The sequence below is a fragment of the Ambystoma mexicanum genome, chromosome 5q, assembly GCF_040938575.1.
Source record: "Ambystoma mexicanum isolate Mex_15411 chromosome 5q, UKY_AmexF1_1, whole genome shotgun sequence".
Taxonomy (NCBI): Eukaryota; Metazoa; Chordata; class Amphibia; order Caudata; family Ambystomatidae; genus Ambystoma; species Ambystoma mexicanum.
In genome coordinates, this window is record NC_090933.1 from 563,087,110 (window position 1) to 563,159,198 (window position 72,089).

Here is a 72,089-nt window from a genome sequence, read left to right on the forward strand (position 1 = left end):
TTTCAGGGGTGTGGATTTGGGGGGACTTGTGGATCCATTGGTTGCAGGTGTATGCAGAGCAGTGTGGAGTGACTGCACATCTTGGATTTGATCACGTTGATGTGAAGTGGCATGGAGTGCACAGCATGAAGTGGGTGGACTTTCTCCCACTTTGTGCTACTTTGGTCACGCTCCAACATCCGGCCATTAGCATTATTGTTCATTGTGGAGGGAACAGTTTCGGCCATGTAACTTGAATTTCACTGCAATTTGCAATGAAGGAGACATTTGGGAAAATGATGGACATGTTCCCATACTCCCAAGTAATTTTTTCTCGCATTGCCCAGAGACAGATGTGGCTGCGCTCCAGTTCATTTGGTCTGCAAATGGAGAAAGCAAGGCGCAATGTCAACAAGGCTGTCTGTGCATTTTTGAGAGATGTTGGCATGACATTTTGATAATGAAAACATTACATTTCACAGCATCAATATTTTTCGCAGCATACATCTTACTGATGCTGGTAATCAGCTTTTATTGCAAAATATCCTAAATGCTTCAGAGCCCTTTTTGCAAAAAATAGCAAGCATTTTGCAGTAGGTGTTGCCTACTTTACTTTAAAACATGTAAAAAAAAAAACTTCCAAAAAAGGCTCTTTTTCCGAGCCACCACTTTCTCATGCAAAAGAGTGCAATAATTTAGATTTATTTATTTATTACATTTGTTATACACCCAGACCCTGAGGTATCACAGCATAGTTACAGACTTAATACATACTTTACAATTCACAGTAGCATTGAATTAGGTACATCAGCTTAGCTTAATACATACTTTACAATTCACAGTAGCATTGGGTTAGGTACATCAGTAGATACATGGACATACAATGGTGGCATACAGTGGAACAGGTGTTGTGTCAAGGCAGGCCATAGGTTGGGTAGATTAGAATTGGTTAAAGAGACAGGTTTTTAGAGATTTTGTGAAGTGATGGAAGGAGTCTTCATTTTTGATATTTATCGGGAGGGAATTCCAGTGTTTAGGAGCTAGGTCTTTGGAACTGCTACCCCCAGCTCTCTCACTTTTGTAGCGTGGGATTTCCAGGAGTGAATTAGAATTGGATCTAAGTGCTCTGATGGTAGTTTTTTTTAGTAATCACATTGTTGATGTATTTAGGAGCTTTGTTGGTAATACATTTATGTGTGATACAAAGCATTTTGTAGATGATTCTCGCTTTAACGGGTAACCAATGTTGTTCTCTCCTAATGTGGGAGATGTGATCGGATTTTTTGATAACAAGTGCTGCCCGTAGGGCTTTATTCTGCATCAGTTGGAGTTAGATGTGCTTAGAAGGAGTGCATTACAATAGTCCAGCTTTGAGAGAGTTAATGCTCTTGCTAATGTGACACCATCTTTGCGAGTGAGAAATGTCCGACTTAGGGAGATGAGCTTGGCCGTATAAGAGGTGGCTGATGAGAGGGCATTTATTTGTTTTGTCAGGTTGGAATCTAAGTGAACACCCAGGGTTTTCACATGTTTGGACACTGGTATTGTGGTCGATGTTGAAGGTGCCATAGTCAGGTTTAGTGTAGATATTTTAGTTGGGGGTCCAACTATGAGCAACTCTGTTTTTTCATCATTAAGACAAAGGCTATTGTGAGCCATCCAGTTTTGAATTAGTGCATAGATTTGATTGATCAGTAAGGTGTCCTCCTCATAATTGCCTGATAGGAGGATAAGGATCTGGGTGTCATCTGCGAATTTGGTATAGATGACACCCATGGCATCAAGAGCTGCGAATAATAATTTTGTATGGGCACTGTAGAGGGTGGGGGAAAGGCAGAATCCTTGAGGAACACCAATATGAACTGGTATAGGGTCAGCTGACTCTTTACCTATGGGGATACGTGAGGTTCTATCAGCTAGAAAGGATTTTACCCATTGGGTTGCATCTTTTGAGAAGCTCAAGTCTTTGTTTAGGGTGGCACACAATTTGTCATGGTCTACTAAATCGAAAGCTGCAGAGAGGTCTAGCAGCATGAGTAGGCATAGTTTGTCAGCTTCTATCGAGGAGTCCATCTGGATTTTCAAATCTAGGAGTGCCGTTTCTGTGCTATGGTTTGGGTGAAATCCTGATTGCCTGGCGCCTAGGAGGTGATATTGTTCTAGATGTTTTTGGATTTGGATGTACACTATTTTGTCTATAATTTTTAGGAGAAATGGAACAGTTGTTATTGGTCGGTAGTGGTAGGGATTGATGGGTCGAGTGTTGTTTTTTTCAGTAGGGGGTGACCCAAGCATCTTTAATGCTAGCAGGGACTGTGTTGGAGTGGAATGAGGCATTGATAAAGTTGGTGATAATCAGTGTCAAAGTGGGAATGCACAGTTTTATTAAGTGGGCCGGAAATTGGTCTCCTTTGCAATTAGAGGCTTTTAATTTAGATATGGTGACCAGCACAGTTTCTTATGTAACAGGAGTGAAATGGGAAGGCTTACAGTGGTTATCATTGGATGGGTCCTCTACAAGGGTGGGAGTGGTTTTGCTTGCCAGGACTTTCTTTTGTTATCTATTTTCATTTGGAGGAGTGCTATTTTGGATGCTAATGCGTTTTGGATAGTGCTGCACCAAATTTTACTGGTATTGACGGGTGTAGTGTCTTGACATGGATTTTCTAGTTCCCTAAGTATAGTGAATAGTTCCTTCGAGTTAGAGCATGCGTTACTGATGTGCAAGGCATCCACTTTATAGGTTATTATGGCTGTTTTGTAGGCTTTGTTAGCTTCGTTAAATGCTTTGGCAGTGTCTGGCGTGTTAGTTTTTTTGTGGATAAGCTCTAGCAATCTTTTTGTTCATCGTAGAGTAACTTGTTCGTTATTGAACCGGAAGCTCGACCGTTTAGCGGCTCAACAGGTTTTGGTTGTGACAGGAGCTAATGAGTCGATGGTGATTAAGAGGCATTTTTGGTAGTGATCTGCTAGGCAGCTAGGGTTGCTACTCTTAGGTGCGTTAGCGGGCAATTCATTCTTTAAGGCTGCTGAAAGGTTTTCATCTGTTAATGTTTTAATATTTCTAGTTTCATAGGTGACAGTTTTGGTTGATGCAATAGGGTCAATAGCTAGGGCGTTAATGGAGAAGTTGATAATATGGTGATCCGACCAGTCAAGTGGTTGGACGGAGTCAATGGAAACTTGAGTGTTTAAGGTGAGGATCCAATCCAGTATTCTCCCTTTATTGTAGGTGGGGGCATTAACTAGCTGTGAGAAGTTCATTTCTTGCAGGGCTGAGTGACAAGCTGTAGCTTTCTGGTCCAGTGGGTCCTTGTATCCGAGGTTTAGGTCTCCAAAAATGATACATTTAGTGTTAGGTTTGATAATAGGTGTGAGTATTAATGGGATCTCTAATTCTGGATGGGTGTTTTTGTTTGGTGATCTATATACAATCAGGCGATTAGTGGTGGTTTTAGGGTTTGAAGTGAGTTTTGCTAGTAGGAATTCATATCCCTGTATTTCCTCAAGGGGGCAACATCTAATTTGCAGGATTGATTTGGCTATTATAGCAACTCCACCGCCTTGGGTACTGATTCTATCAGATCTAAGAATACTATAATCTGGGGGAATGGCACTAGCAAGTAAGGGGCCTGCTGCTGGATATAACCAGGTTTCTGTTACCACTAGAATGTCTAGTTGTTGGCCAATGATGAGGTCATGTTTTTCTATAGCATGGGCTCCGAGTGAGCGTGCATTAATTAATGCCTATTTGATATTAGGGATGGAGTTTGAGTGTGCAACGTCAGCTGACGTTAAAGATTGTTGAGCATTAGTATCTTTGTGCAGGTTCCTTGGTGATAAAGGTGGCACTTTAGTTTGGTGGGCTTTGTATGTGGCATGGCTTTTGGTGTGTTCAGTAGTGATTTGTGTAGGTTTAGAATTCCGGTGGATGGTTTTGGTTCTAGACCTAAGTTTATAGTATCTGTCAGAACCCTGGATAGGGGTTCTGTTGTTAGTGGCAGTATCATTAGGGTCGTGAGGGGGCATAGTTTGGAGAACTGTTGGGGCCAGCTGTCGACTAGAAGTGACTTTGGTGTTGATATTGATTTCTTGTTTTGGCTGGAGATGGAATGGCGACATGATAGGTAGGAATGGGGTAGGGCATGGGATGGGTTGGTGGCATGGGCAACCAAGTCTAGATAACCATTTTCATGCGTGATGAATATTCCTCTTGAGCATGGTGTAGCATTGTGTATGACACAAAATGGGAACATGATGTCTATGATAAGGCCTAGCATATTCGCTAATGTAGGGAGCTATGAGGGTTCAGTTAGGGTAGGCAATATGGTCTAATAGTATTAGTGGTGATGCTGTTGTCTTAGTATAGTCAACTTACTACGGGGAACAAGATGTAAGGAGCTAAGAGACTAGATAAATTGAGTGGATGGAGCTTCCGGGACAACCGAGGTAAGAGGAAGTAACAAACAGTATAGTGCAGTACGGCTTGCAGCAGCTTGATCGGTACCTCTACCTTCCGAATGTGGGGGGCCTAGCGTCAGAAAACTAAAGCCTAGGTCAGACAGTTGGGACTATGCATGGCTAGAGCTACATTACTTACAATCAAGCATCAATATAGCTAATAGTTCACTCGATCATACGTATAATAGCATCATAGAATGTACAGATGTTAAAAGTCTACAAAAGCAATGTGGCCTATAGCAATTTAGTAGATACATGTACAATACTTACAAGGAATGGCCTATGAGCAAAGTATTGCAGCCTGAATAATGCATTTGGAAATAGACAAGACCTGGGTATCGTTTCTAGGAAACAGACAATAGGTTTGCTGGGGGGGTCCTCAAACATATTTTTTTCCATAGACTGAATGGGCAAAAACTTTGTGCATGCCTACAGGCCGAACGGCTGGATGGATCTTAACCAAATTTGCGGCAGGAGTGGGGGCGTGGTTCCGAAAGCGTGCTTTTGTGTGTTTGGTGGAAATCCGACCAGTACTTTTGTTGCAAAGAACTGAAATGTACGTCTCAAAAAAATGTGTGATGTCTTGCTCCGCGGACCCATTTCTCTGTTCGCTCCGCAGACTAAAAAAACATTGGATTGCAGTACGCTGTGATGTCGGCGAACATTGGACGTGGCCGGTGGTTGGCTGCAGGAAAGCGTGCTGTGGGTCAACATTTTTGGGAAATGCTGGTATATTGGAGGACAGTGCGGCGCCGGAAGGGTCTGGAAAACATACTTTACACCATGTGGTATTGGGAAGAAGGGATGGAAAGGGTGGGGGAGTGACAAGTGGTTCATCTGATATAGCTCATTAGGTGGAAGAAGACGGTGGTGTGCCTGCAGTATCTGTGTGAATTGCACCAAATCGTGGTTACCCCCACAGGTTGTGTGGTGAATGCAGGCAGCCTGCATTACGGCACGATAGCTGGTACAACGACCTCTTTCTGTGGTGACTGATGGCAGATCAATGGCAGAAGGGGAGTGCATTGCACATGACATGAACATTTTAACAAACAGTGTACTATGGTGGTGTACTATGGTGTGTTGCGTGTGCTAAAGCTGTAGCCACTTCGATGCATGGGTGGAGGCCTTGCACCGACAACTATGTGCCCTGGTTGCAAGTAGATTTCACATTGTTGCTTTGTGTATGTGGTTTGTCAACATTGCATACACTGTTGGTTCCATGCATGTGGGGATTGTTAGCACATCCCCTAGTGTGTAGTCCATGGCTGGACCTGATGGAGTGAACAGTTCTGCAGTGTGTCCAGTGGGTGCAGTGTTGAAGTACTGTGTGCATAGAAGTGGATAGGGTTGACCTGCATATTTTATCGGCTTAGGTACTGTCCATTGCGCGGAGTGCTGACTACTGTACTGCACCATGAAGTAGTGGTTTTGTGCACTTAACAGAGTGCTGGGAGCAGGTCCACTGTTGTGAAGATTGAGTGGCTGGGTTGGCAGTAATACAATGCTATGTGAATGGAAGTGGGTAGGGGTGTCGGACACTGTGGAATGTTTGTGGATTCTGGTAACTGTTACATGTGTGCATGCATCATTGTATTATGGTGCAGGGGTTGGATTGAAGTGATGCTGCCTATGTTATGTTTGTGGATTGTTGTACCTGGCCACATGTTCGCCTGCATGGCTCTGTTATGTTGTGCTGGGTATGGGCAAGGCCTACACTGTTGGGTGCATGGCGAAAGGCCACACGCTGTAGGCCATGCACCCAAGAGCCTAGGCTTTCAGCATAGCCACCAGAACATAATGCAGCCATGTAGTTTTAAGTCTGCTTCTCTCCGAGGGTGGTGACCTTTAAAGAATGGTTGTGGAGGACATTTTAGACTGGGTAGAACAGCAGAGGTGAGCTCATATGCATACATTACCATATGGTGTAGGTCATTGCACGTGTTGCTCATTAGGGAGCCACATGTGACTATTTGCGGTTGCTATGGTTTGCGCTTTATAACACCCTTCCTATGTTACGTTTGTTGATTGTGGTATGTGGCTACATGTTTGCATTCATGGCTCTATTATGTTATGGTGGGTGTGGGCAAGGCCTACACTCTTGGGTGCATGGCCAAAGGCCGTAAAACGTGGGCCATTCACCCAAGAGCCTAGGCCTTGACGATAGCCACCCCAACATACTGCAGCCATGCAGGTTTAACTCTGTATCTCTTCGATGGTGGTGGCTTTTGAAGAATGGTTGTGGAGGGCATTTTAGACTTGTAGAACACCAGAAGTGAGGTGATATGCGTACATTACCATATGGTGTAGGTCACTGCAAGTGTTGCACATTAGGGAGCCACATGTGAGCATTTGCATTTGCTATGGTTTGGCCCTTATAAGACCCTTGCTGTAGGAAGTGCTTTAAGACATTGCACCATGAAAGGAAGTCCTCAGCATCACACATTTAAAATATGGACAATGTACACAGCCACCCACATACTGTTCACCACGCCCAACACAACGTCATGCAGCCATGCATGCAAACACGTGGCCAGGGTGAAAGTTGGCAGGCTCAATTGCAGATGGGGTGTTCATTGCACATAACATGAGGGGGCCTCATTACGAGTTCGGCGGTAGAACTGCCGGGCCATTCTGAGTTCGGAAGGCCCGGTAATTCCTCCCTCCAAGGACCCGGACACGGTCCTTCCCCATTCCCATTTCAGCCCCCGTAGGGCTGAATGGGAATGGGAGAGGGAGCAAACAACGGGCCGTTACAAGTTGGCCCGTTGTTTGCTCCCTCTTCCCCTCGTGGGACCCAGTAAGCACGCCGGGTTTTCCCAGGCGTGCTTACCGGGTCCCGCGAGGGGAACTCGTAATGAGGCGGTACGGGGTTGACGGCGCCGGCACCTTTTACGGCGCCGTTAACCCCGTACCGCCAGGGTCGTAATGAGGTCCAGGGTGTACTATGGTGTGTTGTGTGTGGTGAGGCCTTAGTGTCTTGGATGCATGGCTGGAGCCTTGCACCAACAACTACGTGGCCTGCTTGCAAGTAGGTTTGCCATTGTTGCGTTCTGTGTGTGGTTTGTGAGCATTGCATACATTGTTGGTTACATGGGTGTGGTGATTGTTAGCTCATCCTACAGTTTTTAGTCCATGGCTGGAGCTTATGGCGTGAACACTCCTGTAGTGTGTCCACTGAGTGCTGTGTTGATATACTGTGTGTAGAGAAGTGGATAGGGTTGAACTCGATATTTTATGTGCTTGGGTAGTGTGCATTGCGCAGATTAATGACTACTGTACTGCACTTTGAAGTATTGGTTCTTTGCACATACTGGAGTGCTGGGAGGAAAAGTAATATTGCTACCTCTACTTAGTGGTGATGGGTGCCGCTCTGGGTGAATCTGGATGCTAAAAGCGTGGATGGTTTTGGAGAACTTTTAAGTGGAGGTGCTTTTAAATCACACGAGACGTGTACTCTGAGTGTGTAATTGTACATATGGAGTGCTGTAGAGAAATGACAGTAGAGGATACAGATGTCTTGGATGTGATTGCTGCATGCCTGTGTGACTAGTTGATAGAACCTAATGAGGGAGTGCCGTAAAAACAATAGTGCGAAGGGAAGAAGGACTGTCTCTGCTTTACTAGGGAACGGCCCTCGCTGTAGCTGGGAAAGCACACGTGCCGCATTCTGCCCTTCTCGGCATGGAAATGGAACTGTGGGGATTATCCTATCAGGTGTCGAGGGTGTGCTTCACAGGCAGGGGCGTTACTATTTTTTCCAATACTCTGTGTAGTGAGGTCAGCAGAGATAGAGAGACGCAGAGTTCTGATCGTGGGTGATACCTTTGTGCAATATCTGCACAGGTATGCCGCACAAAGAGGTATTGCTGTTAATTTCAGGTTGGAAGGATTGGAGGCTTTCTAGGGCACTCTCTATGAGTGCAGTTTCGGTGGTACGGTTGACCTTTGCAGATGTGTGGCCTCCGTCGGTACTGTTGATGTTGTCGTCATGCATTATGGAACTGAACATTTGGGGTACATATCGTGTGGACGATTGTTCCGTCGCCTAAAGAAGTTGATGGAAACAGTGATGCAGATTTTTGCGTCTGCCAAGGTGGTTTTCGCAAGCATACCACCAAGAGGATCATGGGACCATGCCGGTGTAATTTGTCCCCAGCCAGAAGTCGGAAGATGTCTTATAAAGAGAAGAATGTGTCAGTTTATGTGCAGTGCTGGGATGTTTTCTACCGACTATGACATCATTAATGAGTGAAATTTTCACTGGTTACACGCAAATGGCATTTCTTTGACCACCATTGGCAATGCTGTGCTGTTTTACACTGTGCAAGAATCGTTGAAGAGAATCCTGTAAAATTGTATGGCGGAAAAGGAAAAAGAAACTTAGATAAAGAGCAAAAACAAACAAGGTTCTGTGCAAACAAGTAAAAAAAAAAAGGAAAGTGCCACCACTACAGGCGAAATCCCCTACCCTGGTGGAAATTTATTCCCCCACTCCTGGCGATGTGGATGAATCTGGATGCAGAAGTCTTGGATAGTTTTATTGAACTTTGTCCTGGAGGTGCTGTCGATTCACACAACACTTGCAGTCTGAATGTGTAACAGTACAAATAAAGTTTTGTACAGAACTGACAGTGTTAGATGCTGCAATCTTCCATGTGATTGGTGAATGCATGTGTGACTATTTAACACTACCCAATGAGGTAGTGCTGGACAAAATATAGTGGAAAGGGAAGAAGGACTGCTCCTGCTTTACTGGGGCGTGGCCCTTGTGGTACTTGGGTAAGCGCACGTGCCACAGTCTCTGCTTCTCTGTGAGGATTATCCAATCAGGTACTGAGGTTGTGGTTCACAGGAAGGGGCGGTAATACTATTTTTCATTACTCTGCATAGTGAGGAGGACTGACATTGAGAGACGCATTGTATTGATTTTGGGTGATGCCTTTGTGGTAGATCTGCACATGTATGCCCAGGAAAGACACGTTGATGGCCATTTCGGTTTGGAAGGAGTGGACGCATTGTGGTGCGCTGTCCATGTCTGCAGTTTCGGCGTTATGCTTGACCTTTAAAGACATGTGGCCAGTTTTACTACAGTGCACGTTGTCGTCTTGCATTATGGCGGCATGCATTTGGGTTACATGGCTTGTTCACATTTGTTCCATCAACTGAAGAGGTTGATGAATGCAGTGAGGAGGCTTTTTCCCACTGCCCAGGTGGTTTTCTCTGCCATAACATCAATAACAGTACGGGACTATCCTAATGTATGTTGTTCCCAGCCAGAGGCTGGAAGCGGTCTCATCAATAGAAGCATGTGTGATTTTTTTTGTCCGCTCGTGGGATGTTCTTCTGCAACAATGACAGCATCCATTCTCGAAATGCGGTATGTTTCCATGAAAATGGCAATTCTTTGTCCAGCATTGGTGATGCTCTTTTGTTTGCACATCTACAGGAGGCATTGAAATGTTTACTGTAAGAAGGCGAGGAGGAGAAGAAAACAGAAAACCCTATAAAAACAGAAAATAAAGATGTTTCTCTAGAAGCATCTAAAAAAAGGCTCTTTTCAGTGCCACCACTGAAGACGATATCCCCTACCCTGGTTGCAATGTATTCCCCCATGCCCACACACAGCATGAAAGCCACATCCGGGGCTTTTGAGGATGGCAGGCATGGAAATGGAACTGTGTAGGGTAAGGGAGTGCGCAATAACATTTCTGGGTGTGATGTCTATTCAGAGGAATGTTGTACAGAACTGATAGTGTTACATGGAGATCTCTTTACTGTGATTGGTGGATACGTGTGTGACTATTTACCAGTAACGAATGATGGGGTGCTGGAAAGAAGATAGTGGAAAGGGAAGAAGGACTGTTATTGCTTTACTGGGGCACGGCCCCCGCGGTACTTGGGGAAACGCACGTGCCACATACTACCGTTTTCAGCATGCTGCCCATGGGAATGGGCCAGTGGGGATTATCGGTACTGAGGATGTGGGTCACAGGAAGGGGCATTAATAATTTTCTCCATTATTGTGCCTAGTGAGCCGGGCTGACATGGTTGCCATTACTTGCAAAGGTAATGTAGCATAGCAGAAATTCTTCCAAAATCAATTACCTCTGAAAGCTATGTGGGCCAGTACTCTGTTCTGAAAAGCTAAAAACAGAATACGTAGCAGTTATGGGGTATGACCTTTTGTAGGGCTGCTGAGGAGACCTTTCAACCAACAAAGAGGCCTACATTGTGGAACCAAATACATACATGTGCAATGGCACATTGTGAGGTCTTCGTAAGCATGTCATTTCCCAGTAACACTCTGTAGATCACAGAACATTGTACTTTTCCACTGCCTGAGTGCCCGAATTGTGTCCGCAACATAAGGGCCCACGCGCAGCATGGGTGCGGTCCCATGGTTATGTCGCACATTTTCTCGATTGGGACGGCTGTCTGCAGGACGCGTTTTGGGCAGAAAACTTGATGCGCATATGCATAGGTGTCCAATGCACACCGTTGGGATATCTGGACTGATTAATAATGTAACACATGTGCACCGACCGTTTTGGGACACGCTGGGTATTTGTAGGGTATATTAGGGGGGATGTTTATGTGTGCAGCTACCTGTAAGACGTGGGTGGCCCCCATGAACTACTTAAAGTTCATCACAAGTTTCTTCGCTTATGCTGCACAGGGGCGGTGTTACCAGGAGACAGAGAAAGAGATACCCATGCGTGTGCTTGTGCAACAGACAAATGTCCGCTCCCACAACTAGTTATAGGTGGTTCACAAGGTGTGCCTATGCGGTTCGTACTGGCGTGGTACGGATGCCTCCATTGTGATTGCGGATAGGCCGGGCAGGTGCGTTGTCCATAGGACACCTTCCTTTTGCTTAATTGCGGTCATTCCCACCAGTACTGTGCGCCACTGAGTCATAAGGGGATTTTAAAAACAAAGGAAAAGCCACATATACACTCAGGAACAATTTACATATTAATCTTCATTTGCACACATTCATAAATACTATTAGAAAAAGGGAAGGGGTAGCAGAAATGGATCAATATTGTGGGAAATTGTGGATTTGTGCACGTTGGTCATGAGGGCAGGAAGGGATTGAGGTTTCATCGCAACATCTTTGATCACACAAATTTTGAGGGGATGGCAGGCTATGAAATGGGGAAGGGGTACACGTGCAGGTCGGGCAGTGGTATTTTATTTTGCCCATAATATGTCCTTGTATGTAATATTTGAAGGCAGCAAAATTGTTCAACAATTATTTATTCCATTTTGGCTTCCAGGCTGTCCAGTTTGCTATTCACAGAGTGTCTTTCCATTCCTGTGTCTGTATGTTGTTGTGGAAGGGGTGTCGCTTCTGCTGCATTGCTTTCCTTTCCAATATGTTCCCTTATAAAAAGAAAAATCTGTTAGGTGTACATGAAGCAATAGATATTAAATATTTCACATTTCAGACTGCGGTCTGTACCAATGGGGTTACTATCGTAAGTGATTTCGTCATGAGGGAAATTCTTTTCCAGTCACTCTAAGGTGCTTACATTGCTGCGTACAAACAGAAACGTTATGCTTACCTACCATTGTATACTGTACCACCTGTGTAATTATCAGACACACTTTAGTGTGCTCACTACGTTGTAGTGACATTCTGGTCTTAGTACTTTCCAGTCCTTACTGTGGCCGTTCGTTCTTTGATCCTATGTAAAGCAGCAATGCAATAAGATTGTCGAAGGTAGACGTCACTTGTTTTCTTGGTGCATTATGTTATGGTGCACTCCTGATGCCTTTGTTCTGTTTATTTCATAAGTACACAGTTTCCAGACCTACTCTATTTTCCCTTGCAATTCACGTACATGGTGCTGTTTGTATATGTTCCTTGTGTTTGCTGAATGGTAACACTATGTACGAGAACCTGTGCCTTTCTAAGCTGGTTGGATGCCACCCGATGTCCGCGACCCGACGCATACTCTGCGACTGCTGTGCGCATTAACATGGTGCCAGCGGGTTCAGTATGTTGTACGGTACATGTTTACAAACTAAGGGTATCCTGGTAAAAAACTATGAAATTCAGTGAAAAAACGTTGTTAAAGGGACGTTATGGTTAAGTTGCACTACTAAAGACCTATCAAATTCAGTGAAAAACCGTTGTTTAAGGGACCTAATGGTTTAGTTGCCCTTCTAAAAAGCTATCAAATTCACTGAAAAAACGTTGTTAAAGGTATGTTATGGTTCAGTTGCGCTAAGAAAATCCTATTAAATTTCGTGCACAACATTTTCTAAAGAGACATTGCAGTTACTCTGTAGTAATACCAAGCTATCCATATTATGGTTACACGTAAAACCAGAAAACCCCAGAAATTTGCTAGTTAAAGTAAGCTAAGCAACCATAACTCCTGCCACCGCTGTGCACTGCTAGGAATAACACCCATGACATGAAAGATAACATCAGAAATGTCATTGATTCCATCACTGATGACATGCATGTCTGGCTCCCTCTTTTTTTGTTTACTGACATATGTAGGCTAGGTGGTTTTCTTCACTGACAGTCAGCAACTAAACAGTCAAAAGGTAGTATATTTGTAGAGCTTGCCCTTCTCATATGGTCTTACACTAGTTTCTTTACGATTTACTTACATCATTTGATATATATACATAGGGGAAGAAGAATGGAATGGAATGCTGCGGGTAGCACTCGCAAATTGTTGCCCTTGAGATACGCAGTATAAGTAACATCTATTAATGCCAACTGTCTAGACGACATTTTTTGGCTATGTTCCAATTGATTGGAATAGTAACTAAGCTTCATCGTTTTATTATGAGGAGCACCTTAAAAAAAATTATAGGGCCTCATTATAAGGCTGGCGCTCCCGTAATGAAGGGGGTCAGTACGGGACCGGCCCCCTTCATTCCGGGAGCACCGATTACGAGCTACCCATCGCGGGACCTGGATTGCACGCCTGGTAAAACCAGGCGTGCTTTCCTGGTCCCACGAGGGGAATAGGGAGGCAATAACGGTCCAGATGTAATCTGCCCGTTATTACCTCCTTCCCCATTCCCATTGAGCCCTATGGGGGGATGGGTTCCTGCAAGGAGGAATTACCGGGTCCTCCTATGTCGGAGTAACCCGGTAAATCCCCATTGCAGGAACCCAGTAATGGAGCCCGGAACGGAGGCAGCCATGGAGCTAATAGCTCCATGGCTACCTCCATTCTCGTAATGAGGCCCATAGTATGAGAAAAATGAAAAAAAATGTAAGTGTCTTACCTCACTTTTTTTAGAGAAGTAACTTCTCTCGCACTGAAGGTACACACTTCACGTAGGGTGAATAAACAAAGGTATTTTGCCATCTAAAAATACTCCCATGTAAACTCTCTGGTTGTGCGGATAGGTAGGGGACCGGATCCCAGCTATTTTGAGTAGTATTTTTTAATATCCATTGTAGTGGTAGGTACAGTTTTCTCTAGTGTATTCTGTTAGATAGGCGGTGCACCACTTCTTGCCTAGGGATAGCACACCCTACAGGGATAGGGTGGGCTTCTAGGGTTTAGTGGACACATTAATTGGGTAATAGACTGAAGTAAATTTATGATCTGTACCTGTCTTTGTTTATGTGTGATACCATAGTGAATATTTAATAGGAAGGTCTACACCCTTCTGAGATGTAGAAAAAAATGTAATACGTGTTTCCCTGTAGTAGCCTGCATGTCTATAGCCATACACATCCCTCCTATTGCCTACCTGCACCTAGCACTTTCCCATTCCCACCCCACCCAGCACTTAATTTTTTGTTATAGTTTTTTTATAACACGCCTATTGACATACCTGAGTTTGGTTTCTAAGCCCGGATCCAGGATTCAAACCTCTGTTGCTCTGCATGGTCTTGCTTTCAAGACCAGCGGATTGCCCTTGTGCTATCCTTGGTTCACTTGGATGGAGGATTGTCACAATGCCAATATAACAATTTTTTGTTTTTCTACTTTTGTGTTCCCTTGTCCCCCTCCCTCCCTTTGTCTTGTGGTGCCTGGAAACACTTGTGTATAGGCGCCATACAAATGTCCAATGAAATAGAAAAATACAAATATTTGAAGCTCTTTTGTAAAAGCTCCTATTTTAATGCCTGTGGTTTAGTTTTGGCTTAAAGGTAGCGCTTTCAGCACCACCTAATAGCCCAAACAAAAAAATAACCATTTATATAATGCATACTGGTGGTGAGGCAGGATGCCAAGTGAGGTATATATGTTTTTGGGGGTCAGGGGGTGGGCAGACAGGGTGCCAGATATGACTTTTGTGCTGTATGGTGTGGAGGCAGAAAGCCAGGCATGGGTCTGCTGCTGTGCCACATCTTGTTTGAACCTTAGAGCGAAGCCAGACCCCTCCGACTCGGCTCAATCAATGAATTCTCTAGCTTCTCCACCTTTTTACATTGCCTTAAAACTAAAGATGGGTTGGTAACAGATGGGAGGATATGTATCTTGCTGTTAAATTGCAAACAGGGACATGAGGAAACCTAGGCTCAAATCCCAAATGCCCGTATATATATATATATATATATATATATATATATATATATATATATTATCCTTGTGAAATAATTTTATGATATGTGGTTGAGGTTCTCTGGGTCCAAGTCTCCAATAAATCACAAACATAACGGAACGATATTTTGCATACAAGTGATATCAATAATCCCTACTATGTACTCTTCAGAATGTGTGTTTGGTATTCAGTTTAGTTTTTCTGGTAGTTGGGGCCAGTGCATTGTGGACTTGGGCCACTGCACCAAAGGCCAGAAAGTCGTACCTGCGCCCCCCCCCCCCCAGGGCAAAGGTTTGCCTGCCGTCCAATGGAAGGAAGTGCATGTTTCCTTTCTGTGGCATGGCATTTTTTTATTTACTGGTGCTAAGGTCAAAGGCAACATAAATGTTCTTACATAGTTGGGGACATTTGTGCATTGACATGTTTTACTAGCATTAGGGGCAAATACAACATGTTCAGTGCTTTTTATCTATGTATTTATTTATTTAAATATTTGATTTGGATTACATATAAAACCTTTCATATTCAACACACAAAACAAAGAAAATCAGTCTTTTACAATGGGAGTGGGGGGTTGTGTAGCCAGCAAGGATATGCTTTCCTACTGTGGGGTGGCTTTTTTTACTCACATTAAGGCTAAACTGACTGGAGTATGTTCTTACGTGAGGATACTGGAATATATTGGCAGAGCCAGCATGAACATGTTTTGTTATTATAGTATCCCTATTGGCATTTTGGGGAAAACAATCATGAGTATCTTCTTATGTGGGACTACTGGCACATATATGTGAGCTATAGAATGGACATGTGTGGTCACAACCAGTATGGAAATGTTTTTCTCACTTGCAGAGTACGGCATATTGTAGGAAAGGGCATTATGAAAATGTATTGGAAAAAGCTCCTGCACGTTGCTGGTGGCTCGGCATCTGATGGATTCTTTACATGCCTTACCTTAAAAAACGATTGAAAATTCTGTGGATATTTAAATAATTTGTCACAGAAAGTGTATGGTAAAGTGCACAATTTTAACCCACTATTTAAAAAGTATTCACAGCGGGAGAACCCCTTCACCCCCTTAACCCTCCTTGATTGGTTCGCACTCCCTCGCTACGCTTGGTCGCTCCTTCTCGTTCAGCCGGGGGCAGAACAAACCCACTTCTCTTTTCGGGCTCTCATCTGCTGCAAGCCCCACTTGTTACACAATCCGTGGCTTTGCTCCCCGTACCTACAATCCTCAATCTCCCATTACTCTCCTCAAATGTTGCTGCCTGCCGCTCTCCTCCATCTATCAGTTCTTCACCCACCCTGTGCACCCTCTTGCTTTTCTTTATTCTTCCTCAGTGCTTCCTTTACTGTAACTACTGTCTCCCTGATATGAATAGCAACACCAACATCCGCTGATGGAAATCATCACTTAAGCTCCTTCTTCTTTCTGAAGGAGCACTTGCCCTGTGCTCAACATAACTTCCCCATCCCAAGCCCCCCTACCTCCCACTCCTGCAATTACTTCAATTCACTTATTTTTTTAGCCAGCTATCCAATGACCATTAATTCTGGTGTAAGGCACCTGACTGCTGGACTTCCCTGTCTCACTCTGTAAATGTTTCTGTTAGATTCCTCAAAAAATTAAAATACAGAAACAAGTCTTCTCATAGGTACAGCATGGCCAGATTCACAAAGGCCGAGCTACCACACATAGATGTGGTTGCATGTGCTTTGTATATCTGTACAGCATACAGCAACATGGTGCTTCCTTGCTGGTGCTAGAGCCAGATCCAAAACAATAAAAATACAAATTATCAAGATGTTGTTTATCTTTCAGAATCTTGAAGTCTTTGGGGGTACTTTTAAATGAGCCATCAAATGGGCAAATAGGAGCGTGGCCACTAAAGTGCCAGGCAACATGGTGCTTCCTTGCTGGTACTAGAGCAAGATCCAAAACAATAAAAATACAAATTATCAACATGTTGTTTATCTTTCAGAATCTTGAAGTCTTTGGGGATCTGTGACAAATCTGCTAAAGTGACACCAATTAATCTACAATATAGCTCTGGCTCTGTCAATACCAGGCTAATCAGTCACCTGAAGGGTTAAATGTAGCTTTTGTGTAGAAAGAAGTGATTGACAGGAATATTAACCAATCGTTTCATGTGTTTCACTTAACAAACACTGTCTTCTTTGTTTTCCTTGGGGTTGCTAGGAGACAGAGGAGGAAGAGTCACAGATCGACGGTTATGAGTGGGCTTATTGATTTATGAAGAGAAGTTACCCAAGTTAAAAAAGAAACCAAGTTGCGCCGTTGCGCTGAGAGGGGATTTCGTTTTATGTAATAGATATAGCGATGGTCAGTTCCATTCATTAAAGGAAGCTACGGTGATACCAATCCCCTCGTGTACTAACATTACGCACTGTTCGTGCTGTTAAAGTGAAGAGGAAGGAGAACGTTCGAGGCTGTCAACTTGCGAGGAAGAGCGTTAGGCGATCAGCCCTTCGATCGCTGTTACGCTGTCAGCAGGTTTTGGGGCGGAGAGAGCACCGCCGAGTCAAGAATCCATCGCGACTGGCTTAACCGGTCAGCTGTGAGGGGAGAGGCAGAGTAGAGCCGGCGCTGACGGGACGCCTCCAGTTGAAAGGGGCGGAACCGCTTACTCGGAAAAGGCTGTTGCCTTTATCAGCTGACGAGCCGCCTCCAGTTGAAGGGGGGGCGGAGCCGCTGACTTTCCAAGCATCCTCGGTGTAAGCAGCTGATCGGAATAAGTCAAAAAAAGGGTAAGCTGGTAATCGGCAGAGAGCGAGGAGAAAGAAAAACGAATGTGTTGAAGGAACGTGAATGTTGAAGACTGCTAGTTTTGGATGGGGGAAAAGGAAAAAGGACACTGGAAGGTGAGAGCTTCAGAAGGGCAAACTGAGTTAAGAAGTGAAAAAAGAATGAACGATCTGAGGGGCCAGATTTAAGATATTACAAACCAAAAAAAACTGTGTTAACCAATTTACCTTTGAAGAAAGTCCAGATACCTGGGAACGAGATGAAGTGACATTAAATAAGAGAGTTGTGGTGGGAAAAGATGAAAGAGGAGAAGATAAACCGACAAGAGATATGAAAGTATAAAAAACAATTCGTTTTTTTGACAAGAGGGAGTAAGAAGAAAATTAAAGAGACACTAACAATAAGCTGAGCTGTAAAGATCAGTTCTGAGACAAACTAATGAAAGGAGAGTAAAAGACATTGAGAGAAGACAGATAAAGACTTACCTGAGAATGTTCCAAGTCAATTATATGAGAAGTTCTTGAGTTTCAATTCCGCCAAAGAAGACATGTATCCTTTGCTATAAGAAAAAAAGAAAGAACAAAGAGTTATATAAAAGTTGTTTCTGTAACAAAATAACACCTACTACTTTTCTCAGTGTGTTTATTAAATAGATAAAAGAGTGACCACATCACAGGGTCCTTTTAAATGAGCTATCAAATGTACAAATAGGAGCGTGACCACTAAAGTGCCAGGCGACATGGTGCTTCCTTGCTGGTACTAGAGCAAGATCCAAAACAATAAAAATGCAAATTAGCAAGATGTTGTTTATCTTTCAGAATCTTGAAGTCTTTGGGGGTCCTTTTAAATAAGCTATCAAATGGAGAAATAGGAGCGTGACCACTAACTATTGTGATGTCTCTGTGCCCTTTTACAACTAGCATTGGCAATGTCTACAGTTCTGGCTTTTGTGTAGGCATGGGATAGACATTTTCCAGGCACTACTGTATTTGTACTTACTAGCCATTAATGGTGGCAGCTGCAAAATGGCGTGAGTACCTGTGCGTATAATAGCAGTACCTAGCAAATGCCTAATACCTATACACAAGCCAAAACTGCTTGCTTTGCCAATGCTAGTTTTTAACAGGACTTCCTTGAAGGACACACATCCTGATTATAAATTATGTGGCTCAAGGTACACTTGTTTAATACATTTTTATTAATAATAATTTATAATAATGTGCTATTTATATTGTGAGGTAATCTAAACTGCTTTACATATGACATATTTACATGCATTACCAGAGGCGTTGCTAGGGTGGGCTAAGGGGGCTATGGCCCCGGGTCTTTTGGTTGTAGCCCCGGATAGAAGCTCAGGGGCTGCAATCAAAAGGCTGGCTAGCCCCGAGTCCCGACATTAGCGTAGCCCCGGATCTTTTCCAGACCTGGCAACAGCCCTGTGCATTACTATCATGTATTACACAGGCATTACATCTCAGAGAAGACCGCTTTAGAAACAACATTGGCAGCGACTTTGAGCACACAGTTTGATGTTACTGCTTGAGAAAGCTAGTTCAAAGAGATGCCAGGGGGATGTGATTTGGGCGGGGAGGAGCCGGTGGAGGGTGGGAATGGCTAGAGTTATTAGCCTGTCCACGGGCAGTCAAGGGGTAGGTAAATAACCAAACAAACACCGCATACAAGCTGTACTACCAAGCAATAGTATTGGTTTATAAAGTGCCACCTAACATCCAAAAGTAACCAGTGCAAATCACAAGTGGCTCACAATGCACGTTAGTTTTGACAATTGTAAAAAGCATCCAGCCTTCAAGCATCTTCAGCTGTCTGAAACGTCGAAGCCACTGTAGATGCAGGAATCTTTGCAGCACCGAGCTGCTGGGGGAGGCGGTAGGGAACTGTGCCCCCATCTCCCCGCGCCGTGCTTTTAATGCACTAAAATGACAGCGAAAGTGTTTTACTAGCCCCTGTCAGCGAGTTAACTTCCTGACCCAAATCTGCCCTCATCACACTGACCCTACTGGTGTTCAAACCCTGTCTTTCGCCATTTAAACCACAGGGCAAAATCATGTGAAACAGCGATGTTCTCATTGTACTAAGGTCTACAAAACGCCTCTCCATTGTTCATTATTTTCATTTGTTCTGATTCCCTTTCCTTCTCTCTTTTCTCTTGCATTATTTCTCCGTCGCTGTCTTGTTCTCTTCCTCCTGTTTCATTCTCATTCCTCGTTTGTTCTGCCCATTCAATCTCCTCTGTTGTTAATCCCGTGATTTCCGCTCACCTGATGATGCCTTCTAAATTATTTTTAGAAGTTTCCGTTTTGGATTGTGTATGGCTGGCACCAAACATAGCGCTGAGTAATGGACCTTTCAAACATTTCCCTTCTCCTAATCTCGGAGTCTTGGTATGTGTGTATTGCGCGGCGAAACAAAAACGATTTCTCTTCTGCTCTACTACGCACGAAGAGCCTCTTTCTTTTTTCCGTTTCGCTTCCTCCATTCATAACTTTTTCACACAATCTATTTTTTTCTTTTTCCATTTCCTCATGGATACATTTCAAAGTTGTGAAGCACAACACCACAAAGATACAAAAAATGGTTTTGAGTCACAAAATGATAACACCGTTAATGTATTTGGGTAGGAAGGATAGCCCAGTGGCAACCCGTTTGTCTTGACAACTCAGCGCAACCCAAGTTCGACTCCAATCTCGCACTTAGAAACCACTCTCATGAAGCACTGCATAGAAGGGCAGTTATAATAATTGCATTCTGCTCTCAGTATGGGCACAACGTTCATTGCACTGTTACTGTTTAGCACAATAATGTAAATATTAACTTTCCACTTGCTTAAAACTGACCTGAGAAGGTTTGGATGATACTCCGAATTTTATACTCCAACTCAGTGCATCCGTTCCCAATCCACCTTTCTTGTTACAGTTCCCCGTTTTAGACTGATGCGCACCAGTGGGCGTGCCTTTTCGGTTGCTGCCGCTAAGGCATGGAATGCCCTGCCTTTGCCGCTGCGCAAGACTAGAGACCACCTCGCCTTTCGTCGCCTGCTAAAGATATTTGTGTTTTAAAATCAGTTGTTAGGTTTGTCTGTTCACTCTTTTAGCGCCAGGGTGCCTTCGGGCGTTCGTGCGCTCTATAAATTCCATAACATAACAGTTGTTTCTTGTTTAGAGAGACTATGGTGGGGAAACAAATTAACTTACGAAGTTGAAAATAGGTGATACCAGCTACTTGATTGGAATGTGGGCAGGAATTACAAAGGATGCCTTTGAGAGGGTGCTGCGGAAAACTCTTAAGAAAATGATGTTTGGTCCCGTTTTTTGGAGCTTGACCTGTGACTGGGGGGCAGTGGTGGTAGGTGGAGGAATTTGGGTGCAGTATTTTAATTGTATGCATGCATATTGTTGTACGTGTATTTCTATTAATTCAAACATATTTAAATCCAATATATATGCTGCAATACAAAAACTCGTAAGGCATGCTTAGTAGTGAAACTTCAGAGCACCGATATGACAGCAAACGTATCTGATGAAATGAAACGCAAAAAGAAACCAGCTCCCACCTGAATGCATGACTGAATAGGTATTATGCCCCTGCCACCAAGCACTACATACACACTTATGTTGCAGCCTCAGGAAGATTACACATAAGGAGAAGACAGTGGCATCATACCAAACCATGGATTTCTCCACTTAGGAGAAGGGAGGTTTATGTAGGGGGCAGGCGGGGCATCTGAAGCACCTGGTTATAAATATGAAACTTCCAAATCCTTAGATTCCCGCAGACTATAACAAAGCATCGCTCCTTGATGTCAAGAGTCATAATGAAACCTGCTATGGACTGAGAGGCTTGTTTGTGCAGTACTTGTCATCAGTGATTGTAATCTCTGCCAACACAGGATGGACCAGGTGCCAAGTAGTGATCCAGTTTCGGCGAGGCACCTGAAACTGATTTATTTCTTTTTCCCCAATACTGGCACACCCAAAAGAAAATTACCTGCACCATGACACTTTCACAAAAGTGGGTCAGAAGACTCAAACTTCATTGGCAGTAGAGAGAGTAGCAGGACGGTGCATTGATAAGGTAAAGAGAGTTGGTGTAGGGTGGGTGGTTGGGGGTAGAGAGAGTGGGCTTTGGATGGGTGGGGGTAGAGATAGTGGGAGTAGTGTAGGTTAGGGTAGAGAGAGTAGGGGAAGGGTAGGTGAGTGAGGGTAAGGTGGGTGGGTTGTAGAGAGTGGGGGTAGGATATGTGCGGTAGAGAGTGGGGGTATGGTTTGTGGGAGGGGTAGAGAGTGGAGGCACCATGGATGGGCTAGGTAGGGCGAGTGGAGGCGGGGTGGGCGGGAGCAGCATGGGTGGCTAGAGAGAGTGTGGGTAGGGTGGATGGGGGGTAGAGAGAGTAGAGACTGGGTGAATGAGGGTAGAGAGGGTGGGGTTAAAGAGAGTGGGGTTACGTTGGGTGGATGAGGGTAGGGTGGGTGGGTGGTGGTGGTAGATAAGGTGAGGGTAGGGTAGGTGGGCAGGGGTTAAGAGAGAGTGGGAATTGGGTGGGTGAGGGTGGCAATTGGGTGGGTGGGAGTAGACAGGGTGGGTTTGGTAGAAAGAGTGGGGTTAGGGTGGGTGGGGGTAGAGAGCTTTGGGCTGGGTTGGTGGGTATGAATAGAGTGAGGGTAGGGTGCATGGGTGGTAGTAGACAGGGTGGGGTTAGGATGGGTGGGGGTAAACAGAGTGGGGCTTGGGTGGGTGAGGGTAGAGAGGATGGGGATTGGGTGAGAGGCTGGAGGTAGGGTGGGTACGGGGGCATGAGTGGGTGGGTTTAGAGAGAGTGGGGGTGAGGTGGATGAGTGATGGTAGTTGGTTGGGGGAATAAAACATGAAGAACAAAGCAGCCTCGGGAGGACTTGTCAAGAGTAGCCTAAAATAGCCCAAACTAAATCCAAGCAGCATACATAATGGGGGTGGGTGGTTGATGGCTACAGAAAGTGGGAGTGAGATGGGTGGCGGTAGAGAGAGTGGGGATGGGGAATAAAGAGAGTGGGTGGGAGTAGAAAGGTAGCTTTAGGAGGACAAAAATAGATCTATTGTAAGAAGTAGCCAGAAAATGACCTAATTGTCTGTAAAAAATAGCCAAAATGTCCCAATAACAAATCACATTGCAACTGGAAAAAGGAAAGCTCTGCACCTGACTTGCTTCTTATAAAGCTGCGGATTGGAGCAAATATTGTTAGGGAACTTCTCATTGCGTAATACGGCAGAGGAGTTGGGAAAAATACATTTGAGTGATTTGGTTCAAGCCATGGCATTGCCCATTGCTATGCCAAGCAGATATTCTCAGTTCAGAACCCCCATTCCCTGTCTCTCTGTTCTTTAACAATGGTTTCAGCAATTTTGTGGTGCAAGCGCCACAAACATGTTATAACACCAAAAAAGAGAGCACTCTAGTGAGCTGGGTTCAAACCTCTCCTTCAGTGCACTAATTCAATTGTAAACTGTCATGACCCAAAATAGGCTCAAATTAAAACAAAACTCATTACACTGTGCAATATTGTTTTATGAACAGATTGGCAGTGTACAAAATGAAACAAAACATATAAAACAATATTTTCATTGCTGCTGATACCATGCCCCAATATGAATGTAAGGTTTTAATTACCCATGCTATAATGTGTTTATGCTTGAAAAAATAGCATTTGACATTTAGCACTTTACTGTAATGGAGCCCTTATTAAGCACTTCCCTCGGAAGAACCGTAAAGTGCTCTTTATATTGCACAGCGAATTATAATTAATAATTAGCAGAGGAAAATTATTAATATTAATAAGAGCTCATAGTTGTGGAGGATCGAACCTACAGATTCTGCAGTTGCTCACTTCTTAGGTGAATGCTCAAACATCTTATCTGCCAACATCCCATTAATGTTACTTGCCACAGAGAATATGAGCACCTCCCACCATCCACCAAGACATCAAAGGCCATTTTGGACATAGCAAGCAGTTGCAGGCATGATGTCACCAGATAAAAGAAAAGGGACCCCTGGTGGAGAAACTATACACATGAGCTCACAAAGCCTTTATGTTACATTTCAAGGATATTTTGGGGCAATTATAGTGGTGAAATATAGCAAGGAAATAGACATTCTGGTGAGATGTGAAGGGTTTGATTTGACCATCAGTCACTATTATATTGGTGTGTATTCACGGCCTAGAATTTGGAGATGCCCCTCGTTGCTGACTGGATAAAGAAGAGAAGAACTGGGTCCTGAAGATGATGTGGGGGAGCCAGAATCCACCCCCTGAACATTGAAACATATGTGAAGCCTCCACTGCATCCGAGAATGCCCTGTGACAGAAGATAGATAGGATGAAGTGAAGCTGATCTACGCCTTGGTTAACAAGCACAGACTTTAACGAAAATGTTGGATTTCCTGTATTCCTAGGTTAAAATGCATATTGGTTTTTAGTAATTACATATCTTTTGTAAGTGTTGAATAATTGCTTTTGTCTGTGGGTTTCTTTGAGGGGTATACATTCACATATCTTTATTCATATTGTGATTATTTGTGTAATATTTTATTCATTATTGTGTATTACATTATGGCACGACTCTGACTTGGCTGACCTTAAACGCAAGTGCAGAGCAGCAGAACGGAAGTGAGGATCTTCAGGTGCACCCTCTGACAAGACGGCCTGCCGCCTTCTGCAAAGGCAATATAGACTCTGCATCTGGTCCAAGAAAAGAGTCCATATTCAAGCCTGCATCTCCGCAGCATCCAACAACACGGCCACACTTTTCAAAGTCTACAAGGAACTGGCCAACCCTACTGCAGCCTCATCCTCTATTGCACCCACCCAGGCCCTTTGTGAGCCCTTGGTTGCACACTTTACTGCCAAAGCATAGGACATCCTGTCCTCTCTCTCCTCCGCACCCACTCTTGCACAATCATCTCTTTGACTCCCCATGGCCGTCCCCACCATGCCTCCTATTCTCTCCTCCCTCTCCCGTGTCACACCTGATGAGGTTTCTAGACAAGTCCGGTCTATGAAAGCCTCTTCCAAACAGGTGGACCCTTGCCCCTCCAAAACCATGAAGGACAACATTGACTCCCTAGCTCCAGTCTTGGCAGACCTCTGCAACCTCTCCTTTGCTATCACTCCTCTGGGCAAATTCCTGGATAAATTGGCTATCCCTCAGCTTACCCTTCACACTGAATCTGTTGGTTGTCTCCATGACCCCCAGTCTAGCTTTAGAGCATCCAGAGGCACAAACATTGATCTTTTGAACACACATGAAGACCTGCTCTCAAACCTTGACTCTAACTCTCCCTCTGTCCTCATTCTTCTTGACCTCTCCTTTGCTTTCGATATGGTAAACCATAAGATCCTGATCTCCCGTCTCGATGATACCCTGGGCCTCAGAGATCAGGGCATGGCATGGCTAGCGTCCTTTCTCTTTTCACAGGTGGAACTTGGGTCCTTTCTCTCCGCCATTACTCTATCTACTTGTGCTGTTCGCCAGGGGTCTAATCTATCCCCCTGGTTTTTCAATGTCTACATGGCCCCTTTGGCCCACACAATCTCTGCCTTCACCTCCAACTTTCACTGTTATGTGGATGACACACATCTCTCTTTCAGGCTATCCTCAGCCACGTCCTCGCTCATTCCTGACTGTCTGTCCGCAATTCAGGCCTGGCGCACTGCTAATGATCTCTGCCTTAAAGCCAGTAAGACAGAGATGGTACTGATTGGGGCCCCTGCTCCTGCTTTCCCACTTTCACTCTAGCAGGCCTCTATTGGTCATGCACCCTCACCCACCAGTGAGGCAAAAAATCTGGGGGTAATCTTTGACTCTACTCTTTCCTTCTCTTCTCACATCTCAGACGTCTCCAAAAAGTCCCACTATCAACTGCACCTCCTCAAAGGCATTCTACCTTTTCTCACCTACCCCCAGAGGTTCACCGTCTCCAGAGCCCTGGTTCTCTCCAGACTGGACTACTGCAACAGTCTCTTTCTCAATCTTCCTACTGCTACTCTCTGACCTCTTCAATTTATCTAGAACAGAACCGCAAGACTTATCCTTGGCCTAAAGCCCAGGGACCGCATCTCTCCAGCGCTGAACTCTCTCCACTGGCTCCCTGTGGCTGCAAGGATTAAGTTCAAGTCCCTCTGAAAAATCCACAAGGCTTTCTGGGGCTGGGGCCCGTACCACCTATAACACTCTCTTCCTAAATACTCTCCTTCTAGAGCCCTCCACTCGGCCACTCGGCCTCCTCCAACTCTCTGCGGGTGATCTCTTTTACCAAACAGAGATTTGGGGGTGGATCCTTATCCTCTGCAGGTGCCTCCCTCTGGAACAGCCTCCCTGACTTTCTCCATCTTGAGCCGACCTCCTTTACTTCGGGAAACTCCTCAATACTTCCTCTTCTCTTCCTCTTTCTCTCTTCCTCTACCTTGCTAACTTCGTTTTCTTCTTTCCTGTTTCCCTTCTTCTTTCTCTTCCCAACTTTTTCAGTTCGCCTGATGCACCTCCAGAGCCTCACACATCCCAGGCTCCCCCCCCAGTCCTGCACTTGCCTCCTGGCCTCTGCACTCGGAATAGGCTCCATGAGAGGGGCAACCACTCTGCACTTAACATGGGCCCTTGCTGGACTGGCTTAATACGTTGCTTCTTTACAATCGGACACTTGGTTCCCTCCAGTGGCAGACTTAAGGCAAAGGGCCCAGTGGGCAAAAATTGACATAGGTCCCGAGGTGGGCGTGTCATTGAGGCAGAGCCTAGAGTGGACAGGGATGCACAATGATGAACTGCGACTCTTCTAAGTTGTGTTTTTTACAGTTTTCTTTGTTGGGGGTGGGGGGTCTGACTCTAGCTAAAGACAGCAGAGCCTTCTCACCAGGTTTTGCTGTCAATGGTGGTAATATTGTGGTAATAAGACCCGAGGCGGCGGGCCAATACAAACCCAGGTAATGCCCCCGGGGCCGTAGTTACAGGCCCAGGCATAGCGAGGGTCTTAACGAAGCCCCGGGGGCATTACCGTGGGCGGTATTGGCCCGCCGCTGAGGGTCTTATTGCCAATAGTACCCCGGCCCATTAGACCAGGGTACTAATGGCATTTGTTTTCTGTTTTGAAACAGAAAAAAAAGTGAAAAAAATGGCCGCCGGCAAAGGGAAAACATAGTCCGTTTTCCCTTTCCATGGCGGCCATCGGGAGCAGACATGCTGAGAACAGAAGTATTTCTAGCGTGTTCGCTCCCAAGACCAGAAGAAAAAAGAAGGTAAGTGCGTTTGGGAGGGTGGAAGGGAGGGGAAGGGGAAGGAAGAGCCCTGCTCCGAGTCTCCATGCGGCTGGAGGTTTCCATCGTCCCCCGCCAAAGACAGAGACTAGAAGGTAAGTGGTGTGGGGTGGGGTGAGAGGAGGGAGGAAAGGGGAAAAAAAGTCTTACCTCAGTCCCCGGCGGGGGACGAAGGAAGCCTCCAGCCATGGGGAGGCTCGGAGCAGGGATTGCCCCATTTTGAGCCTCCTCATTGGCTGAGGAGCTGCTACGCCCCTCGCTGGGAACAGAGTACCCGGCATGCACGGCGTACAAGGGAATACAGTGTGGTATGGCTCGCAAATGAGCCAATCACCACGATGTATTCCCGTTGCGCCGCGCGTGTCGGGTACTAATGAAAGATCACGCCTGAAGCTAATGTTGGAAATGATGGGGTTCAAGGCAATGGCAATATGAAGGGACATTACAGGAGATTATATCACTGGATAATTCCTATAGCATGCAGAACCATTTTGTGCATGTGCCGGTGTTCTTACCTCACACACTTTAAATGTCATGAACATCACTATCTTCAAGGAGTTCATATTTTCATCTCAAAACATATCAGGGGTTACCTTTTTGTGGGTGCTGCTTGTGGCACTTGAAAAGACCCCTTAACTCCAACCCACCACTGCCATTTCTCCTCCTGATCCACAGAACACTGCTGCAGGGCACTGAATGGAAATGGAGAGGGAGTAAGGTCAGGATAGTGACAGAGAAAAGTAGAGTTGGGGCATGTAAAATTAACACTGATAGAATAGGAGACTCGAGAATGAAGGAGGGCAGAAGCGTTTGCGAGAGATTGAGAGTGAGGGAAGATTTGAGATAAAGTGATTGAATGGAGCCAGGTGAGGGTAAACAGGTGAATGGGTACAGAGAATGAACGAGGGCAGGAGAATCAGGCAATGGTTAATAAGGCACAAGAGTGAGGGGAAATGCAGGGTGAAGAGGATTAAAGGGCAGTGAAATAGAGAGCAGGGGTTTCAGGAATGCACAGACAATGGGGAATAATGGAGGTCTAAAGAGTGAGGGAGAAAAGAAGAGTGAGGGAGGGCTGGAGAAAGGGAGAGAAGGAGGGCAAGTGAGTGAGGAATGGACAGTGGATGGGCAGCAATGCAAAGGTAACTGGTGTGACGTGGGTAAACAAGGAGGGAAAAATTGAGTGAAGGAAGTCAGGTGAGTATGCGAATAGTAGCACAATGGGGAAGAGAGCGGTAACTTTATAACAAAGAACCATTGGCAGAGATGAAGAAAGAAAAGGAGAGAGGTGGATTAAGGGAAGGAGGCAAGAACAGAGGATGGCAATTTTTTTTAAAAGAGTAGAAAAGAGTGTGATAGTAGAGAGGAAATTGCTAGTAAGGAAAAAAGGAGGGCAAAAGACGTCTGTATGTGAATAAAAGGAAGTAGGTAGGAGGAAAGAAGTAAAATGGGAGCATATTTGTGATACGAGGTGGGCAGGTGCTTGCCATAGCTGCCCACCTATATGCAGTCACAGCTGCAATAGATAAATGAACAGGTAAACCATTAAAATGCAGCCACTTAGATACCAATGTATGCTCCAACCACACCCCCAGTTTCAGCTTTGTGTCATCTTCATTTGAATAAACCAATTAGAGGTTGATGATCCAGACACAATGGTGACTTGGCAAGGACTGTTGTCCCTTAAAATGTACATTTGGTGAGTGCTAATAAATGGGAGGGGAGTATAATGTAGCTTGCTGTGTAACATAATGGCTCAATAAGATCGCCTTATATTGAATTCTCCGTCAATGTGAATACCTTTTGTAAAACCAAATGATATTGTGTTTAGGTCCACATTCCTTTGCAGGCTGCTACAGCAATTCTGCATTCAAGGTGGTGAAACTACAGCTATACCTGTCTTTTTGCTTGACCTATTCCTATAACAATGTATTTAACGTGAGGTTGGTTTCTTGTGTGATTTGTGTGCTTTTCTAGGCCTTGATAGAAAAATTAATTATTACGTTTTTTGAAACCCAAACCTTAAAAATATATATGTGACCTATCACTGAGAAGATATCTAGTCATGTACTTAAAACACAGCCTAGGTCAAAATACTGATTTCAACATTTTAACCAAATGTGTGATACTGGGCAAATCATTAAATCTCACTGTGCTTGATCTGCTGACATTGGGTGTCGCTAGAAATTATTTCGTTTGCAATTTGAGCAATGAATAAAAACTCTCATGGTTTACTAAACTATTGAGTTGTTGTATAGTTATAATAGTGACTATATATTGCACAGCATGTTATTCGCTTGGTTTACAGGTGAAAACATATTTTAATGTCTTTACCGAAGGTATCCTAGAGTACTGAAGACTGATGTCACTGCTTTTAATGTTATTTACTCTGATGTTGCTACTGATCATGTCAATCCATACTATGCAAATTAGGGTTTCTGCATATCTTTTAATGGACAGGTCAAGAAGACAAATTAGAACATATCAGTGCCTTGTATGCTTAACAGACCCGCAATGTTCTGTATTTGTTGTGCTGTGTATGTGTTCAAGAACCTCAGTGAGGGGGCACATGCAGCTTCCCGTATTTTGGGTGTCTTACTACACAGCAACATATTTATTTCATGGCACTAAATGTGCATTTTACCATGTGTGCATGTTACAGGCTACCGTTTTCTGGCTGGTGTCACCTTAACTCAGTGGTATTCAAACTTTGTCATACCGAACCTATCCCACCTCCCCCTAGTACAAGAAATGTTTCTGAGCCTCCCTACCTCGGCATTGGTATCCCCGGGGGACGGGGGGAAGGGAAGCGCAAAGGATGTCAGGGATGCGCTGGCTCTTTAGAATAGATTTTCTACTGCCCATATTTTTTATTACAAACTGTCACCTTAAACCTTTTGTATACAAAAAAACATTAATTTCAATCTTAAAGAGTCTGCCCTGCCCCCCTCCCTCAAACCCCGGACATCCTTCGGGCCACCTAGTCCTAGTTTGAAGACCACTGCATCAACTGAAGACTTTAAATGTGTGCTTGGTAGCAGGTTTTGTGTGCTTGGTAGCAGGTTACAGATTGCCTTTGATAGCATCCAGCAGTGTTTACACCTCTTTGCCTTTTACTCTGGTTTCATCTGCGGTAGCACCTTGCTGACAGAGCAATTACTAACTTTTCAGTGGCAGCTTAGTGTTTCAGCTCATCTCTGGGTGCCTGCTCCATGGTATTAAAGGGCATTCCTTTGTATCCATTCTTATTTAAGCATCCTCTCCTAAATGTAGGCAATGGGGCGACCAATCATATTAAAATGGGCCCCCACAAGCCCTGACAAATCTTTCACCAGGCCCTGTGAGGAAGCACTAAAGATGTGCTTTGTTATTCGAACGTGCCTGACTGCCAGCAAGGAGGGAGGCGGACGTGTGTGGTGTGGCTGGTGCGATGAGATGAGAAGGTGGCGGACCAGAAAATGGCAGGGCCGGGCTGCCTTTTGTCTTTCAGCCTAAGTCCGCCTACGGTTCCCCTCACGTTGTGCCACCGGCATCTCAGCAGAATTGTGCTTCTTTGCTGGTGAAAGAACCAGCAAAGATCTACATTTAGAAATATACCTATTTTTAAGTTTTCATTTAGTAGCTAGCTCTTTCTGTGCAGTGATTGCTAATCGTCACATGACCAGACTACGCCTCCTGGACCCATTTCAACCTCCCAGTTGATCAAGGGATTTTTCTCGCCTTGAGTGACAACCTGTGCAGTGCGTGTCAGTGGTGCTCTGTTTCCTGTACCGATTCAATCTGCCTCCACACCCAACAGCTAAATAGGGTTCACTAGATATTCTATTGCCGGCACCCTTGGCTAAAACCGAAGAGAAGGACTTCACCTGTTTGGGCTCCTTACGGCCAATATAGGGCCAATCGCCAGAACTCTTGCCCCTCCCCTTCTGAGGACGTACATCACCATTTGTCTCCTCCAGACCCCAGACATCCATTTGCTTACAGTCCCCTTACAATGAAAAGGTGCATCCTACCTCAAGCATCAATGGATGACTTCCACTCACAAACTCCTACATAGCTCACTCATTGCTAAATCACCACCACAGCCCATCTCTTACACAGCATGATGCTCCTAAACACCCATTCATCCTAGATGTGGCTGATATTGTGGACTTCACCACTGCCGGTCAATGTCTTCTTCATCACTGAAACCTGAAACTCCCCCACTTCTGAACATGTGTAAGATATTCTTGATCCATCATACATTACTTGGGGTGGGAGGGTAGAGGCAAGCCTTTAAATTATCCACAAATCAGACTGGACCTGCAATGTCTGGCCCAGCCTTTACTAGATGTCATGGAGCACCTGACCTGCTACCTCCCACTGTCACAGAAACACACTGCCACCTTGCACTTCTTCTACCACCACCAAGCAGAAGAGGGTCCGTTTTGGAACAAATCGTCACCACAACTGGGAGGATAGTAGCAGGCCTTTCAATTATCCACAAATCAGTCTGGACCTGCATGTTCTGGACCAGTCTTTAGTAGATTTCATGGTGCTCCTTACCATGGAAGCTCTCACTCTAACAGAAACACACTGCCACATTCCACCACTTCTATCACTGCCCAACAGAAGTAGATCCGTTTTGAAACCAAATACAACAATTTTCAAGGCAGCTACAATCTCAAACTCGAAAAACATCTTACTTGACTTCACCCTGGTCACCAATAGATTAGTAACGTCCTAAATGACCTCACAAATCTATTGGCAGAAAGCAACGTGTATTATCAACATTAAAGGCCACACACTTGACTACTTCTTTTCCACCTCTCCTCTCATAAAATCTGTCAACCATCCTGTTCCATTAAACTGGCCATGCCATCACCCTGTCCTCCTCACACATGTCCCCTCTCAAAACTGCAGAAAGGGCAAACCACCCATGACAATGCAGTGTCCTTCAGAAACTTTTCCCAGTATGATCATGACCAGAACCTACTTCCCTGGCCACAACAAATACAGAGGTTCAAAGCTTTATTATCGGGTAAGACAATCTTCTGTAGTGAAAGTCTTGCATTTGGGCTAGTTGGAATACCCACAATGCCTTGCTCATGTGGCTCTGAACTGGAGGTGAGCTTCCAACAATGTTTACTGAGGGGTGCTGTGGCATGTGTGACTTGGCTCAAAAAACCATGGTACAATTGAAAGACATGCTTGCCCCGTTAAACAACTTCACACTAGGAACAAACTCTCCATGCCCTGACCGAGCAGCTAATAGACACCAATTGTAACACATGCATACAGGAAAAATACTGGTGTACATTTCACTGTAAATTCACTCTCCTTCCCATCTGGCATGGGTTCTTATCATATAGGATAAGACACCCTCTGTGCTGAAACAATAGCAGGAGCAGCTACATTTGGCAATTCTCTATTGAAAGCTGTTAAACCCAGCAGAAAGCCACTGTTCGAGACAGTACTCCTAAAATCCTTACACTGTGCATAATATCTACATTCAAAATATAAATAGAATTTGGAGACATATTCATGCCGTATATTCCCTAGCCACACCACTCCCAATCGACCCAGTGAAACAATACACTGGCCAGCATTCAGGCCGCTCATGCCTGATGACCTTAGCAAAACTCTCTCATTGCATAAACCTACTTCTTATGAGGATAACATCCTGCGCACCTGCAACATAAAATCGTTATAGGTCACCGCTTTCAGCTCTCTGCATCACATTGGGAATGCTGTCCTCCTACAGGGCATCTTTCCAAACTCCTTCAATACAGAATGTATCCAACCATTACCCAAAAAACATACACCGGGCCCGGATGATCTCTCAAACTACCAACAAATCACCAGCCTACTGTTCGCATGGAAAATCATCACCAAGTCAGTAGCCAACCAACTTCTTTACACAAGATGAGCGGCCAGCATTCCGTTTAGAGGTGGAATATAGCTGTCACGCCCCGGCTGGAGGTCGGACATTGGGTTTAACCATTTCCCTCCCCCCTTCAGCTAGGGCGAGGAAAGCTACTTGCACCCTGGGATTTACCGGGGTGAGGATAGTTTTGATTTTTTTCGTCCGACAGGAGACGAGCTCAGCGCAAGCCCATCTCCCGGCAGAGGAAAAACAAAGTTGAAAAAATGGCCACTGTCACTGAAATGGAGAAGGGACTAATGTCCCTTTTCAGATGATGGCGGCCATGGAAAACATGTTTCAGAATAGCTGCCGTCATCTGAAAAGGGACCTAGTCCCTTTTCTATTTGAATGAGAGCAAGACGGGAGGAGATTGGGACCGAACCGCAAGCCTCCAGGCCCGCAGGTACGTTGGAGTTTGGCGAAGGGGAATCTGGTTATTTGGGGCTGGTGGGGAGGCAACAGGAAGAGGCTCCCTGTTGCCTCCCCACGTTAGAAAAAACCTGATTGGTTGGCTCACCCTCTTGGGGTGCGAACAGTGGATAGGAATGGGTAAAGCAGATGAGGGAGTTTGGTGTAGCGCTGGGAAAGGGCAGGAGGTAAGCATAGACTTTGAGTGAGGGGTAGCGCGAAGACAGTGAAGAGGAAAAGATTAGATGGGTGTATGGTGAGAATCTGAAGATGGGTGGGGAAATGAGTGGACAGGTTAGTGGGAAGAAGAGTGTGAGAGTACTTTTGGACATTGGACCATGGATGGTGGAAACATAATGACAGCTAAGTGAGTAACTGGTTCCATAGGCTGCTAGCGGCAAAAGAAAAGAGTGTGCAGCAAGTGTTAGGTATCATGGTGACTGTAGGTAGTGCAATTGATGATTACAGAGTGGTAGGTGATCAAAATGCAGATACAATTTATATTTCAATCTGGGTGCACAGAGCCATAGCCAGCACAAAAGCATTTACCATTCACAATGTAATCAGGGTGCGAAGGGCCATAGGCGACCAAGAAACATTTAAAAATGTCAATTCAATCATGGTGTGCAGGGCAATAGACGTCCATAGACCAATTACAATCCAATCAAGGTGCAGAGGGTTTTAGGCGATCAAACAGAGTTGCGCCTTGAAACACCTTTTGCTCTATAGGCGGAATATAAATACCCAATAAACACATAAATAATTACAGAATAGAAATAATAAGGGGGCATGGGTCAGATGAGTTGGTTGAAGGGAGAGTAGGTGCTGAGGATGCCTCACTTTCAATGAAGGGGGGAGGCAGGGTACACATACGGGGAATATATGAGTGAGAAAAATGGAGAGAGTGTAGTGAGGGGAAAAGAGATAAACATTAACAGAAAATTGAGGAGTAGTAGGGATGACATGAAGTATAGACAAGAAGCCCAAAACATGACATGGGCTGAAGTAGAAGTAAGAAGAGCTACTGGGGAGCAAGAGGTAAAGGCAGGCATAGAGATCAAAGATGATGCATCTAGGAGAAGCCTAGATCACTGGTGAAGAGATAACATAGTTGGTATGAACAGCTGGTGAGTGGGTGGGAAGAGAAAGGAATGAGCAGTAGAGAGGTATGGACAGATGAAAGAGGCATAAGGTGAGGAGGGTGTAGGCCCAAATAGGTGGTAGGAGCCTCAGGGGCAAACAGTAGGAAGGATGTGGCATTGGTAAAGTAGAGAAAAAGTGAAGGGAGGGTCTGTGGAAACCTAGATCTCAGCAATGGAGAAGGTGTGAAAAACAAGGGGAAAAAATGGGTTGTGGAAAAGAGAAGTAAAAGATGTAGGGATGGATGAATGGATTGTATTTATTGGGATGCAGTGCAATAATGAGGGGACAATAATGAGGGCCGACCGGAAGGCTTTAGCCAGCCCGCATACACCCAAGGCCTGCTACATAAGGCCAGGGTCTGCCTGCGTCTGTCCACAACAGGACGACAACATTGAGCCCTCAACGTCTGGCAAGCAAACCCTCCGGTTACCATCCTCATCTGTATCAGGTACATTGCTTCGCCTAGCGCCACTCCATGATCCCTGCCCCAATTGTATCGACGATACTTGCACACCTCCTACCCTCCCCCCTCTTTACTGTGTCACGAGTACCCATCATCCGCCGCATCTCAACTCATCTGCGGCCACAACCCCATCGTACCTTAGCCATGACTAGATCTGTTTCGCAACCGCGCCACCTACGCTTCAGCGCCACGGCACACGCAAAAAGTATTTGACCAGTGTCCTACATGCGTAACACTGCCACAACAAGAATGAAGCTCATTAATATATTGTCTGATCGAGAGTTTACGCCCCGCACAAACCTAATGCTGACCCAAGCCATCAACTACTTGATAACATGTACTTTACTTGTTGAACCATCATCCGGTACTCCTAAATCAGAGTATCCTGCACGATTCAGCCTATTCAGGCTCTGAGCATTACTACCAGACTTGATGTTTTACCTGGCCTCTCTGCCCATAGATGCCTTTAGAGTTTAAGCAAACCATTCAAACCAGCAATCTAGCCTATTCTGCCAAACATTTTACTCCGAAATAACCTACCCTGCTACCTTTCACTGTGGCGATTTAGACTACCTTGTCCAACAGATTGTTTTTGAAATTGCCTATTCTGCCACTGTTATGAACTAGCCTATTTTGTCCAACAGCTAATTTTTTAAATAGCCTATCTTGCCATTGTGACGAATTAGCCTACTTTGTCCAGTAGACTGTTTTCAAAAATAGCCTTTTCTGCCACTTCCACTATGTTGAACTAGCAGATTTTATCTGCTTTCGAAATAACCAACTTTGATACCCCCACTGTGCTGAATTAGATTGTTCTGCCCAATACAATGCATTTGAAATAGACTATTCTATTACTGTATTGAACTAGATTACTCTGTCCAACACACTGTTTTTGACACAGCCTACTCTACTAGTACCATTGTATTGAACCAGTATACTCTGTCAAGATAGCTAGCAACCCCATCATAATCAGCACTCGCTGCATCATCCTGCTGATACTTACCTTCACAAGCCTCTACAGCAAACAACCCCCTAGCCACACGATGGAGCCTATCAGGGACTCCCCCCCCAAGGGCCCATCTTAGCTCTATCCCTGCCACCAATCTCATGATCCTGCCCACCATCTTCCTTCCAGCATTGAACTCCACCCACTGGGATTCCAGGATTAAGCCCACCTCATTCCTACCTCCACTACACTCCATCACCTCTAATAGAGCAAAGGATGGCACACCCATCCGCCCTCTAATTGCCACTCAGCCACATTACCCAGGAGTAAGCTCACCCACCTCCATCTCAGACATAATAGATCGAAACTACAGATTAGGTACCAGACTCCATATGCACCTTAACCCACCAGTTAAACATAACCATGAGACCATAAGTAATCGACGGACTAAATCTACCAACCAAAAACTAACATGCAAAAGCTCACACTCTAACCTGATAAAGAATTCTATCGACAACACCTCTAACCACGCCCAGAAGTACATCCAGAAGCTGCCTATAAAAGGCGCCCTACTAAATGTTAGATCCCTCGTTGCCCATGCAACTTAGATCGCAGATGTCATTCTGACTAACAACTTTGACTTCCTTTCTGTGACAGAAACTTGGCTGCATGATGCAGCTGGCCCCTCCCTTACCTTAGCTGTCCCAGACAACCACTCCATCCTCACACCCGACAGACCTAATGCTCGGGGTGGAGGAACCGCTATTATCTTCAAATCGACATTAGACATGAGAATGGCCACCACCTCTCCCTTGACATCTTGTGAACTCCTCTCAGTTAAGTTCCAAACATCTCCCAAAAACACCATTACTATCCACCTTATATATAGGACCCCAGGTCCTCCCAGATCCTTTGAAGAAGACATCACATCGCTAGTAGCAAATAACACCAAACCTACGGTGCTAAATATTATCCTAGGTGATGTGCCCTTGGCTATAATGACCCCAATGACATATCCGCCACCTCCCTAGCTAACGCACTATCTGAACAAAGTTTCACACAAATAAGCACACTACCCACCCATGAGAAAGGTAGGATACTTGTCTGGTTAGCAGACCTCAATTGCAACATCACCCTCAAGGATTCCACACCACTCGTGTGGACCGACCATCACCTTTTGTCCCTAGAACCTAATGTCAATAACCTAGAGCTGATCAAGCCACCAGTGGACCACCATGTCTCACTAGAAACAAACGTAATATTACAGCTGAGGCTATAGTACCCCTGCTCATTCCCACTCTTAATGCATTGCCTGACACAAATTACCTTAATATGCTGGTCGACACCTATAATGATTCCATAAACAAAGCAATAGACACCAGTGCCCCATTAAAACTACGCAAACGTAAACCTAGAGCACATCTGAACTCCTGGTTCACCCCTGAACTTGAACTACTTCACACAGAAAAAAGAAAATTTGACTCACTCTGGAAAATGTCTCCATCTCCAGAAAATAAAACTAACCTAACCAACATCACTTCTACATACAAAAGTGAGATTATCTATCTAAAAATAAACCTACAACGATGGAATTAACCAAGCAGGATCCAACACCAAGGAATTATTCAACATCTTAAGAGAGTTAGAAAACTCTAAACCCCTGTAGACACCAGCACTAAGGATAAACCCTGGTGCACCAGTATCCAAAATGCACTCTCCAATAAAATCACGGGACTCCAGACCAAAATAGCTGACAAACGGCACCAACTCTCCTCAGTCAATCCAATCAGCCCAACCCTGCCCTCCACCACATATCACAACTCAGGTTTCAAATTCAACAAGGTATCCATACCTGAAGTACAAAAAATCATAGCATCTCTGAAACCTTGTAACTGTAAAGGTGACAGCTGTCCAGCCAAGATCATAAAAGATGTGGCTAGAGACTCAGCCCCATTTATCACCAAACTAATAAACTCTTCATTCACTAACAAATCAGTCCCAAGTAACCTAAAACAGTCATGGGTTCTCCCATTACTCAAGAAACACACACTTGATCTGGCTATCCCTACTAGCTATAGACCGATTACTACAGTCCCTTTCCTACTAAAAATCTTAGATAGAGTTGCATATTTGCAAATTCAAGATTATCTAGAGTAATAAACTACTAGGAACACGTCAATCTGGCTTCAGACCTCAGCACGGAACAGAAACTGCCCTTGTTGACCTCAAAATCCAGATCGACTAACTAAAAGACAAAAGCAAAGCTGCCATTCTACTCCTCCTACACTTATCGGCAGCCCTTGACTTAGTTGACCATAAAATTCTTTGCAACCACCTGTCATCTGCAACTCACTTTTTTGAATTACGCTGTCATGTGGATTTGATCTTTCCTTGACAATAGAACCATGCGTGTCTTCTCACCCACAGCAGCGGCAGACCCAATCCCCATCACCTGTGGAGTCCCACAAGGTTCATGCATCTCGCCTACTTTGTGCAATATCTTCACAAAGCCCCTATTCGACATACTCGACCGCCTGGGTGCCACCTACACCAATTGCACAGATGACACCCAGATACTCCTACCACTATCTGGTACCTACGATACAGATGTCTGTCGGATCAACAAAGTCTACACCATCATTCAGGCATGGATGGCCACACATGGCCTCTGTCTGAATGATGACAAGACGGAGCTGCTCCTAGTTGGCTCACCCAACAACCTCCTAAAACTCAGTCCCAACTACACCAGTATCCACATAGATGGGAATAATATACCCATTGCTAAAAATGTGAAAAAACCCTAGGGTTTTATCTCGATACCAACCGCAAACTTAGCAGGTAAACATGACGGCCTCAGCCACACCCTACACTGGCAAGCTGATTAGGGCTTGTAGACCCATACTCTCTTCAAACAGCTGCCTCACACTGGCCAGAGTACTCATACAGTCCAAACTGGACTACTGCAACGGCCTATACCTAGGTGCCAATAAATCTATAACTAACAAGCTGCAGATTCTGCAAAATAATGCTCTCTGAGCAGCATTAAACATACTCAGCAGAGAGCACATCACAGCAACAAGAAAACATTCCAAATGGCTTTCCATACAGGGAAAAATGTACTTAAAAATCCTCTGCCTCACTCATAAAGCCCTGAACCACTGTGCCCCACCATATCTCACTGACAAATTCACCCAAAAACTGTCAGCTAGACCTACAAGATCCACCAATACATCCTGCCTTGTGGTGCCCAGATACAACCTTAAAAGGGCTGGCGGAACTAGTTTCCCGGTTCTAGCCACCCAATTATGGAACACACATCCACAGAACATCAGAACTATTCAATCATTAAATGAATTTAGAAGTCACATCATCACATGGCTACTCAACAAAAACTAACCTCCCAGACCCGCATTTACCTTGAACTTTCAGGTTCATATTCACATCTATTCAACCCTTACATCATACCCTACTCTCCACTGTCTGCTTCCTACCCTCCTCTACCTTCCCTGTAGCCCTATACCTAGTATCCTGGTAACACGTGTGTCTGTACATATTTGCATATCTTGTTTCTCTGTCCATCTGTGCATATCTGTATTGTATATTTCATGTCATCGGTTGTAACCATAATCTTTATTTTAAGTGCCCAGATATCCCTGGTTCAGGTGCGCTATATAAATAAAATAAACAAGCAAACAAGGAGCAAAGAAATAGAGAACATACCGTGGTATGGGTGGAGGTCAAGAGGAAGAGAACTAGAAGTATAACAAAAGAGGAGAGGGTGAGGAGGAGTGAGACAGGCAGATTGCTGGTATAAAAGAAGGGAGGCAGGAGGGGCATAAGGGTGGGAAAAGGAAGGGGAAGGAGAAGGTGGCGTGTAGGGAGTTTGGGAAGGCTGAGACAAAGCAGTGAAAGACAGGGGCAATAGGTGTGTGGGAGGTTGGAGAGGTTTAGACAGCAAGGAGGGGGCAAGGAGCATGTGATAGGAGAGGAGAGGTATATGGAGTAGTTGGTATAAGACTGAGAGGTAAAAAGGTGAGAAGCTGAAAGGTAGAGGTCAGTAACTAGAAGAGTCAAGGGAAAGCACACAAGGATGGAGAGGTGGGAGGAATCAGCAAATTAGAGAAAATTGAGAGGAAGGCAGTAGGAGTGCAATGGGAGAAATGCAGTATCCCAGGGAGGTCATTTTGAGAGACTAGCAGAAAGTAAGAAACACATTGGCCAAGGGATCAGGAATTCAATGATGCAAGAACTGTGAGTAGGAAGGAAGGTTATGTTAAGGGGTAAAAGGGGTGAGTCAGAAGGAACACAACGGAGCAGCTGTGGGAAAAGTAGGAGTCATGTTGGAAGGAGACATGGTCATGGGAAAAGGTCACACAAGCGTTGGAGGTGGTGCAACTGAAACCCAAGCCCTGCTGGTGCATGAGAGGGGTGACTGAAAAGGGTACAAAGGAAAGAGCAGAGGAATATTAATGCAGTTGTGGACAAGTAAGCAATTTGCAGAGAACTCACTTGTGTTGACAGATAGAGGGATGGAGTCTGCAGCTGATGGTACAATAACAGGCGTGGGGAGGGTTGAGTTGGGTGAAGAGACAAATAGCTGATTACCTTTGCCATTCCTCACTTTGACAAGCCATCAAGCTGAGTCTGCTCTATTACAAGGATTTTCAAAGGGAGAACAGCCTAAGTCGCATGACTTCACAATGCATAATTCATACCTGCATTGGTGGGGAAATGGTTTCTAGATTGGTGTTAATGGTGGCAATTGGAGCGATCACATGACTTACCCCCGCCCCAAATTTGTGCCTCTGATGGGTATGTTGTTTTGGGATCAGGGTGCTCATTTTGATTCTTGTAAGGGGTGTCTGTGGCATGCTGATTCTTGATGGAAGGCATGATCAATGGTGACTCATGGAGTGAAAAGCTTCTGGAGGGTGGTCCGGCCAATGGCATAGATCTAGCAGTCAACAAAGAATTTGCTTGATGGTCAGTGGTTTCCTTAGTGTTATGTTAGTTCCCCATTCCTGATTATCCTGGGATGAGGAGACAGTTGCGTGTGTGTTGCTGAAGCAGGGAGTTGTGCATCTGGAGATGAAGGCTGCCAAAGGTCTTTTGGGAGGCAGCATAAGGTTGCCACCAGTATCCCTCATTGGTTGATTTGTAGGCATTGTGAAAGCGGACTCCTTTGTTTTCCGCCTTCTTCCTTCAACTCTGATTCTGGCTTCTTCCCAGGTTCTGGGAATTATGTGGGCATGCTGTGTGTGTTGGGCTGGTGGCAAGGAGGGGTCTATAGGTAAACTTGTTGTGAGGTTTCTTGGTAGTTTTTTACTTACCTTGGAGTGATAGTTTTGTTGGCAGCACTTGTGTTATCAATGCATTACAGGCTATCAAGGGTCAGCTAAATTGAGACAAGCAAAAGGGTGGTTTTGGTAGGGTATAAGATTAGTCTAAAGGAGAGATGCATGGTAAAGATCAGTCAGGCACTGCACACTGTGCAGATTAGGTCTCCACCAGGTAAAATGACAATACAGTCTGATAATTGAACAACAAATTGTGATCAGTATCAAAAATGAACTCTGCAGAATCACTCCGGCTATGCAATAATTAATTTAATTAACCAACAAAAGAACCTGGAAATTAAAGGTGAATCTTGCTATTCAACAATAATTTCAATCAGCAATTAATACATTTGGTTGTGCAAAGAGAGTGGGTTTGCAAGTGTTGGTTGCTAAGATAAATGGCATTGTAACAACAAATTAGTATTAACAACAAATAAAGTTGGTACTGAAACCAATTAGCATACATTGATCAATAATTTAATACAGATAGTATGACCTCTAGATCTGAGGAGGATCTCTGAACAGTACATAGAGCAGTGAACTTTATGTCAATTGAACAACTGAATGAAATATACAGAATTGATGAAGATGTGCAGAGTAGAGTCTCTGATCTCAGAACGAACTAAGAAGCACAAATCCAAGTCTCTATAAATTACATGATATCTGTATTATTTAAATGCACAATACAACAGAATATTGTATATATATTTCAATGATTATCTAGATAAATGAAATCAATCCATTTGGGAGAATATGTGGCTATGCAAGCTAATTTACTTAGAATGAATACATATATGCAAATTAGTAATTCTATTCCTTGCATCCTGCATCATGGTGAACTTTATTTCAATACAAAAGGGCACACCTTCATGTTTGCTTCTCTTCCTCCCAACCCCTCAAAGCGAATTAGGCCAGTTAAACTGTGAATCAATAATCCCATTGCAGTTACTCTGCTTCCTTTTGCCAGGCTAGAGCCTTCCCCACTATCATTTATGTTATGCTCACTGCTTCCACGTACTCATCAGCTTAGCTTCTGAGTGGTAAATAGAAATCTTATTATGGCCAATTCCCTGCAGTTCAAACCATTCTTGCATAGCCCTTCTGGTACACTATGAGCTACTGCCTACAGGATACTCTCAGGATATCTCTCAGGCTGAAATATTCCAGTCAGAAATTCAATGACAATCTCAGAGGAATTCTCACATACTATTCCAAATTCTTTCCACTTGGAGAACAAGTCAATGACGGCAATCACACATGTAGACAAATTGTGACCCATGTAAATGGGAAATAGGCAAAACCACAGCAGCACATGCCTGCATACTCCTATTTGCAAGGTGATTAACTGGAGGGAGGTTTGCGGGGTTGTTGCTAAGATGTTGATCAACCTAGCAGATGATCTTAAGCTTATACACTAAAGTGTTGAGAGCCTTGGAGTATCCATATGATAGCCACGCACAATGTTGAGGTAAATACTAGAAACAAACCCTCTTCTCCTGCCAAGGTCCAGGATTCATCTGACCTTCGAACTGTCATCACTTGCTTTCTCAACAAACAGCTGATTCCATCATAGTATTCAAAACACAAGGCTCACTGGCGTTGACAGTAGGAAGAAGCTTTGCTAGGGAATTCAGACAATGCTTCCTAGCTATGTTAACAACTGTAGTATCTTGAGTGAGTGAGAATGTCTGTGTGTGTAAGCTAGCCTTCATGGAATGTTTGGTGGCATGTGGAGTGTTGGAGGCCTGGACGGCCTCAAGTTGATGGTTGGGGACTGGGAGTCTGAATAGGGACCAGGGCAGAAGCTGAGGACCTTCTCTCCCACCTCTATAAACTGCATCTATGTAACTAAGTCAATAAAGCATTGTGTCGGTTTGTACTTACCTGGGTCAGCCTGGTTCCTGCTCCTTGTCATTCCTGATCCAGGCACATCTTGCTGGGAAGCAAGATACAACAACAACCTAAGCCAGACCGGAGATCCTTAACTACGTTATAGCTCTCAGGGCCATATCATAGTAAAAAAAGACTTTTACATTTCGGTATGATCCCACCCAGAAGGGCAGTCTAGCTGCTAGGAAAATATGTAATGGCCAAGCTTACCAAAAGGGTAGGCAGGACGAGCCTGCTGTTGGTGCATAACAAGCTATCAAACAATCTCTTTTAGCTTTTTTTCATTCTCAGTAGATATTTTTCCGCATTGTTGTCTGATTTTGAATCACTTGGAGTAGGGTAAGCCAGATGTGGACCCCTGCTCTTGAGTGGCAACAATGACACCCATTGAGGCATAAGCATGTGCATAGGGTGGTGCTGCCATTTTAGGAGCTTTGTTTGGCATTGTAGACTGGACTGGCTTCTTTAGTTGGATCAGAATGATATGGAAATGTATATTATTCTCTGTTATGATACAAAGTGCTAACGCATGATTGAGACCCTCTTTATTGCGTTACAGCCCAAAGAACAAGCTTTTTTAGCTTTTCTCCTTCTTAGTAAAGGACTTCTCACCTTTTTCTCCTTTTGAATTTCCTTTCAGAACAACACTCTTGTGTACCATGTCTATATTGAGAGTGTACCACTTTGACATGTTAGTATTGACAGTAACACAGCAATGTATAATTTCCCCAAATATTATGCACATTGTTTTCATTACATTACAGGTTTAGTTTAATAGCCCATGTTTTACAGTTATGTACTTTCATAATTTGTATTTGTATTTGTATCTATTAAATGGTATATAGCACTTTAATCCAAAGTGCTTAACTGCAGGGATATTTAAGCTATAGTTCCTGAAGGCAGGGCATTTCCAACATAGGTACTACCAAGGTCTTGTGCATATTGAAAACAAAGTGCACTTCACTAGCATAATGACATACATAGCCCAATGAAAAGCAGACTAGGAGCTATAATTCCCAGAATTCTCAATGGCAACATGCTTGGGGAAGTGCTGGCCTATATAAGACACCACTTCCTGCAAAGGAAGTCATCGGGAGAGCATGTGCCACTGCTCTCCAGGATCCACCTCTCCGAACCAGTAAGGCTGTGCACCGAAAGCCAAGGAACAAGCGGGAATGCAGTGAGATGATTCTCACACACTCTTCATCCTGCTGGGACAGACAGAAAAGTGAGGACTGGCAGTGGCATGAGGAACCAGTAAGAAAACAGCGCAGGACAATATCCACGCACTCCATGTCCTCCAGAGACACAGAGATATATCAACCAGCTCTAACGCGGTCTAGTTCTAGACAGAGAGCAGTGCAGTGCATCTAAAATATGCGCTAGCCACTCCCACAAACCATGTTCAAGACCCTTTGCATTGTCCACAAGGCTTTCTGGGGCCTGGGTCCAAAATACCTTCAACTCTCCCTCCGTAAATACCTTCCCACTCGTGCTCTTCTCTCCTCCACCTCCAACTCCCTCAGGGTCAGTCGCTTCTCCAAGCAACGAGTTGGGGGTAGATCTCTTTCCTTAGCTGGGTCCTCCCTCTGGAACAGCTTCCCTGCAACTCTGAAACTTGAGAAGAACCATCTCCAGTTCCGGAAGCACCTCAAGACCTTCCTTGTTGCTTCTGCCTTCAGTCTTCCTCTCCCTTGCCGGTCTGTCTGCTTTGGCACCGTGCACCTGGTTACCCTTTCATTTCATGCCCAGTTCCCTGCCCAGCCAGCCACACACCCATACTATATCCTGGCAACCCTTGCACTTGGGTCTGTATCTGTAACCATACAGTCTCCTTACCTGCACTTATCAGACACCCCTTGTCTGCACTTTAAAGCTTCCACTTGCTACCTTGCTGGCTGCACTTCCAGTTGTGTTTTTACCCCTTGCTCAGCACTTTCCACTTCTCCCCTCTCCCTTGCACTTCCCCCTTCCCTCTCCCTGCACTGCGCATTCTCAATGTCACTGGGCCAGGTAAGATCGTTGTTTTCACCTCCCTTGTTCCCCTCCCTTGCCTCGTCACTCTCTGAAACACTTGTCTATGAGCGCGACACAAATAAAGAATCTCATCATTTCATGTTTTGGGAATCTACATAGCAAGTACTTCTCGCATATATGCTAAGGGGCGAACAGTCTTTTTGAATCAAGTGATGTACTGGTTAGGAGGGAATTCGCCCAGGGACGTAATTTAGGGGTCGCCAGAGGTCTCTCTTGCGACCTCTGTGGTCTCCTTTGCAACCTCTAAACAAAAAAGAAGAAAAAAACGTTTTTTTTTCTTTTTTTTTTGGTAATGCAAGCTCCTGGGCTGTGGCCAGAACCATGTGGCTCTTTACTTCTGGAGTGGCTGGCTTTCTTGTTCAGGCCCCTTAAAAAAAAGTAAAATAAGAACATGAGTGCCACAAGTCTAATACTTTCAGCACTGACCCTAAATAAGAACGAATAGGAAAACCGAATAATGTGTCTTTCTGTAATTCTATACAATAATTGCTAGACACATTAAAGGTTTATTTCAGGCACACTTCAGGGGTGAGTCACTGATTTAGTCTGTTCTTAAATGCCTCAACTCAGCCTTTCATCCTTCTGAGGTGGATGAATGAGTACCAATACAGGTTGGGTGATATTGGGAGTATATTTGTTCGTTCTATATAAAGCGCTTAAGCGTAAGTGCTATATAATAACACATCATTATCATTTGGTCATGGACGTCTGCTTGCATTCACAGTAATTTGGTAATATGGGCCTATACACACTAATCTTAACGATACATATGGTGACCCATTGTTGTATGAAATGTACATCACATTATAGTGATATCGTAACCATATTTTTCGTAGTGTACAATGCTATGTGATGCCATTTCCTGTTTGGTCAATGGGTGTAAGGTCGTGTTCCATCGCTTCCGGCGATATCATTTTGGGGTGGGGTCAAATTACATCACTTCCTGTGATGTCATCAGGGCGTCAAGGGTCATGCGATGTCACTTCCGCTACCCCTGGCTTTTTGGTGAAATGACGTCCCTAAATTCGCCTAATCCGTTGTTTACGATTTCTAGGCTTGTTTATTAGCTAAAATTGCTAATATATAGGTAAACCGCTCAGAACGCTTTTAGTGTTAATGTCCCATCCCATATGTACAGATCCTGGTCATGGAGCGCCATCCATGACAAACAATGTCTGAGACTATTTCTTCAATCTCTGTTAAATGAGACAGTTCATAACATTCCAAGTGAAGACCGCTGAGCTTTTAAAGAAAGTGTAACAACTCTTTGTGTTCCTATTACTTGGTTCAACGCATCCAGTTTCAATAAATGTGGAATTGTTGTTCGGCAACCCTATAAAGCGGACTAGCCAACAAAAAGTTGACTCGCCACTACATGTACATATTTTGGATTTTTAAGGATAGTCCACAAGTGGCTGAAAAATGAATGCAAAACTTAGTCAACATAACATACACAGTTCAAAATGTTGCTTAACACAGACAATAATGATAAACTACATGCTTTATATATCTGTGCGGAATAGATAATTGTATCTCTACTCAATGAAGAATGTGTCCTGCTCTTTGACAATCTTCACAAGTGCTAAATGCCATAATTAATCTTTATGCTCATTAATGAAACTTGCAACAACACCTAGTGTGCATTATTTGTGTCGATGTCTTGCTAGATATAATGATCCCGAACTACCAAAAGGTTTCCACTACCACACCAACTGCAACAGGTTCATAAACAATAACACCATATTCCACCCTTAACCATGACCATTTCAAACGAGATCTTGCACCTGCGGTGAACCGTGTTACCATGTAGTGTTTCCTTGAGACGCCTGTTGTATTGCATAATAGTTACCAGACCTCATGTTTATTGGATAACTCAGTACTGCAGTACTGTGTGGAATGCAATGTCAATTTCCCAGCAAGAACTCTACAACTAAGCTAAGTCAAGAATATCATGTTTTTCAAATCTAATTAAACCAATGTGTGATATTATGGACTAATGGAACTGATGCAGTTGGGTTAATAACATATTAAGGTTTTCACTTGATGTTAGTGGAGCAACTCACTATTAGTAGTATGAAACTTGTCATGTAATGTTATGTTATGCAGTCTTACATAGCGCAGCTGCGACCCAAAGGTATCCTGGTGCTAGTAAGCAACCCATGCAGGAGGTGAGGCAGGTCAACAAGGTATTGATCCACCATGAAACAGAGATGAAAAACCTGCTAGACACTACGGCAAAAGAAGCACGTTGTTAAAGCTTTCCTAAAAGAAAAGCGATCTTCTTTCTTGCACAGACAAAGGGCACGTGAGTTTCAAAGAATGGCAGCAGCCACCAAGAAAGCCCTACCCCTCCCCCAAACCCTCCAATGGTCACTTCACGAAACCTAGGAACGCGAAGTAAAAAAAGGTTAGAGGACCAAAGGTTTCTGTGAGGGACATATTGAATAATGTCTTGCTCAAACAGGAGGCCCCCAGGCCATGCAAAGCCCAGTGAATGACGCAGAGCGATTTACATTTTATCCTGCTGTCTATCGGCAGCCAATGGAGGTCTCGAAGCACCAGAGAAATATGAGTAAATTTGGATAAGCCCGCAACAAAACAGGCAGCTGAATTTTGCAGGATTTGAAGACTAGTGATGTAATATTTAGGTTGGGCAAGCAGAGTAGCATCATAATAATCCAAAATCCCAAAGACAGCAGAAGAAACCACAAGTCCACAAAAGTCAGCTGAGATAAGCAGCAAGACCTTTTTTAATATCTTGAGTTTAAGGCAGAGGTCTTCCAACTGTGGGGCCGTGACCCCCGGGGGGTGCGGCTGCATCCCAGGGGGCGGCGTGAGAGCCCAGCATGAAATGAAAAAAAATAATAATAATATTTGGCCAGGGCAGCTCACATGGTCAGAGTGGACCATAAAAAGGCCTTAGGCACCAATTAAAAAGTGGCCAGCAGTTGCAAATGGATATTCAGTTCTTTAGTCAAAGACTGTTTGAATAGTACCCAAGGGGGTGTTTTTTGTTCAAATGTAAACGAATTGTGATATTTAAAGAATATGTATTCAGCAACAGTGGTCAAAACTACTAGCTGCATAGTGAATAACTCCTCAAACTGGCTCACATTGGCCAAAAAATGTGGCCCATTTTGACTGGCCTACACTAGAATTTTGTATTTTTGGTACGGTCATCACCCTATTGCCCTATAGGAAAGTCCAAAGATGGCGGCTCAACCATAATGGGTGAGGGGCGTCCACCCACTGGCCCCCTCACCCATTATGGAGCAGCCAAAGAGCCAGCCCAGTGAAACACTGAGCACTCCCTCAGCTGCTTTTTCCAGCTGATGGAGTGCTCCTGGGCTGGCTGAACTGTCCTGTCAAAGGGAAATACTGTTTGCCTTTGACAGTTCAGTTCCCCAGCTGCACATGATCACTGAGCCATGCAACGCTGGGGGCGTTTTGCTTTGCCAGCCTTGCATAGCTCATTGGAAATTTGGGCTGGGGCACTGCATGTATGTATGGGTGAGAGGGTGCTCCTGCGCCTCCTCGGACATACGGGCAGAGCAAGCTGGAGCAGGGCATTTTAGCAGCCACGCGCTGGCCCCTGCAGAAGGTACGTTTATGGTGATTTATTTTTTATTTAAATATGTGTATGGATGCGTGTATGATTGTGTTCTGGGACTGTGGTAGGAGCAGAATTGACGGGAGCGCTGGGATAGTGGTGGGAGCACGGTGGGGAGAGCCCAGGGTCTGTACTGGGAGTAGGGTGCAGTGATGGCACGCAAAAGTTCATCTGGCACATTTGGGGGGGCCCGGGCTGCCCAAATGTTGCTCAGGGGGCCCAGTCCAAAAATGTTTGAAGACCACTGGCTTAAGGTGACCCGAACTACATCTGGCTTTGATTTGAAGTTCAGGAGAGATGGAAGCAGACATTTGAACTCCCAAATTCTTGACAGAGTCTACTGTGGACAGTAGAGGTCTGAGAGACGAGGGTCAGAAGTCAGTAGACCACAGCGGTTGCTCAGCCGATTGTACCCAAACTAGAACTTCAGTCGTCGATCATTGACATAAGCACTGACTCTGTGCCCATACGATGCGTAAACCAGACTGAAACAAATTAAGAATGGCTGAATCTTCCAAGAAACTCCTCAGGTGAGGAGTTCAAAACAAGTATTGGAACAGCACCTTTCTCTAACCTCTCTTACACATCCACATCCACAACCAGTCCCTTTCCCTCATTCCGATGTACCTACATCCCCTTCCTTTCCACTCTCCTTCCCTGACCCTCTTTCTCTTTGCAGGTTCTTAAGCCACTCAGTTGTAGGAATCTGGGCTGGCATGTGCTCTTTGATTGAGGTGTTTGATGCTCGAACATCTGGCCACTGCAAAGGGCTAACTAGCCTGTCTCCTCTATAATTATAGGCATGCACTACCAACTGTCTTCCAAGCCAACCTCATTTCACAATGGAGCAATGCTGAATCCAAAAAGCTTAACTCTGAATCCAGCTCACACAATATCTAACACCCATATATAAACACCTTCCAAACCATCTCACAGCAAAAAACTAAAATATCTGTTCAAATAAGTGAATTAGATCCCTTCAGTCTCATGCTCTATGGATGTCACCAAAGAGTTCCTCATTTCGCCTTCCAGATGTTATCTCTTATTTTCCCTCTTGAACATAACTCTATAAGCGTACAAAGTCTCTGACATGTTCTAAAATGCTCCAGTCAAATCAATAGGTATGAAAATGTCCCTCGGATCATATGACCAATCAAATTACAGACTCATCTCCAACATCTCATACCCACCAGGCTCCATGGATTCTTCATCTGCAATCAGTTTGGACAATACCTCCAGACATGTGCTCTGCCTGCCCCTTGTTTTTCACCATCTTTAACTCAATGTTGTCCCTAATTATTATGAATATGTTAAAAAAGGAATGTCAATTATTTCACTTATATTTACTAAATCTCATTAATCAATCTTTCTTCCTTAATAATTGGTTAGCAAACTCTTTCTTGAATATTCTGTGTAATTATGAGCTTTCATTACCAGTGCGTCATTTTGATATATCAGTACTAGCAGAGGTCATGGTAGGGAGCCCCCAAACATCTGGTAGAGACACTTCCATTTATGGGTGGTCACTCAGTGGTGATCACACAAAACCGTACTCTAGTTACACGTCTGGCACAGCAAGAAGAACAAGAGTAAAATACGGATCCTATTCAATGCATTTTGAAAAGGGGAAATAAAAGAGATGCAGTCAGACTATCCATGTCAAACCCCCATTCCCATCCACTCCTTCAGATCTACACAAACCTTTGCCTCCTTAACCAAGATGGAGCACACTCTAGTCACTCTCACATTTCTCCCTCTTCATGATGACCTAACACATAATCTAATTGTACATACTACCCCCTATCTAGCCAGTGTCATTGGACAACTGTCCTGGTATCTCTCGTGTCCCTCTGTTAGGCAGAATTATATGCAGTACCCTTTGGGAACACCACACACAATCAAGACTACAAGTGACAGTACAAATTCACCTTTGGTACAAGCCTGTACAACACAGTAAAAGTGGTAGCGATGGCTGAGCAGCCAGACTTATCTCAAGAGCAAGTGAGCAGTATCAAATAGTTACACAAAGGACAGCAATTACTATGATTCAAACAAACACTGACTCAAGGTTTCTCAGTAAAAGAATATACATTTATTTACACATTAGTTGTATAACCTTTCACTAAAGTAAATCAGTTGAAAAATCACGTTACCAATACACCACACCACTCCCAATAGATTCTGGACAAGTTTAAACTCAAAACGAATTGTGATCAAAATGGCACTCCAGCAATTTAAAAGGGAGGGAAAAACAAATTTAGGCTAAAATTGAGCAGCACCAACAGGTAAGTAAGCAGGGCAATCTAGAAAGAGGAACTACAGTGATGGAATCAAATCAAATAGGCTTAGGGCCAAAGTCAATAGGACAAAAGTCTTTTGCTCAAGATCACACAGTTCAGGGTAGTTCGTGGTTAAGTCTTTGCCAAGAGTTCCGGACGAAGTTGGTAGGCAGAAAAGTTAATTTAAAGAGAAGAGAAGGACATGCCCTGGAATTGGTGAAAGGTTTCACACACCTTCACTGCGGCTGAACGAAACACACAACCGGATTTGCACAGTACCTTTAAATGGAGAAGAAGTTATAGCTGAGGCGGACGTTCCTGGTAGTTCTTGCAGGCTCACGGTTCCTGAAGCAACTGTCGGACTGACACGAAGTAGGAAGACTGGAGGGTCCTGCACTATCCAGGGAAGAAACCAGCAGCAGAGCAAAGCAACAAATAAAAGGTGCGCTCCTTAAAACCCAAGCAGGGTCCGACCTTCCTGGCTATCCGGCCACTGTAGCTCTGTATAGCGAATTCGACCAGAGGAGGGAGTCCTGGCTTTCAGTTTGGGCAAACTGATTGGTCCCACCAGCTCAGGGGAAGAAGATTACTGGAGGATCTTCTCTGTCATTGGAGTTCGAGGTTTCGGACCTGCAGCAGGGCTTCACCGGGCGGTTCAGTCATGGTAGGGGTCCTCTTCCATCAACTCCCCATCGGTTCTTTCGTTCCAGTGGTGACTCTGCCTTTCCATACCCAGATACCTGCTTTTTATGCAATTTTCCCCCTTTTCTCACAGCCTAGCTGTCAATCACACAGCAGGGTGGTTGTCCCGCCGGGACAGTCACCACAGCCAATCATTTCAGAGTGTGACATGGGTCTCCAAGGAGACCCTCTGCAGGGAGTCCTAAACCCCTCCCTCACATCCTGTCCCACCCAGACATACAGGCGCCTAAGGAGGGCTTCTACGTAGAAGCCCACGAAAACACGGTGAACAAAGGAATCAAACCTGGTTTGGAGCGCAGAGTAAAACACGAGAAAGACTTTTACAAAAAGAAATGGCGAATAAACCCAGCCAGAACCGTAATAAAACATATATGGTCTAGCGGGTTTAAGTTCGAGGCTACCAAGATAGCCTAAAACAATACCAAGGTTATTTAAGATAACCGCGGTAGGAAAAATTGGGTGGTTACCACTGCCACCAGCCAAGTCTTGATGAAATGGGAGCGAAACAATGCTCCAAGAGAAACAGACTAAAGGGGATACGTATTAACCCTTTCTAGTACTCCATGTAAAATGGTTTGTGCTGGGTCTGTCGTATTACAGAGGCTAATAAAGTTAATGGCAACTTTATGTGTTCTGGGAGACAGTAGTCAGTCCACAAGATGGAGTCTGAGTTGGCAAGTCTAAAAGACAACTCTGTTTCACTGCACTGAAGGTGCTGTGTAACACACAGTAAAAAGATGATGCCTGTGGAGTAGGTGAGGCTCCACAGTCTGTGAACACAAAAATGTTAAACACACACAGCAAAACACATGTAAGAGTCGGGAAAAAAAGGCCCACACTCTTACCAGGTGAAATAAATAAATCCTAGAAATCCAGCAAAGCTGCTGAGGGACTCTGTAGGTAAGGGAAATTAGACATTCTTGAGAATTCTCCCTAACCGTCCCCAGTTTCTGTATCACTTATTCACCAGTAACGAGTCACTTGCTCGCTAACTCGTCTGCTACCTGCTTCATGATTCCCCCGTGCACTGTTAATTTCTCTTGTAAGTGTCCCTGGGCGAAACACCCTGTTCCCTCAATACAAAATTAAAGTAAATGCAAAATACGAGGCAAATACATGTTGCTTTGAGTGACAGATTTGAGAGAAATAACATATCGAGCCCTTCCAGGGGCGTTTCAGCTTATTGTTACGTGGGACCCTCCCATGTGTGTTGCCCCTTTAAGGGGATGTGTCCCTCCCCCGTGTATTACCCCTTTAAGATGGGCCATGACTGTGTCATGGCTCAAGTTAATAAAGGGGGCCCCTGCAGGCACGGGAGACAGAACGGCTGCAGACTCCGTGGAAGGTTGGTCTGAGTCCGTGTCTCCTTGATGATGTAGGCCGCAGGCCTACCTGTAGGAGGTACAGGCCTGCAGGCCCTGTTGACATGGGACCCTCGTGCCAGGACGGTGGCCGAGGTCCGCATGGTCAGGACCCTGGCAGGCTGTGCCCCCACCCGGATGGCGCTGGTGTCCCATAGCGCCGCGGGCCCTGCCGGATGGACATGGCAGGCCCCAAACTCCCACAGGCACTGGGCCTGTTTGGGTGCTGTGAGGAAGCAGCACCCCAGGGGCGCCTGCCATATGGACCTGGCAGGCGACCCCCAACAATGGTGACGAGGAGTAAAGGCCCCGCGTGGCCCGTGGCGTGGTGAGGACCTGCCCCTCCCTCGCTCACCTGGGCGAGACGGCGAGCGGTGTGAGTCTGCGCACCCACTCCATGTGGAGCGAGGTTGCCCCGTAGCGTCAGCCGCCACATCAAGGAGCTGGTGCTCCCCTCCTGTCGGAGGGAGGTGAGTTGCCCGCCCCGCCCCCCCGTTGAAGGCGGCTTCGATCGTGTGGGGAGGAGGGTGAGCAGCCCCTCCTCACCCGGAGGCCGCACAACATCGGGCGGCTCGGTGCACGCAGCATCAGCCACGCTGCGAACTGGAGAGCGGCCTCGGCCGCACGAAAATGGTAAGCGGCATCGGCCGCGTGAGCACTGCCCCCCCCAGCGACAACAAGAAGAATGGGTATCTGAGCCCGCGGTGGAGGGGAGGTGCGCCCCCCCCGCAAAGAAGATGTGAAGTGACATCCACCGCGGAGGGGGAGGAGCAGCAATTTTCAAAAAAAAAAAAAAATTGCAAAAGGAAACTTTTGCCAGCGGCGGCCCATCCAGAATCCGGGCCTGCTGCAGCAAAAAAAAAAAAAAAAAAGGGAAAGGATGCCTGCTGGAAGACAGCAGGGCTCGGAGGTCTCCGGTACAGTGGGTCCTCCCCGGCGAGAGTCCTGCGGGTGAGCCCCCCCCTGGCCGCGGCCCTCTGCGTGGAGGGTGCTTGTGCGGCCGGTGGGGGAGCCATCCTACCCCTGTGGCATCTGAGCTGTTTGGGGCAAGAGAGGGAGCCAGCCTGCCCCCTGCCGGTTTCCATCGTGCCGGCAAAGGAGAAGTGATACCTCCCGCCTGGGGTGGGTTGGGTCATGCTGCGGCTCACCCCAGCAGCACGCCGCCGGAGGGGACGACTGTGCGACCCAATGGAGAAGTAATGAGCGGCATCCGCCGCGTAGGGAGAAGCCGTGCTGCCCTGCCTCCTCCCCTGTGAAGAGGCAGAACACCCGCTGCCACGACCGAGGGGGGGGGGTGGAGATGCCCCAAGGCAGCAAAAGACGGTGGGCGGAGGAGCCCTGTCGGTGTTCCTGCCTGGCCGCGGCCCTCTGCACTGAGGGCACTTGTGCGGCCAGGGAGGAAACCAACCTGCACGTCATGGCAGTCTCCGCGGCAACAGAGAACATAAACGTGAAAGTTCTCCGGTGAGCGGTGTGATGAAGATAAGCTCCAGCCGAACGAAGGAAAATAGTCCCGCATTTGCTGGCGCCATGAGACCGACACAGCCCCGATTGATTCTGGGCCGCCTGCGGTGGAGGACTACCGTGAGAGGCAGGTTTGGAACTCCGAGCACTTCTGGCCATTAACAAGTGCATGAAGAGCGGCGTGGCCGTGCAGAGCACAACAAATGCTGGAAAAATAAAATAAAGAAATAAAGAAATCCACAGTGAAGACCTGCTACAGCAGTTGGAGGAGCACAGTAGAAGGCACCCCGGCTGCATCTGCTGCCAGACCTACTTGAGAGGTAGCACCTGTGGAGTCATGGCGAAAATGAGAGACTCCAGTAGACACCCGGACCGTGATGCAGAAAGGAAAGAAGCATGCACGCTCCGCAGGAGTTGATGATGAGGGCGAAATAGTACCAGCGAGGCCCCGGAACAAGAAAGGTGGCTAGCCTGTGCCAGAGGCGCCCCATTGGATGATCCCGGGGGGCGCAACCGGTGCTGAGCCGACAAGACACCAAGCAGAACTAGTGCACCAGCACCAACTGGGACCGCGACACCTCTGGAGATGGGGACTCCACCCTCAGGCTCCTCAGGGTTCCAAGCCAGGGCAGTGGTGTGTCCTGCGACCCATGCACTGTGCACGGCGGGACACTTAGAGAAACCGAACGTCCCTGCGCACCTGCAACTCCAGTACCATCCTGCACTGGGGAAGAGGCGCCACGTGCCACCAGGTGTCCAGAAAGAATGACCCTCACCATGCAGTGGGGAGTCCCAGGCAGCCGGCGAGTCCAACACGAGTCCATCACGGTCAACCTGTGTGCGGCGTAAGTGGCCCCACACTGCGCCACTGCAGTCACCCAGCCCATCCTCCTGGGGCCCTGCCTGCCCGCCGGTCTGCCGCCCGCCAGGAAAGTGATGACTGGCTCCAGTCGGGAGCAGCATACTGAGGGGGCAACTATAAGGCGCTTCACACCAGAGCAGAGATGAGGAGGCCAGTTTACTCCACAGGCACCGACAGGCAAGGCAGGTCGGGATGAGCCCGATACATCCAGTGGAATGTGAGTAATCACTTATTCCGGGTCAACACATGTCACAGTGCAGAGCAGATTCGTCAGCATCACATCAGAACTCCAAGTCCTGGGTGCGTGAGCGCACTGCACTCAGAGCATCATACACCTCACTACCAATGGAATGTCCAAGAGGCTGCACACGATGGACAAATGACTCTCTGCATCAAAGACTGCCCTGTGCAACTGAAGCGTGGCATTGTTCCAGCACCAACTGTAGCCTCACTGTGGCCGACCTGGTCACCTTCAGGCCCCGTGGGTGGGGGTCACTGCCATGAGCACTAGGACATCCTGCGTTCTGTGCAACCCCGGCGCCATCAGGTGACCCGAGATGGTAGCTCACACCACGCACCTGGAATGCCAATCCTGCCCAGCGTTGGCCGCCAGACAAGAACTGGTGCACTGTTACAGCAGTCGGAAGGGAAGGCTAACCAGCCGAGTAACGATTATCTCCAGGAACGGTGCCATCAGTACACAGGCCACCCTGCCTACCATGCTGGTGGCCATGACTGCCTGCCACTGAGTACACCCTGGCGGCCTGTCGCTAAAGACACCCTGCACGCTTTGCCATCGACGGACCAGGCTAAACAGGGCTTGGGGGAGATACCTGCCAGACCCCCTGAGTTCAGCCAGGCAGCCCTGGGCCCCAACACCAAGAATCAGTGCATCAATCAAGGGATGGGTTGCAGCTCATCATGAGTGCTTGTGCGCCCTCCTGTGCTCCTGGAGGAAGGACATGTGCCAGATCAGGAGAACATTGCTGATGAACGGGGTGAGCGATGTCCTGTCAACCCGCACCCCATCAACAACCCTGTGCCCCATCAACATCACATGGAGTAGCCTGGCTGCCCCGTGACCGGCGTCTCGCTGCTCCGCTGTGAACATCAAGAGACCATGCCGAGGTGGCCCCTGGCACGTGCCAGGCGCGGCTTTGCCGGCCGTGAACTGTACCATCAATAGACCTGGACTTGGGATGTGACTCCTGAACGGACGCTGATGGAAGAGGAACTGGTCGTCTGCCGGTCTGCAGTTGCTTAAAGAGAACTCAGTAATCCTGTGTGGTTGAGGCTGTGAGCCTGCATAGTAACTACATGCTCTAGGTGGTCTCAGTAAATAACAATGAGGTGAGACTGTGATCCCGTAATTGCGAGGTGTGCATGTGGTGCCAGCCTTTGACCATGGCGTTGTTTGTGTAGTTGCCATTCCGAACCCCAGGTTAATAAAGGGTCTTGCAAACTATGGTGGATCTGCCTGTGGTCCTCCAGCAGCTCATCGGCCACCATGATCACCTATTTGAGCATGTTTAGAAACGGAGGAGTATACTTTATATCTGTAACTGTTGGCTTGAGCTAGGTATGTGTCAGTGGCATATCATATCTTTTCGGTCTACCCTGCAAGTACTGATTGATACGTATTTTGTTGTTCTGTAACTGGTGGGAGGCATGTGTGTTTTAGCTACGTGTGTTTGTTCGTTATGAAAAAGGAGGAGTGTTACGTGGGACCCTCCCATGTGTGTTGCCCCTTTAAGGGGATGTGTCCCTCCCCCGTGTATTGCCCCTTTAAGATGGGCCATGACTGTGTCATGGCCCAAGTTAATAAAGGGAGCCCCTGCAGGCACGGGAGACAGAACGGCTGCAGACTCCGTGGAAGGTTGGTCTGAGTCCGTGTCTCCTTGATGATGTAGGCCGCAGGCCTACCTGTGGGAGGTACAGGCCTGCAGGCCCTGTTGACATGGGACCCTCGTGCCAGGACGGTGGCCGAGGTCCGCATGGTCAGGACCCTGGCAGGCTGTGCCCCCACCCGGATAGCGCTGGTGTCCCATAGCGCCGCGGGCCCTGCCGGATGGACATGGCAGGCCCCAAACTCCCACAGGCGCTGGGCCTGTTTGGGTGCTGTGAGGAAGCAGCACCCCAGGGGCGCCTGCCATATGGACCTGGCAGGCGACCCCCAACACTGATGGATACATCTGTAAACCAGTCATGCTTGGTGTACAGCCCGGTCTCCCATTACACCAAACAATCCACATCATTGCCATTCTGATAAAGCATGGTGGAAATGAAGCCATCCATCTCAGTAAACAGACAGTTGTGAAAGGAGAGCCTAGAAATCCCATCACGTTCTCAGAAGGCAAGAGACAGCGGAACATACCTTTCACGTGGCGTGGTTTGCTAAGTCTGAGGCGTCCGGCAAGTATGTAAACCGCATTGTTCTTGAATGACTGTCAAGAGTTATTAAAGCACATGCTCTCGTTTTGTTTGAAAGAAATCTCGTTTTAAATACACATAAAGATTAGAAAACGAGGACCGTGGCAGTCATGCCGCTAAAACCAGAGCTATTGTGGTGTGTTTAGATTCACATTCTAGAAGGGTGACCTTGTTAACAATGATGTGACGCAGCCTGGGGGCGGTTGTAATGAAGGTATAAGCAAGGAAGAAGCTCTCTAATGGGGAATGCTAGTGATCTTAAAAAGCTATGTCTCCATTAATCTTAAAGTGGGGGTGGTGGGTTCTTCTCGGAAGCACCATACTCTTTCCTGTCATAACAACGCCTTTCTCTGGCAGCTCTACCACTGTTAGGTGTTGTGGTGTTGCCCTTTTAAAATGTCGCACGCGATGCTAGACGCTATTGTAAGGCTCATTCACGTGGTTTATGTCTGTGATGGCTCCACAGCTTCCAAGTCAAGTCTGCAAATGTGCCCTTGAAAGATTGGTGTCGATGCGCTGCTGAGACCGGCTCAAGACCAGAGGAGACTTGCAAGCAGACGAGGACCATTAGCTGCGAATGGGGAGACAAAAGGTCACAAACAACGTATCATGGGCCAGCCCGTTAAACTTAATGCTTCAATTTCCCAGCACGATTTCTACTGACATTTCGAATATTTTTTAATAAAAAACATAACTCGTGGTCCATGATGTCACCAGGAACACATGTACATCAGACATACTGTGTACTGTTCAAAAAGGTCAGCCTCAATTAGCCATTTGTTGTAATCTCGGTTTGCCATGATGATTTTCTTTATTAAAAAAAAACCCTTTATTTAATTGACAATTTAAAGTGGGACCACACATCCCTGGGGCGGGAAGCGTGGGGCAGTGATGGGCAATGCTGCAGGGCCGCCCCAAAGTGAGGCAGGGTAACTGCTGGTACCATCCCGCAAGCATGGGAGGGGGGCAGCTGCCTTCCCTGCAAGCCTGCTCCCCTCCCCCCCACAACACAGAGACATGCAGTCTCTCCCAATACAAAGCACAAACACCTCACCCTTCCACAAAGCAACAGGGTGATAATCACCCAGAGGAAACCAACAGCAGGCAGGAAGGAGTACAAAGGCCTGCCCCCCACCCCTGGGGGGGCTAGACAGTAGGCAACAGCCGGCCTGGGGGCGGGACCAGCCCCCACAGCTACACATCAAAGACCGAGGGTCACCCCTGGGTCTTATATAAGAGCTTCACAGCTCTCAGAAACATACAAACTGTTTGTGGACCCTGAACGGGGACCCAAACAGGCAGGAGGTTCGCTGTTCACTCAGCGTCCTCCACTCTCTTTCTTTCTTTTTTGCTGCTTTTGTAAACTCTAAAAGTTCACTGCAGCCGCAGGATCTTTTTTCCTCCTTTAAATGAACATTGTCACTGTTCTAAACATGCCGTCCTTGCAAGCGAGCGGCAAAAATTGGGAAAACAGAAGGTGTCTCCAGGGACGTGTACGAACGGAGATCAGGACTCCAGGCCAGCCCGAACAAGTGGAGGAAAACAAACAAAGCACCCCGGCGTAAGTAGCGTGTCAATTGCACAGTTTCAGGTGAGCCGCTACGCCGGGTTGCGAAAGAAAGGAATGTGATTTTTGAGCGCGGGCGCTAATGTAAACATTTCGCGGCCAGCCTGCAAGAAGCAGATTGCCCGGCAGCCTCCGGACGCGCGTTTGTGTCAATTTCAAGAAGGAAAGTAGTAAAGGATGATCCATGCCACAGGAGACAAACTAACAGTGTACACACGAGGCTGTGACTATGCAAAAAAGGACCCGGGGGAATAATAAGCAGCGCTCAGATACCTAAGTATCCGTGGCACTATATAAATGCCAAATTATTAAGGTCCAAACGAACGGACCATAACCTTATACCTCCCTGGTCCATTGAGCTCAGTGACGAGGGAAAAAGGACCCGGGGTAATGATAAGCTGCTCTCAGACACCTAAACAATTTCATAGCACCATATAAAACAAGGGCAAAGAATAAAATGCACAGGCGCTGAATGTGATTGCCAAACATAGGCTTACAGTTCTTTGGGCAGCAACAGCCAGTTACCCAACATGGACAACAATACAACAAGCTTACAAGAATCGAATCCAAGGGGCAACAACCAAACCTGCATACATTATTTTTTTTTTTTAAAGAGCACTGCAGTCTGTCAAATAGCACAGCGATCACAGCGCCCACCCTGGGAGCCAGCAGGCACAGTTCGAATCCTGGCAGGGCCAATTTCAACCTCCCATTTCTCCCGAGGATGATAAATGAATATTATACATTGTGGGCAATAATAAACAGCTGCCAGATATTCTGGTAACGCTGCATAAATACTACATTGTACGAAAACCTATGTTACAGGGAATCCCATTTTTCTAAACAGTATAGGCAACAAAGAACATAGAATTGGATGTAGACAGGCATATCAGCAGCCAGTTAACAAAAGCGGACAGCAGGCGGTCCAGTAGCACAGCAAGTAGAGCACTAAGCATGCAGAGCCTGCTGAGCCAGGCTCAAATCCCAGCAGGACCAACCACAGCTTTTCATCCCTCTGAGGATGATAAATGAGCACCACACACCATGGGTAATAATGAACAGCAAGCAGATACCTGAGGGTTCATAGCACATATATAAATGATAAATAATTATTCGCAGAGTGCATGCTCTTAACATTTTGTTAAGAGCTTGCCAACACAGATCAAATACAGGCAGGCACAAACTCAGCTTTTTATCCCTCATGGTCGATAAAAACGGCACCCACACACCATGGGGAATAATAAGCAGTGCTCAGATGTTCATGGGTCATAGCACTAGTTAAATACAAATTATTACAGTGCACAGATGCCCGAGGGTCGCAGCACCAGTTATATACTGGGGAAAAGTTCAAAAGAAACTCAAGTGGGAGACGATATGACACAAAAGCAAGGGGCCAACGTCCGACGAAAAATGAATAAAGTAAGGTAGTCACACCATAAATATGCTTCTGTGGAAACATGGTGTAGAGATATCACGAGAGCACCGCTCTCGCGAGATCTCGCTCGCGCCATCAGCTCCGCCCCCGCGCGCTACGCGCGCATTACGGGACGAGCTGAGGACGCGGACAGCAGCGTCTTCCCGGCTCCTCCGAGCACGGGACGAATTTAAGGATTTTTGATGCACATTTGAGTTATAGCATCCAAACCCCTGTTGGCCACGTTGGCCCATTAAATCCTGGACACTATCCATGCAATATCTGATCCAGAGGTATTAGGAAATAAAGTCCTGGTGAAATCCCTGCCTGGCTCCTGTCTTTCTTCAGGCACAAATTTACTACATAAATTGGCGACGAGGATCACCACAAGAAACCGCGCAGAAACATGCAGGGAGCCACACCGCCACCACCCTTTCTACAGACACCAGGTAGGCCTGCCATTCCTTGGCCACAATGGCAGCCCCTGTTCACGACGTACGTGGAGGCAATGGGTGGATCAGGATTTTCAGCGGTGAGACGCAGGGCCATGTTACTTAACGCCTTAGGGGTGGAAGGGCAAAGAATATTCGAAGGCCTTACCCCGATACCAGTAGATGACGCAAATGATGATGTGTTCAAGGAGGCCGTTAGAAGAATCATTAAGAGGTTCGCCAGCAAAGAGAACACTGTACTCCATAGAATAAGGTTTTACACTCGAAAACAAGAGCAGTCCGAACCCGTCGATGACTACGTCACGAAATTAAGGGAACTAGCAGCCCTGTGTAACTTCGGCACCAATGCGGAAAACCGCATATGTGACATGCTAGTCGTCCATACCAACAGTCGGAAGGTCCAAGATAAGTTCATCCTCGAAAAAGAGCTACAGTTAGAAAAAGCCGTAGAAATTGCCAGAGCGGTAGAGGAAACCGCGGGGAGAAGGAAAGAGATAACAGGGGCCCAAGTCCCCACTGAAATACAAGCAGTTGGATTCCGTCCAAGAAAGGAAAAGTTTGCACCAGACACGAGAGAGTCAAGGAACAGCAAGAGAGAACCCCTCAAGTGTCATAGGTGCTCCAGCACCAAACACCTGGCATTTGACAGAGAGTGCCCAGCCGGAGACAAGGAGTGTTCAGTCTGCAAACGCATAGGACACTTCTCGATAGTGTGTCGATGGAGGAACAAGAAAGTCACAAGCCTCACCACAGAACACACAAAGGAAAGGGAATCCTCGTCAGATGAGGAGGGGAGACCCACAGTCATAATGGTGAACAGCACCCGAGCCAGAAGAGAGAAGCCTCACTGCGTGATCAAAATCGATGGAAGAGAGACACGGGTCATGGCAGATTCCGGGTCGGACCTCACCATCCTACCCCTCCAGACATATAAAGACATGGTGGGTAAAGAGAAAGTGGAAGTGCTCACCACACGACACAAGCCCACGGTGTTCGGGGGGGCCTCAGTCGAACTCTTAGGGTATATCAACGGCAAAGTCGAATTCAAAGGTAGAGAAACCATCACCAGAGTCTACTTCAGCCATGAAGGGCCTGCAGTGTTGGGCTGGGATGATCAAGACAAGTTAAAAATCAGACTGGATCCCAGCACAGAAGATCAGGTCCTATCAGTCCATACGAGGAACGAATCTGTTGTCAAGAGCGATTACCCAACACTTTTCTCGGAGGAGCCGGGGCACATTAAAAGTTTCCTTCACAAGATCGTGCTCAAAAGAAATGCCGTCCCTGTCAAGCACCGGGTGAGACCAGCACCGGCTACAGCAAGGGACACCCTTAGACAACAGCTAGACAAAATGAAGATGGAAGGAGTGATAGAAGAAATTGAAGCGTCCGAATGGCTGAGCCCAGTCGTCCTGATAAAGAAACCCCAGTCACAGGAATTAAGGGTGTGTATAGACCTGCGCAGCCTAAACTTAGAAGTTATCACGGACAACTACCCGCTCCCAAGCATAAACAAACTCATATTATTAATGAAAGAAGCCAAAATATTCTCAAAACTCGACATGAGAAATGCATATCATCAGATACAGCTCCACGAAGAATCGAAACCCCTTACAGCATTTATCACGCCATTTGGCACATTTCAATTCACTAAAATGCCTTTCGGGTTGTCGTCAGTCGCGTCGGCCTTTCAGCGCATGATGGACGTCCTACTAAGGAAAGTCAAAAATGTAGTATATTTTCAGGATGACATATTGGTTTATGCAAAGGACAGGCGGACGCACGATACCACCCTCAAAGTAGTTCTCAACAAACTACAAGATGCAGGAGTGCGTTTACGTCACAAGAAATGCTCATTTGGAGTAAAAGAAGTTGAATATCTGGGGTACAAGATTTCGGAAAAGGGGATCAGCCCGAAAGAAAATCTTATGCAAGCCATCACCAAAGCTCCTGAACCTGCCACCAAAGAAGAGGTGAGGTCTTTTCTGGGATTGGCTGAGTACTACGCAAAATTTATACCAAAGTTTTCAGAAACCACGTCACCCCTACGCAATCTACTTAAAAAAGGGACAGAATTTTCGTGGAGAGAACCTCAGAAGAGGGCGATGGACACCATAAAGCAACACATCATGAAAGCTCCATGTCTGCAACCCTTTAACCCAGAGTGGGATACGGTCATTACCAATGACGCCAGTGCGTACGGACTAGGAGCAGTGCTAACGCAGAGGAGAGGTGACACCGAACATGTGGTGGCCTTTGCGTCGAAGGCACTATCAGAGGCGGAACAGAACTACTCTACGATTGAAAAAGAAATGCTAGCATGCACATGGGCAGTCGAACATTTCAGAACAAAAGTGTGGGGCACAAAGTTCAAGCTGGTAACAGATCACAAGCCGCTCATCCACATGCTCAGCCCGGGAGGCACCAAAACATCCACGCCCAGACTAGCTCGCATTGCAGCGAAACTACAGGAATACACATTCGAAATCCATCACATCTCAGGATGGAAAAACTCGCAAGCCGACTGCATGTCGCGACTGCCAGAGAACAAGGAAAGGGCTACCACATTCCTGCAAGGTGAATGCATAGTCGCATCCATATCAGACATAAGGGCCCCAGACTACCTGGAACTCAGTGAGAGACACTGGGAAGAAGAAGACGGGAAGGACAAAATCATGGCCAAGATACGCAATTGGATCAAAGAAGGCTGGCCGAATGAGAAAATGCTGCCGGAGGGCATGAGAGCATATTGGAAGGCGCAAGATGAGTTGTCGTAAACAGAGGGAATAATCATGAAAATGGATCAGATCATTCCCCCCACAGGAATGAGGCGCACCATACTCTGCAGGGCACACGCGGGACACCTAGGGAACACGATGACTCGCCGCAGGTTGAGAGAAGCTTACTGGTGGCCGTCTATGGACCAGGAAATACGCGCCATGATAGAGCGCTGCCATGAATGCCTAAACAGTGACAAAAGACTGAAAGTTCGAAAGGCGCCTCTCATTCCCACGGAGATACCAGAAGCAGTATGGTCCAAAGTGGGCATTGACTTCATAGGGCCCCTGGAGGCGATGGAAACGGAACACAAATATGGCATAGTGCTGGTCGACTACTTATCCAAGTGGGTCGAGGCCGAGTTTGTCCCGAACATAACCACAGAGACGGTCATAGAGGTACTCACTGAAATATTCCAAAGGGAAGGCCTCCCCAAAGAAGTCGTCTCAGACAATGGTGTGCAACTAGTTTCCAAAGATATGGAAGCATTTTTAAGAAAGAACCACATCAAACAAAAGAAAGCGGCTTTGTATCACCCCCAAGCAAATGGACTGGTGGAGAGGGCGAACAGGTTCATAAAAGGGGCCATCCAACTGGCAACAGCGTCAGGAATGAACCCCCTCAAAACTGCCAAAGAGGCCATAGCGGCTCACAGGCTCACACCAAATGGAATTACTCAAATATCCCCGTTCAAAATGTTGAGAGGGAGGAGTGCGGCATCCACCCTCATTCCACCATGGCTGGCGAAAGTAAGGGAAGATGAAGCAGTTGACATGACTGAAGTAGTATGGCGCATGGAGAGAAACAAGACACGCATGAAATCGTGGAGTGATGAAAGAAGAAGAACGAAGCAAGCGCCCAACATAAAAGAAGGGGACTGGGTCAAAATCAAACTGCCAAGAAAGGACCAAGCCACGGGATCCCGTTATAGTCGGCCCATAAAAGTAACTCACAAAGGAACCAATCACGTCCGCACGGAAGACGGGCGCTCGTGGAACTTTGAAAGGGTAGCATTATACCAGTGAAGGCAAGAAGAAGCGAGGACCCAAGAGACACCCCACTTAGAAACCGAAAGAGATAACTGGAGAAACGAGGAACGAGAAACAGAAGGAAGCGATGGAGAAAGAGATGCAACCGAAACGGAACGGGAAGAACCATGTGAAAGTCCAGAACCAGAGCAGCAGAGACCATGCCCTGTAACCAGGGAGAGGCCCCGAAGGGAGCACCGAAGACCGGTGAGATACAATGACTATGTGGTACAGTGAACCCGTTCTGCTTTTGGAAAAAGGGAGGCGTGTAGAGATATCGCGAGAGCCCCGCTCTTGCGAGATCTCGCTCGCGCCATCAGCTCCGCCCCCGCGCACTACGCGCGCATTACGGGACGACCTGAGGACGCGGACAGCAGCGTCTTCCCGGCTCCTCCGAGCACGGGACGAATTTAAGGATTTTTGATGCACATTTGAGTTATAGCATCCAAACCCCTGTTGGCCACGTTGGCCCATTAAATCCTGGACACTATCCATGCAATATCTGATCCAGAGGTATTAGGAAATAAAGTCCTGGTGAAATCCCTGCCTGGCTCCTGTCTTTCTTCAGGCACAAATTTACTACACATGGGCAGGTAAACACCAAAACGCGATGCAATCTCGCAATAGCAGAGATCGTTCCATTTTACAAATTATTGCAACCTCCACCAGGAGCCTGATACGGGGCACGGCACATCATTTAGCCTGACGCATTCAAAAAAGACAGTTGTGCAAACTGCTGGTCGGAGAGCACAGCGTCTAGAAAGCTCGTCTGTGGTATCCGCACAGAGCCTGCCAACGCAGTTTCGAATCCTGCCAGGTACCAAACAATCGATTATCATGCCCATGAGACAAGGGTTTGTTATCTACATACCAGTACCCTGATAACTGTCACAGCAAGACATAGAACATGCCACCCAACAAAGAGGGTGGACCCGGGACAGCACACAACAAGCCAAATTACCACAAAAACTTGCACAAGCACTACAAATCAGTGTAACCAGCCATGGGACAAGTTTATATCTACAACACAATACCCTGATACGGTGCACAGCAAGGCGTGGAACATGCCACCCAATAACAGGGGTAGGCCATAGACAATACGTAACAAGACAAATTACCAACAAACAAGGCAGTTTCTTGAATTGCCAAAGTGTTGCAGCACAGGAAGCGCCAAAACACAGGCCTCCCGCATAACACAGGAAGTTTGAGGGTGGAGCAAGGGACAAGACGACACCTTGGACCTCAGGAACGAATTGTAAAACCACCCGCACAAAAGCTAGCATAAGCACAAAAAAATGTGTACACCCGGACAGAGCATACTGGTGCAGTTTGAAAGCCTGGCATAGACAACACACAAGCCAATGCGTATCAGCATCAGCCTAAAACAAAGGCCACAAAAAAGAGAACTCGTTGAAAGGGATCTCCAACTAAATACAGTTATCCAAAAATGGAGCTGACCAAATAGTTCTGTATACACAGAATAAACACAGAACCCTGAAACGGGGTCCAAAACAACACACAACTAAGGAAAACCTGTACTCAGGCGACCCAGTTGCAATAACACTACTGAAGTAGTGCAACAGACCACAGGCACGGAAGGGGGCAACGGCAATACGACAAAAGAGCACAGAAGCATCCAGGACAAAGGGGGCTAGTGGTAAGATGCCAGGTGAAGAAGGGGCGATGACACAAAGCCACACGGCAAGGTAAGTAAGATAGCACCAACACAGGGCACTAGAAGACACAGATCCCGCACACCCTCCAATGGTCACAACCAGCCAGGGTCCCCAAAGACACACACATGCAGGCAGATGAACGGCGAGCCAGCCCCACTAACAGTTCAAAAAGCTGAAACAAACAGCTAGGACAGGCAGGCAACCCAACAGTCAGGTAACATAGCAAGCAGAGTGTCTTGCAGCGCCAACTCGCACTAGAGGGTTACCCCAGAATACAGTCCAGCTCATACCACACACAGCCCAACAGCCCTCAAACATCGAAAGAGGTACGGTCTAATACAGAAAACCTGCACAGAAAAACAGAGTCGGCCCATTCCATTTAGCACAACCATCGTCACACCTCAGGGGCAATAATAAATATGCAGAACCAAAGTGAGAGCCGAACGATTATAACAAAACCCAGAAACCAAAGCATCAACAAGCGAGAAGTGTTCCAGAGCAGTAGGACCCCCCGCAACATGTAGGTAGTACCCAAGCGGAGGACCAGTTTCCCCAGCGGTTTGAGGTAGCTGAGATTGGAACAGAACAGCATCAACACGGGTAACAAGACATACAAGCACAAACCAGGGGCCAGAATAATAACCCAGGCTTGCCGCCATGGGCAGCCAAGGCAACAGATAGAGGATATATTTCCAAAATATAGTCACACCCTCCAAAACGGTACAGAGAGTCAGATAGCACAGCAAGTAGAGCGTGCACCCTGACATCAGGGCTTAGCCTGCTGATGCAAAGTCGAACCCCGGCAGGGCCGAACTCTGCCTTTCATTATCTCCAAGGTCAATAAATGAGCACCACACACTGGAAAAAATTAGCAGCGCTCAGAAGCCTGATGGTCCGTAACGCCATATAAGTAACAAAAACGAAACATGTGATGAATATTTGTCCAGAACAGAATAGAGAAGGAAAACAAAAGAGGTAGTGGAGCATACAAGAGAAAAAGGTGTATTTTATAAAGGAAAAACCATTAACACAAGGGTAGCATCACAAGCCAGGCTGACAGTACATCTGATGCCGGAGAATAAGGTAACACAGCTACCAGGCAGCAAAAAACACGCAGAGGAGAATACAAGCGAGAAACAGAAGAAAGCAAAAATCCAAACAACCAAGGGCTGAGACCTGAAAACTACAAGTAGCACTGAACCCAAAAACGGTTTCTACAAAAATAAGAAGCAGTGAGGAATAAACACCACACAACACAACAGGCTGACGCCACAAGGCCGAAGCCAGAGTGCTGCGAGTAGCACGGAACCGAAAAACAGGTTCAACAAAATTAGGATGCAGTAGGGAACAAACACCACTTAGCACAACAGGCCAATGCCAGAAGGCCAGGACCAGGGTGCCAAAAGTAGCACGGAATCCGAAAGCAGGTTCAACAAAATTAATAAGCAGTGGGGGAAAAGCACCACACAGCACAATTCAACGGGCCAACAAACGCCAGAGGGCGAGGGCCACGGAGCTACAACGTAACTCGGATCCAAAAGGCAGGTACAAATCTACCTCTTGTTAACAAACATGAGTAAAACAGGGGTGGACTGTCCCTTAGAAAACCTGTGAAATTCCACAATGGTTACCGAACCTCGGGGCAAAAGGGGGAGCCACCACACCAAGTTAAGATACAGTTCCTTTGGTCATTGGAAGCATGCTCCAGGGTCCAATATAAACAAATACTGCATGGGCTCCACCCCCTGTTCACAAATCCACCTCAATAATTTTTCTAAGATAAATAATCAGGCCAACGCCACAAAGGGCCGGAGCCACACTGCTAGAAGCCTCAAACCATAAAGTTTCTAAAAAAATAGATAAACAGGCCAACGCCACAAAGGCCGGGGCCAGAGGCAGCTAAACTACAGATTAGTGTAAACTGTTTGGTTTTGAGCAAACACTGGAAAACAGGGGAACGAAGCGGGGCTCCCCGGGAACATACGCAAACGCTAGCATAAGGTGGGAATCGAAGTATAAAACAGAGACAGCGCATGGGCCATAAAGTTCCCCCAAACCGGCCCATATTAAGCATGGCACCAGGCACGATCAAAGGAATAGCCAAACTAAGGGGAACAGACAAGGCAGCTAGGACAAAGCAAGCAACAACTTTTGGGGGAAACCTGGACTGCCGGTAACCCATCCAGGTTGTGGCAGCACGGGCCAGAGGCGGTAACCTCAGGACCCGGTGCCCAAAAGTATCATATTATTAGGATATGTGATTATTGTTATTATTTCCATAACCATATCTGTAACAATAAAATCCTATGGCCTTTTATTGCCAACACTTGACAAACGTGTTGTCTAACCTTTTCCTGGGGTGGGAATGGGTCCCGGCAGCCACAACCACCGTTACGAAAAACACTAAGGTGAGTTGCGTGCATATGGGTCCAGCAGTTATGGGCAATGCTGCAGGGCCGCCCAAAGCGAGGCAGGGTAACTGCTGGTACCATCCGACAAGCATGGGAGGGGGGCAGCTGCCTTCCCCCCAAGCATGCTCCCCCACAACACAGAGACACGCAGTCTCTCCCAATACAAAGCGCAGGAAGGGTGAGGTGTAAATAACACCTCACCCTTCCACAAAGCAACAGGGTGCTAATCACCCAGAGGAAACCAACAGCAGGCAGGAAGGAGTACAAAGGCCTGCCCCCCCCTCAGGGGGCGAGACAGTCAGCTACAGCCGGCCTGGGGGCTGGGCCAGCCCCCACAGCTACACATCAAAGACCCAGGGCCACCCATGTGTCTTATATAAGAGCTGCACAGCTCTCAAAAAAATACAAACTGTTTGTGGACCCTGAACGGGGACCCAAACAGGCAGGAGGTTCGCTGTTCACTCAGCGTCCTCCACTCTCTTTCTTTCTTTTCCACAAAAACCCTCCCACCCTAGAAAAGAAGGGAGAAGAACAAGGAAGAGAAATACAGGACACTGGACGGGGACCACAACAAGTCGTGGGACAAGAAGGCAGCACGGGGCAGAGGGGGTAACCTCAGGACCCGGTGCCCAAAAGTATGGTATTATTCGGATATGCGATTATTGTTATTATTTCCATAACCATATCTGTAACAATAAAATCCTATGGCCTTTTATTGCCAACACTTCACAAACGTGTGGGTTAACCTTTTTCTGGGGTGGGAAAGAGTCCCGGCAGCCACAACCACCGTCACGAAAAACACTAAGGGGAGTTGCGTGCATATGGGTCCAGCAGTTATTCAATATATACCTCTTCACAGTGTTGGGCCCAAGTGAGAGCAATCAACCATGCCTGAAGTCTAGGTGGTGTATTGTCTCTCCATTTCAGTAGTAAACACCTCTTGGCGATCATACATCCCATGTTCACAAATGTTCAGAGCCTCTTATTAGGGAGGTTTTCCATATTCCAAATAGCACTCCCTAGGGGGAGTGATCAATTGGGCCCACAACTTGCTAGAGAAATTTTATAATGGAGTCCAAAAGACTTCTAAATGGGTACAACTCCAAAACATATGCACGTGGTTAGTTTAGGAACAGCAGCATCTAGGACACCAGTCCTCTTCAGCCTGGTACATTTTGCTGAGCTTCATGGAAGTGCAGTACAATCATCATGTTCAACAGTTTAAATTGAATGCATTTGAATCTAAAATTCAAGGATACCTTCTTGGTATGTACACACATTTGCTTCCACTGATCATCTGAAAGTTCAACACCCATATTTCAGACTATTCAATCTTTGCCCTTGGAGTCAAAGACAGCAGTTTATTGAGTAACATTTTATATAATGTAGAGAGGAGCCATCTACTACCATTAGTGTTAGCAATATGCACCAATTTGACATTTTCAGGGGGCTCATTGGGATAGTTTGGCCACAGCGCTGCAACTGCAGCACGTATCCTGTAGTATTGCATGAGCTCTACCGCTGTGCCAGTATGTTAGCGCTGCCATATCGGCAGGGTGATGAATTTCCCTTACAGGAATAGATCCGCCATTCCTCTATATCCCACGCGTCCCCATTGCATAGCAAAAGAAGCATCCCATGTAGTTCCCAGGCCAGGGATATGCCACATTGGGTGCCATTTATAGTATGGACGCTCTGCCCCAGTCCAAGTAAAAATGGAGCTCCAGGCATGGGCGTATGACATGGGAGGAAAGGGGGGGACAAATCCCCCCCACAATTTTAAGTGGGGGTGATATAATAGCTTTTAACCCCCCAGATTATTTGTGTCACTGCCGTAAAATACAACTGCAGCCTGCACTGCAGGCTGCAGTTGTCATGTAAGCACTGGCGCAACTGGGGCCACCGCACCCGCCGAGGTGTGTGGGACCCCGTCGATGTCATGGTTGGGGCCCCTAAGACAAAAAAAATATATATTTTTTAAAAAAGATATTTATTTTTACAAAAGAATTTAAAAACAGAAAAAAATAAAGTTTCTTTTTGAAGTCACTCTGCCTTCATAAAGATTTTTTTTTACAAATAATTTCTTTATGAAGGTAGAGTGACTAAAAAAAAATTCTATTTCTTTATGAAGTCCGAGGGCTCCCCCACCTCATGACGTGGAAGCCTAAAGGCGAGTTGCCTCCAAGGCATGGGCCGGAGAGCCCTATGACTTCAAGAAGAAATAGGGCCTCATTACGAGGTCGGCCATAAACCACCAGTGTGACCGGCGGGTTGCCACCGTCCTCGTAATACCATTTCTGACACCTAGCTTCCCGGTGCTACCGGGACATTACAAGTCCTAGACGACTGGGAAGTTAGGTGCCGGAAAATGAAAGTCTCCATGGTTTCACGGAAGCACCGGCACTGCCACTAATGGTGCATGTGCTTCTGTGATGAGTCTGCCTATTGGGGCCACTGCACCCGCCAGGTTCAGATCTGTCGGGTGCAGCGGTCCCAGCAGGCATACTCTGAGTGTGGTGGTCCAGAAACAAGGGTGCCGGAAAGCTTACCAGCACACTTGTTTCCGGACCACCACACTCATAATGAGGCCCATAGTTTATGTTTGCAGTAACTCTGCCTTCATAACAACATTATTTCTGCACAGTGAAAAGGTGCACACTTAAATATATGGGTGGCTGCCTGGAAGTGCCTGTATGGTGAAAGGGTGCAAACTTAAATGTACTGGTGGCTACCTGGTTGTGGAGCAATGATCAAGGAACGGAACAAGTGGGCACCACTGGATATTGATGCATAGTACTTCCCACAGGGACACTTAATGCCATATATAATGTTGGTACTGTCACAAGTTCCAAATGTTCTCAATAGAATTTTTTGGCCTGTCTGGGGATGGT